Raw genomic sequence first — 72,089 nt, forward strand, 5'->3', positions numbered from 1 at the left:
GAGTTGTAGTTTTGCAACAGCTGGAGGGCCGCAGGTTGAGCATGCCTGCTCTATTGGGTTGAGATCTGGTGACTGTGGGGGCCATTATAGTACAGTGAACTCATTGTCATGTTCAAGAAACCAATTTGAAATGATTCGAGCTTTGTGACATGGTGCATTATCCTGCTGGAAGTAGCCATCAGAGGATGGGTACATGGTGGTCATGAAGGGATGGACATGGTCAGAAACAATGCTCAGATAGCCCGTGGCATTTAAACGATGCCCAATTGGCACTAAGGGGCCTAAAGTGTGCCCAGAAAACATTCCACACACCATTACATCACCACCACCAGCCTGCACAGTGGTAACAAGGCATGATGGATACATGTTCTCATTCTGTTTACGCCAAATTCGGACTCTACCATTTGAATGTCTCAACAGAAATCAAGACTCATCAGACCAGGCAACATTTTTCCAGTCTTCAACAGTCCAATTTTGGTGAGCTCGTGCAAATTGTAGCCTCTTTTTCCTATTTGTAGTGGAGATGAGTGGTACCCGGTGGGGTCTTCTGCTGTTGTAGCCCATCCGCCTCAAGGTTGTGCATGTTGTGGCTTCACAAATGCTTTGCTGCATACCTCGGTTGTAACGAGTGGTTATTTCAGTCAATGTTGCTCTTCTATCAGCTTGAATCAGTCGGCCCATTCTCCTCTGACCTCTAGTATCCACAAGGCATTTTTTCCCACAGGACTGCCGCATACTGGATGTTTTTCCCTTTTCACACCATTCTTTGTAAACCCTAGAAATGGTTGTGCGTGAAAATCCCAGTAACTGAGCAGATTGTGAAATACTCAGACCGGCCCGTCTGGCACCAACAACCATGCCCCGCTCAAAATTGCTTAAATCACCTTTCTTTCCCATTCTGACATTTAGTTTGGAGTTCAGGAGATTGTCTTGACCAGGACCACAACCCTACATGCATTGAAGCAACTGCCATGTGATTGGTTGACTAGATAATTAAATTAATGATAAATAGAACAGGTGTTCCTAATAATTCTTTAGGTGAGTGTATATATATATATATACAGTATATAGTGACACAATGAAGGGTGTGGTCTGGGAGGACAGCTTTCAGTGTGTGCTGCTGGGCTGATTTGCAGCCAGGTGGGTTCAAATACCGGACTGGATTTTAAGTGCCGGTCTGGGTTTTGACAACACCTAGCTGGGCTCAGCAGCAAAGTGTCTGTGTTTGGGATCTGAGGGTTTGTGCCATGCTGGAGGGCTGAGATCGCACGCTGGGAAACAGGCCCCCTAAAGCCTGTTGTGGACCACTGTTGAAAAAACTGCTAACAAGGTGATTGTTTTGTTATGTGGACTTTCCATTGTGTGAACGAACACCAAGACTGCGAACTGTCATTTTGTTTTTGCCTTATGTGTGAATAAACACTGAAGTAAGTTTTGCTTTGCCAACTGTTTTTTTGCCTCTGTACTGCGTCCGCTTACCCTGCCCACCACAATATATATATATATATATATATATATTTATTTATTTCTTTTTTATTAGTAATTACATATTTTTTACAATTACTAAAAAAATATATAATATATCAATTTAATTTAGCCTCTATGAAAAGTTTCTGATGGGATTCGAACTTACAACCTTCTACATTACAGCCCAAAATGTTAACCACTACACTATAGAGCTGCATGGCCAGTTACTTGAAAATAAATAAATACTTACTAGTAGTATTCCTATACAGCAGAAGTCTCATATTTATTTATTTATTTATTTTTAAGTAACTGGCCATGCAGCTCTATAGTCTAGTAGTTAACATTCTTGGCTGTCATGTAGAAGGTTGTGAGTTTGAATCCCGCCAGAAACTTTTCAGAATTAGAGGCTAAATTAGATTTAAATACACTGACTCGAGCATCGCGCTCAAGCACACGCGACATTCGGATGAACACTGCGATGCTCGAGCCGAACTTGTGCTCGGCCAACACTAATTAACAGCCCAATTATGTATTGTATTTCTGTGTCACTGGTGCAAAGGTGGTATATTGCACCCACAAAAAAATGCCTATAGGTCACCCACAGAGTTAACAGTCAGATTAAAAGCCTAACAGTGTCCCTTACTGCAGCAGCATCCTGTCCCTACACTAGTTAGAGCAGAATGGCGCCGCAACATGTAAACAGGCATTTTTGCAGGCCGGGTCACGTGCGGTGCAAGCCAGTCATAGCCATGCCAATACTAGGATTGACATTGAAGGTGCCCACAGCTGAAAAGCCTGTTGATTGGCTGCGTTGCAGCCTTTCAACAAGCGTTATTTATCATCCGAAGACTGAACGTGTACTTCCATGACAATGTCCGTGTTCGGGTGCCCGGACACTGCAATGTTCGGTACAAACCTGAGCATTCCGGTTCGGGTTCGCTCATCCCTAGATGTGGGTAAAAATTTTAATTGTCAGTGCTTTTTTAAAAATTTTTATGAGGATACCATGTGGTATATATGATATAACTTTATTCTACAGGTTGATAGAATTATTATGATACTAAACATATAGATTTTTTCATGTTTTACTACTTTTGTATAATAAAATCACTTTTTATTAAAAGCTGTAAAATTTTTAATTATCATATATAGTGTTTAATGAATTGAAGTTGACGAAGTGGAATTAAATCCGAATTTCAGGAAAAAGTTGATTTGTCATGAAGCCGAATTTCCTTGAGGTGTTCACGTTCTATTATACATAAATAATTCCATTCATCCATGATTTTTGGGTGAAATTGCAGCCCCACACTACATATTTTGGAGGGTTCACGTTCTTTTATACATAAGTAAATCTGTTAATCCTTAATTGTGTTATTAGGGTGAAATTGCTGCCCAATACTACAGATTTTGGGCACACATTCTTATAAATAAGTGAATAAATTTATCCTTGATTCTGGGCGAAATTGCAGCCTGATACTACAGATTTTTGGGGGTTCACATTCTTTTTTACATAAGTAAATCCATTAATTCTTAATTCTGTAATTTGGGTGAAATTGCATTCTAATCCTGCTGCTATTTTACACTTACAGTTACTGACAGACAGATGCCGGGCCCTACTAAGGGAACGGGCAGTGGCAAAATGTTTCTGGTGCTGGCAGAATTAGCAGCAAAAAAAGGGGGTGAGGTAGCAGCAGTTGCAGCAACAGGCCAGAGCTGCCAGTGTCATCCAGCGGTCATGTTTTGACCAACAACCCAGCTGTCCTTTAATGGTTGACTCGATCTTCAACATCATCTCAACTGACATTAGACAACCGTAGCCAGGGGTCAGTGGGTTCCTCTGACACCATGCTTAGCTGGCAGGGCTCAGGAACAAGCTCTGTGCCCCCACCTGTCCTGAACCTGCCTCTTTCCTTTTCTGTTCTTTCTGCTTGGGAAGTATTGTATTCTGTCGGCTTTTCAGGGCTAGCTTATTGAGGACCGTCAGCAGCTACTGCCCAGCCAAGATTTGGAGGAGAGATCCGTTGCTTTCTGTGGTAGATGGGCAAGTAGCAAAGATGGGATTCGTGTGGGAGCAGGTATTGCGAGCGGTCAGGCATGCGGCCCTGAGACTGGTGAGGGTGATCTCAGTGACTTGCAGACAGTAGTGGATGATGATGTAGCCAATTGCAGGTGGGAGCCGGGTGAAGAGGGGGCTTAATTATCATGATAAGGGGATGAGGGTGGCAGCTTGCGTGTGAGGAAGCGGCTGTGCCAACAGAGTGCTAGCGTGGCCGTGAGTTAGGAGGATGTCAGCAGTGTGAGGTCTGAAGCCAAACATGCTCAAGATAGACCATCTGCTACTTGGGATCCTATCTCTCTGTGAACAACTAGCTTTGCACGAGGTCATAGAGGCAGCCAGCACACAGCGGTGGGGGGAAAATGCCATCTACTGGTCATGGTGCTCCTTTTACTCATCGTCACTCATTTCACCAGCAATTGATCACTGAGGTGATTGTATAAAGACAACAGTATGCGTATACTCATCTAATGGCGCAGAAGCCGAATTTAATCCTGGCCGAGTTGCTGGTACTACAGCCCCTCCCTTTCCATGTGGTTGACTCAGCACCATTCAGAGAAATGATGGCTTCTGCCGAGACAAGGTGGAGAGTCCAAAGCTATCATTACTTCTCCAAAAAGGCTCGACCAGTCCTGCACACTTATGGTGAGCAGAACGAGGGCCAGTCCTTGCTCGTGTTGGTGTCTGCTAAAGTTCATGGCAGTGCCAACATGTGGAGCCTACCGGCCACTCCAGCAACTTGGCCAGATGATGGAACTGACACCTGCACGTTCTCAAGCTGTGAGTCCTGCACCAATGTCCTTCTCTGCCTCCACATCCTCCACCTTGTCCTCAGCCTCCACTTCCAGGCAAAATTTGAAGTCCTCCTCCAGCATACCACCTATGCAGAGCACGGTGGTGTCACGCTGTTCTGCACCTAGTTTGCTAGCATGAAGAAAGTCATTACTGACCAAATGCTGACTGTGTGAAGGTAGATGCTCAAAAGAGAGGATCCATTTTTTTTGGAGTTGTTCTTGTGATGGATCAAAAGAAGGGAAAAATAAAAAGTGACGTCAATGCAAACTTACTGGTGACACCCTCTCTACTCTGTTATGGGCCCTCTACTTGTATCAGCCTGTAGCAGAACAGGTTCTGTAGAAATCTATGTGGAATCAGAAGATGGTGTAAAAAGAGTGTGCTTTTTTTACTCTATAGCAGAATCTTGGGATACTGCACGGTTCTTTATACCTGGAACTAACATTTACCTGTAACGCTGAGTTCACACTTCAGTTATTTGTCCAGTTTTGTCCCCATAGCTGACCAAATAAGTGAAGTGTGAACTGATTCTAAGAATGACGCCTGTCATCTGCCTGACATACTGACACACATTAACTGTTACACCACCACAGCGGACTAGCTATGCATGTTTCTGCATTGCACAGTGATGGACACCGATATACAGGGTCTCTGCAGCCAGGAAATAGCTCATTTTTGAAGCACTTCGTCACAAAAATAATTCAGATTGAATGAAATTTTTTGGGAAAATACCAAATATGTTTTTTTTTATTCTTTTTTATTTTTGCTTTGTTTTACACAAAATAACTTTTTTGAAAAAAATGTTTTTGTTCTGCCATTTTCTTATGGCAGTGGCCTTGTGTGAGCGCTCATTGTTTGAGGGAAGACGTGACAATTTTATTGATACCATTTTGGGGTACATAGGACTTTTTGATCGCTTAATATTACATTTTTTGGGAGGTGAGGTACCTAAAAAATATGTTTGGCATCATTTTTATATATTTTTTACAGCGTTTATCTGATGGGGTAGAGCATGTGAAAAGTCGGTTGTTACAGACGTATAAGTATTTTTTTCTATCTTTTAACAATTTTAAATGACTTAATTGGGGAAAAGAGACTTTGTAGGAAAACCTGCTGCTACATTTTGTTTTTTTTCCATTAATTGGGGAAAAGAGTTCTTTTTTACATTTGAAACATACTCAAATTTTTATCTTTACTTATTTTATTTTTTTACACTTTGTGTCAAAGAAGACCTCCGGTGGACATTTAACATCACTTTTTTTCATTTTTATTTTATTTTTCATCTGATATTTTACTCAGAGGGGCTCTACAGTAGTATAGTATACTGTACAGTCTCACTAAAAAAGATCTGGCAGCTTCTGCATTCTCACCTGCAGACACATGACCGCCAGAGCCAGAACAAGGGGCGATATATCGCTTCTTTAGCTGTATGCACAGCGCTCTTTCAGCGGTCAGGAACTAGGTAAACAAAAACATAAAATCCTGCAGTTTCCGCACTGGACACAACGCCTAATAATAGGCTCCACCTCTTGGTCTTTATATATCTCTTTACTGCCGTTATCTGCATAGATATATACAGAGGTAATATCATTACAGGCAGGATTAGAATGACAGATATGACAGTATCCACAAAAGGTGATTGTCAAGGCTTATCTCTTTTTTTCCTTGTACAATGACCTCAGCACAGGTCACGGAGCATGCCTAGAAAACTCTCCCATAGAAGTTAATGAGGTTCCTTCCAGACCATTGTGTGGCTGCCATAAAGCAATTTTCATAATGCTTTCTAAATGCTGTTAAGAAATTCTCAGGCAAGATGGCCGTCCACGAAATCATGTTCAGTAAATAGAATAAAAAAATCTATAATCAGAAAATAAAAAGAGATAAGAAAAATAGGATAAGTGTTGCTATCTGGTTTTAACTGGCAAATAAAAATAAAAAGAAATTAGTGATACACCTGAGGCAGGAAGTAATGTGCGAGTTTTATATTTTGAGTACACATGCTTTAGAATCGAAAGTTTAGATCATGCTATGACTAAGAATGTGTATTCACCTGTTCGAAACACGTAAGAGTCTTTTGGCTGGACTCTTTGTGATGTTTTTATTAATGTGACAACATATTTTTGTATTTTAGAATTGGACCTGAAACCCCTTAGTGACAACCAATACAGCATTTTACGTTGGTCACTATAGAGCCTTACACTCGGATGATTCCTTTTCATGGCAGCTCAGTCTAAGCGCATTTTAAAAGCAATCAAAATATTGCTTGCTATAGTCCCCTTGTGGGACTCTTAAGTGGTAACAAAAAATTTAAAAAAAAGATAATTTTATAAATAAATTCCAATAATAAATACGCTGTTTTCCTTTGAAAATACATTTTTCAATTTAAAAAAAATTGCAAAAATAGAATCTCCCTTATGGTGAATGCTGTAAAAAAAAAAGGCAGAATTGCTAATTTATTTTTAGTCACCACTGAAAAAACTTAATAACAAGAGATTGAAAAACGTAATTTATGCCAAAATTATACCAATGAAAACTACAAGTCGTCCCGCCACAATTAAGCCCTCACACAACCCCATAGAAGGAAAAAAAGAATAATGGGTCTTGGGAAGCGGCGATGCAAAAATAATGTTTTCCTTTTTAAAAAAGAGGTTTTATTGCAGAGCAGTAGTAAAACATAAAAAAAAAATATGTGTTTGGTATTGTTTTAATCATACTGACCCAGAGAATAAAAATATTGTTATTTATACCTAAAAATCAATGCCGTAAAATTAATAATGTAAAAACTCAGTGGCAGTATTCATGTTTTTGCCCATCTCCCTCCCAGAAAGAGTTAATAAATGTTAATCATAGTAACATAGTAAGGCAGGGTTCACATCACCGTTATAGATTCCGTTAATGGTTTCCAGTTATAACATGGTTATAACGGAAAATAACGGAATCCATAAGACGGAAGTCAAAACGGAAGCCTTTAAAATCATTCTGTTTTGATCCGTCATAATAGAACAAAAACAACAGTCGGGGAAATTTAGCATTAAATGAATAACCATCCATGTCAGTAGACTCTAGCAGGAGACTCTATTTATGAGGTACACATCTATTAGGTCACAATATGTATTTGTGCTACTTTTTAGAAAATCAAGCCATATTTTTTAAAATAATCTAAACCTTGTCTTTCAAAATTATAACAATAACATAATATACTATATGCATTGATTTCTCATTAAAAAAATATAGGATTTCAACTTGAAAGACATCATCATTTTTGAAAGTAAAAAATAAATAAAAATGCATCAAACGTAACAACTAGCAGACTTTAAATGCCCAAAGGACAAGAATGGATGCTAAAACTGTTTTAGATTCATCTTTACATTCACACAGTCTGTCATCTTTAACACTGTGTTCTATCTGCTAGTGCTGGATATGTAAAATACCATGCACCATAGAAAAACTATAGTTTTAAGAAACCTTCCAACAGAGAGAAGGGATCTTTAGGGAGGTGTTTGCCTGAATGTTAATCCTCTGGGGTTTTGGTTGCCTGGTTGATGTTTCTTCATTCTATTTATTTTCTCCCACGGGACTTTCTTTGCTGACAGTTTCTCAATACGGTCAGTGATTGAAAAAATGTATACTTTTTTTCTTTGTGATATCTTGCATCTTGCATAACTATCCATGTGAATATTTTTCATGCTATGATTACATACTGTATACAATGCATGACATTTTGCAAAAAAAAAAAAGCAAAAAAAAGAACAAGACCAAAACAGTAATATATACAGTATATCACAAGCATTTTTAAAAGTTGTGTATCTCTGCAGAAGTAAATAGAAGTAGATCTTAAACAGAGTAAAACTGTAAGGCTAGGGCTACACGGCGTGTGTCGTGCAATAAAGGGTAAAGCGACATTAATTTCGCAAAACATATGCCAGTCTATGGTGGCGCACTGCGACAGACGACATAACAGTCGCACAAAAATCCATCTTGAATTGTTTTTTACGACTGTCGTGTTGCAGTCGCAGCATGTCGCATGTTGCAGTACGACACAATAGACTAGCATTATAAAATAGGTCGAGTGACATTACTGCATCAAATAGTCGCACTACAAATGTTGTCGTGTAGCCCTAGCCTAAGGGAAAAGAGGATTTCTTTCAAACCAGAAAAATACATTTGCTCCGTACACCGGTCATCCGAATACCAAATACAGTGCTGCCCATAATTATTCATACCCCTGGCAAATTTTGACTTAAAGTTACTTTTATTCAACCAGCAAGTAATTTTTTGACCTTTGCAAAAGCTCATCTGGACAGAGAAGACAAAGAAGAAGACTTCTGGTCTTCTGTGTTATGGTCAGATGAAACAGAATTTAAATTGTTGGGTCATAATGCTGTTTCCTTCATTTGGCATAAAAAAGGAGAAGCCTTCAACCCAAAGAACCCCATCCCCACTGTCAAACATGGTGGTGGGAACCTAATGCTTTGGGGGTGTTTTTCAGCCAATGGACCAAGGAACCTAATTACAGTAAACGGCACCATGAAAAAAGAGCAATACATGAGGATTCTCAACGACAACATCAGGCAGTCTGCAGAGAAACTTGGCCTTGGGCACCAGTGGACATATCAGCATGACAATGACCCAAAACACATAGCAAAAGTGGTGAAGAAATGGTTAGCAGACAACATTAACGTTTTGGAGTGGCCCAGCCAGAGTCCAGACTTGAATCCAATTGAGAATCTGTGGAGGGAGCTAAAGATCAGGGTGATGGCAAGAAGACCCTTCAATCTGAAAGATTTAGAGTTCTTTGCTAAAGATGAATGGGCAAAAATACCTGTGGAAACATGCAAAAAGCTGGTCTGCAATTATAGGAAGTGTTTGATTGCTGTAATAGCCAATAAAGGCTTTTCTATTGATTATTGAGAAGGGTATGAATAATTTTGGACTGTACACTTTTTGCTCAAATGTAAATAAAAGCTGAGAAATGTTTTTTTTCCACAATAATGCCTCTTGTACATCGTCTTATTATCTTTTAGGAGACACCTATGTCATTTCCATCAAAAAATTACTTGCTGGTTGAATAAAAGTAACTTTAAGTCAAAATTTGCCAGGGGTATGAATAATTATGGGCAGCACTGTATATCCTATGTGATTTACAAATACATTTACAGTATGTGGTCAATAATGTGGAAAAACAGTGTCCTTTGGCACATATTGGACAGAGTTTTCTTTGTTGTTGTATGGAATAAGGAAAGCTGATATGTTTTTCATCATTAAAAAAAATGTTCAAATTATGGCCACATTTAGGCGGGAATTACATGGCCACAATATGTCATATATGCAGACTAGAATGACCATGTGGTATTTTTTCTGTCAAAATTCTGTATATTAGTGTAGCATATCTGCATCCCAACTAATAAAAGTGGATAAAGTTGCATTAGAAGTTTAAGGCTAGGTCTACACGACGACATTTGTCGCGCGACAATTAGTCGCATGACATATAGGGCAGAACTACACTGCAACATTTGTTGCGCGACATTTTGTTGCATCAATGTCGCGAGACAATTTTTATAATGGTAGTCTATGGTGTCGCACTGCAACATGCGACATGCTGCGACTGCGACGCGACAGCCGCAGAAAAATCCATCTCGAATGGATTTTCTGCGACTGTCGCGTCGCAGTCGGAGCATGTCGCATGTTGCAACGCAACACCATAGACTGCCATTATAAAAATTGTCGCGCGACATTGGTGCAACAAAATGTTGCGCGACAAATGTCGTTGTGTAGACCTAGCCTTAGTCTCTTGTGACTTGTTTTGCAGTCATGACAATGTGCAGGTTCACTTTCATTAGTTGCAATGCGGCTCACAGACAGTTTTGTGTGGCCCCAGTCTTGTAGACAACCACCACAAATTTTAACAAAAATGGTAAATGCTAAAAAAAAAGAAGCAAAATTACTAAAAACATAGCCTAAAATCAATCTGGAAGAGTACAGAATGCCTTAGAATAAACAACATTTTCTATGTAAATTCCTACTGATGTCTACAATTCTATGTATTGTTGATCATGTTTGCTAAAATATTTTTCTTTGAATAGAGGAAACATATGAAATTTAGAATTCAAAAGGTTACTTGCTTTTAGGTTAATGAGTAGTGATGAGTGTCAGGGGCTATATTCGAATTTGCGATTTTTCCCGAATATTTTGGCGAATATTCTTCATATATTTGCAAATTCGCAAATTCGCTATCTCCATTCATAATTTTTTTTCAATGCAAAAATCGCAATGTAAAATTCCCCTACTGTGCATGCAAAAAAGGGGCGTGGCTAGTTTAGCAACAGTTTTCAAACTACCCGAAGTTTGAGAAGATTGGAAAACATGGTTGGCAGCAATTTTTGGGACAGTGAGGAAGAACTCCTGATCACTGTAAGTAACTTAACATTACAGCACTGTATTTGATTACATTTCACATGCATGTCAGAAAAATCACTTTATATGCAGATAGAGTGTTATAAAATATTCACGATTGCGAAAATTGTCACTTGTGATGCTAATGTTTTTTCGCAATACATACAACTTTACATTTTATCAGGTCTAAGTAGATATTACTGATTGGTGCACTAAGTATTGTTGTGACATCACAGCACTATGTCTGTAGCAAGTATGTATGGACAGCATAGAAATATATCTCACATAGACATTGCACATCCATTTTACTGCCGCACACTATATAACTCACACACACACATAAACACAGTCTATAGATTAGAGTTTGTGTCCTGTTGCTCAGGACTCAGGATAAGCTTTCTTTGTCTTACCACCAGTATTTGCAGGGTGCACCACGGGGAGGCAAACCAGCTTTACACCCCATACCGTACCGTCACTTCACTAGACAGGTACATCTCTGCTCAGCTGACCAATATCCAATTGCTCAGATCCCACACACATACAATCTCAATACAATCTGATCTTATAACGGTAACATTAAATCTAATATTTCCCCTTCAAAGACTTAAATACTTTTTGATGTTTTGTTGAGGACATTATTTTCAATACTTGTATTAAAAAAACTTGGGATTATATGCTTGCATCTTTATCCTGCAGCGCATGTTGGAGCGGGGCTATGATAGGACCCGGATCTAGGCTGAGAAGCCAAGGATTGTGAGGGAGTTCCGTTTCGAGCTCTTAAGGAAGTTCAACGGCAGGCACCCTAGGATGGCCATATTAAAGAAATGGTCAGATTTGAAGAGGAGGAACTCGGAGCGGATCAGAGAGATCTGTGACAGAATATGCCGAGGTACAATGCTTACATTACTTTTGTATCTCCCTCCAATACTCTGTAATTTATATATACAGTTATGAAAATAAGTATTTCATCCCTTTACAAATGATAACTTATTATCTGGTGTGACACGTAGCAAATCAGCAGGTTACATCATATATCTCTACCTCGTCATGAGTATATATACTGTATTTTTCGCCCTATAAGACGCACCGGCCCATAAGACGCACCTAGGTTTTAGAGGAGGACAATAAGATTTTTTTTTTTCAGAAGACCTCAGATCAGACCTCAGCTAACAACCCCAATCAGACCCCCAATGTTAATAAGACCCCAACAAGACCTCAGATCAGACCCACAATCAGACCTCAGCTCAGAACCCAATGTGAATGACCCCAATCAGATCTCAGACCCCAATCAGACCTCATATCTGCCCCAACTGCCTCTCATATTAGTCCCCAGCAGTCTTCAATGCCTCATATCAGCCCTTAGTAGCTCCCATTGCCTCTCATATTGGCACCCAGCAGCCCCCATTGCCTTATATCAGCCCTCTGTAGCCCCCATTGCCTTTCATTTTGGCCCCCAGCAGCCCCCATTGCCTTATATCAGCCCTCTGTAGCCCCATTGCCTCTCATTTTGGCCACCAGAAGCCCCCATTGCTTTATATCAGCCCTCTGTAGTCCCCAGTTCCACTCATTTTTGCCCCCAGCAGTCATGTTAGCCCCCATTGTCTCAGATGTTTAATAAAAAAAAAAAAAAAACACTTACCTCTCCTGCTCCTGGACGCTGCCGCTCCTCACTGCCCGCGATCTTCTTTCTCCGGCTGTCGGCTATGCTATGAACCGTCACGCACAGCGTGAGGTCACAGAGCGCCCTCGCACTGTGCGCAGCCACTGCATAGCCAACAGCCGAGGACCAGGAAGCGGTGACTACAGAGCCTTCACCGCTTCCTCGTCCTCCGGTACTAATGAGCGCTTCCATAATGGAAGCACTCATTAGTATTTGCCCCATAAGACGCAGGGGCATTTTTCCCCCACTTTTGATGCGTCTTATGGGGAGAAAAATAAGGTATATATTTATACACACAGCGAGGTACAGATGTATGATGTAACCAGTTGATTTTGTGCATTTCACACACACACACACACAAATATATATATATATATATATATATATATATATATATTTATGTGTGTGTGTATGTATATATACATAAACTGCAATCATCATTCTGTATTCCAGTAAAAGGCCCTGTCCATCATTACATTAGATACATTGCACAATTAATTTGCATTTGTTATTATAAGTTCTGTTTGCCTAAATTCTGAACATTGTGTGATTACAGGGGTTCCCGTTCCCTCCGTCTGCCGCAGACCTTCAACAGAGGATCTGGAGGTAGTGGTGTTATCCGCCGAGGAGGAGGAGGGAGAGCAGGCCGGACCCTCCTAGCAGCAGCATTAGTCGCCCGCCTCACCTCATATGGCCGAAGAGGTGGAGATGGAAGAGGCTGGACCCTCCCAGCAGACAGATTTCCCCCCAGGTCCTGATGACGAAGAAGAGGAGGATGTCACCAGCTCCCGCCAGGAGGGTAAATATGTGCACATAGCAATATAATTCTGCATCCATGCCACTTAATCTGAATTGCAAATCATTTTAATTTTTTTTATTTTATCTTAACAGTACTGATTAATAAAAAAAAAAATTATGAGGCAGATGCAGCAGGAGCATGAAGCCGGCATGCACGAGATGCGGAGGCTGATGTGCAAGCAGATGCGGAAGATGGAGGTGCTGCACCTCAAACGGGTGCAGGAGTTGTTGGAACTTCATGACTAACTGTTGTAACGTGTGCTTCCATTTTTTTATATTGTTTTGTTTTCGTGTAATTTTGAACAATAAGGTTGCAGTAAGGCCCCTTTAGTCCAGGGTAAAACTCATCAGGATCAGGACAGACAGTAGCAGCAGCATGTAAGTGGTAACGGAGTAGTATAAGGCCTGCACATAGCTCGGCCAAACTCATCAGAACAGACAGCAGCAGCAGCATGTAAATAGTAAAGGGGTAGTATAAGGCCTACACATAGCTTGGCCAAAATCATGAGGAAAGACAGCAGCAGCATATAAGTGGTAAAGGGGTAGTATAAGGCCTATACATAGCTCGGCCAAACTCATCAGGACAGACAGCAGCAGCATGTAAATTGTAACGGAGTAGTATAAGGCCTACATATAGCTCAGCCAAACTCAGTCAGAACAGACACGAGCCGGTTCTTTGTTTGTAACAGGAATATGTTCATAGGAATGGGCCCCCGCCAGACCGGGACAACACCAAAAATAAACTTATACACCTCTGAGAACAGCAGGTTCTTTGTCTATAGCAGGAATGTGTTCCCATGCATACAAATTGCAATATATTCCTTTGACAATTTTTATTTCAAAGGATTTTTTAAATTGTAAAGCCCACAAGAAATAATAATAATAAAAAAAAAAATGTGTATATATATATATATATATATATATATATATATATATATAGGAAAAAGGCAGCACTCCAAAAAATTAAATTAGAAAAATACTTTATTCACCTCAGTGGCAATGGCGACGTTTCGGCTCTATATCAGAGCCTTTCTCAAGTAAAGTAACAGGACACAGTGAACAATATATATATACCCACAGCTAATTGCGTCATATCACGTGATCAATACATAATTAGTGCATTAACTCCTTAACATCTGAATACAGAGATTAAAAACATATCTTGATCTCAAAACATACATTATAGTGTCAATAAATACATTCAAACTATTACAAACATGATCAATAAAGTTACATACAACGTATGTGTAAATGTGCAAAATGCATACACTTAAATAGCTTCCAGAGATTCTTACTCTTTTATAAGTAAAGTGCTGTAATGGTTAAAAAGTGACGTGTGCATTAAACAGTGATGTCGTTGACAAATAACATGATAAACAGGAAAACACTGACCCGATGTACCGCGATCCCATACCTGTAGCAATGTCGGCTTTGGCGTGCACTCAAACTTACTGCGCATGCCCCGGTTTACGTACAACAGATACGTCCCTGTGACGAAAAATAATCTAATCGAGTATGCGCAGATCAATCCCACACATCAAGCGGCCATCTTGAAAGAGGTCAAATGACAACATGACTCTCTGTACATTGACTGGATTATCGCGTAAGTCCGAATCTCGATCAAGAGGTCACTTTCATTCATATAAGCATTTACTCGGGCTATACAATGTAAAGTCAACAAATGTTCACCGTCAAGTGAACAATTTTCCACATACCACCAGGAAAGTCGCATGGATACCTGCATATACATGCCGCATCCATTACAGTTATCACAGTGTGTCATTATGGGGCCCTGGAGGGATCTCCTCCTTATCATGCATCATGTTGAAGATCATATCAAAAGAAAGATGTGTCACTCAGATCCATTCATGTCATGTCTACGCAATCCGGGAACATGCAATAGAATACAATTAATGTCTATCTTATATATAAGGAAGTCGCAGGGACATCAGAGCAGTGTAATTTCAATATCCTCATGTCCATCATCATCGGCATATCTAAAGAAAAAAGAAATAAGAAAAAGACCATTTAATATATGGGTAATAAAAAACAATAATGGTCCGAATACTAACTACCTAACACAGAATAGCGTCAGTGGTCGGACCGGAGTAGGGAAAAAACAAGGGCAAGCCACAATCCTATCTAACCAATCCTACAGTATATTGTATTCTACATTAAGACCACTTGGTTTAAGCAAGTTAAGTATATAGATCCACTCTAGTTCTTTTTTCTTCAACAGAGTGGATCTATTACCTCCTCGTCTTGGCTTAGGTACATGATCAATTATATAGCATTTGAGGTCCCTTTCAGCGTGTTTCTTTTCAAGAAAGTGTTTTGAGACTGGCAAATCAGAGCGCTTCTTTCTGATGGATAATCTGTGGTTATTGAGGCGTGTTTTTAGGTCCATGGAGGTTTCCCCCACGTACAATAGTTTACATGGGCAGGTAAGGACATATACTACATAACTTGAATTGCAAGTTAGGTGGAACCGTATTGGATATTGCTCCCCTGTGTGGGGGTGCAGGAAATTTTTGCTTTTTACTATGTAGCGACAATTTACACATCCAAGACATGGAAAACAACCAAGTCCAGCCGAGGTTATTGTAGTTTGTTTCACCATTCTACTTGGACCAACATCAGCTCTTTCAAGTTGATCATGCAGACTTTTTGTTCTACGATATGACATCATTGGTAATGGATGGAACTCAATAACAGATTTGTGACAACCCTTTAATATATTCCAATGTTTTTTTATGATTTTGGAAATATCCATGCTATGTTCAGTATATGTAGAGATGAATGGAATTCTCTTAGTGTTTGGCACAAATCTGTTTTTTGGAAGGTATTGTATTGTCTCTGTCATAAATCCTGTCCCTTTGTTTTTTTTTAAGTTTAGGAGGATAACCTCGATCCAGAAATTTTCCCACTATTACATTCAAGGTGTTATCAAGCACAACTGGATCTGAGGTGATCCGCTGCGCCCTAACAAATTGTGATGGTAGGGGTTGGGTAGGTGCACCAGGCCGGAGCCTAAGTGGGAAGTTGAAGAAGGCGCGTGCAATAATTACAAAGGGCGCACCAGAGTTGGTTGAGTGGCTCACTCAGCCCTCCGCTTCTGCACCCTCCTCATCTTCTGTAACTTCACCCTCCTCACTCTCTGCTGTGTGCACCCCTAAAGACACCACCACCAGCATAGCCCCTCCACTTGAGTCAGATGATTTTTTTTCCCACTAATTCCAAGACTAAGGTGACTAAGATGACTCCTAGGTACGGAGGCCGGCCAACTATTTTCAACTTTCCTTGGGCCCAAACCTCTCAAAGTTGTTGCAGGGACCCCCATAATCAATCATTTTGAACATATTATTGCTGCCCGCTGCCATGTGGGTAGGTGGTAGTTGGATGTATCTGTATAGGAGACCACCAGAATGAATTTTACTCGTGGGCCCTGGGTACCCTAGTCTGACACTGCTGTTACCCCTTGTGAAAATGAAGCAACATTTTATTGGAAGAAATAAAATTTTTCAATTTCATAGCCAAGTGTTTCTAAATTATATAAAACACCTGTGGGAGTCAAAGTGCTTGGTAAACCTCTTAATAAACTCCTTGAAGGCTATAGTTTCCAAAATGTCTCTTCAATTGTGACATGGTACCCAAAAACCATTCAATCAAATTCTGACCTCCTAAAACCATATGGTGCTCCTTCCCTTCTGAGCCTTGAGGTGTACCCACAAAACAGTTTATGACCACATATGGAGGTGTTTCTATAAGCTGAAGAATCAGGGAAGTTTTTTTTCTGTCAACCCTTGCTTTGTTACAGGAAAAAAATTAATTAAAGCCAGAAAAAAAAGTGAAATGTTTCATTTAATTCTCGTGGAACACCTAAAAGTTAGCTAAGTTTGTAAAATCAGTGTTGAATAATGTGAGGGGTAGTATTTAAAATGTGATAATTTATAAATGTTATTTTTATTATGTGAGCCACTCAATGTGACTTCAAAACTGAATTGGTCCTTAAAAAAAGTCAGTTTTGGAGATTTTCTTGAAAATTTGAAAAATTGCTTCCAAAATTTCATTGCACTACAGAGTGACGTAGAATTTGTTTCAAATGTGTCATGGCTGTCAGAGTGATGCAGAAAAAAATTCCATAACAGAATGCGGTAGCTAGGAATGATAATTGTGGGTCCAGTTGGTGGAGTGATTTGTCTGGTGATACCATAGTTGTTCCGACCATAAAGGATTGACGCAGACTCATTTTTTCGTTAAAAGAACGTATTAGCTATGATGAATTTTAGCTGAGCTGGTGAAGTGATTTGTGTGGTTCATTCCAAGTGGTACCTTGGAACCAAACCCGAGTTCGGTAAAAGGTTTTTTACAGTGGAAATTAATTTTTGAAGTTATTACCCGAAGTCTCACAAGACTTCACAAAGTAATAACTTTGGCTCATCGGAGCCAATACATTCCCGCTCCACCTCCTTACAGTATTCTAACAAAGCTTTATGCAAATTAATTTCGGATGTTTCATTGAAGTCAATTCGCTCATCCCTATTTGGTATCTCATAAAGACTGTTGTTTTTGTTCATCCAAGTTCTCTACATATTCATGTACGGTATTCATGTGATCTACACAGGTCTGTATTTTATTCAATAATTTCAAGTTGATCGCAAACCATAAGCATGGTGTTAAAAAGTTGAGATTTATGTTGCATGACATTTTTGTGGCATACCTTGCAAATTTTCTCCTTTTCCTGAAATGGCAAAAAAAAAGGGTGAGTGGTGAGTGTGGGAGGGGCTATGACAGCTAGGAGGCTAGTCTACTGCACAGCCTGCTGGAGGCAGCACAGGAGGAATCAAGGCCATAGATGAAAACATTGGTCTTGATAAATGTCTCTCTATATGTCTATTTTATTTCCAAACTGCTTTAACCTCTACTGCACCCCAGAAATTAAGCAACCTAAAATAGATGTTCATAATATAATTGCTGCAGAACAATATTAACAGTGACTCCAATGGCATTACCATAATAAACTCAAATGGCTTGACACTATCTGCAGCATCATTGTGAAAACCTCAGTTGTATTAGTAGACTGTTCCAAGAGGCATTTGACAATGAAAATGTCACATGGAGTACATCTGCTATGGATATATTTGATTGAAGACGCTGGTACTAGTCAAGTAAGTGAAGTAGAGAGATTTCAGAAAAAATCTCATATTTAGTAAATGCTTGTTTCATAATTATACAATTTAGAGGGGTTTTCTGGGCTTCCATTGACCTATCCTCCTGATAGGTCTTCAATGTCCAATCGGTTGGGATACAATACCCATCACTCTCATGGATCAGCTGTTCCCTGAAACTGAAAGCTACCACTGAGAACGGTGCTGGAAGAATAGCTCCGTTCAAAGTGTAGTGATCATGCCATATTAAAGCCGAAGGGGGTTCTGAGTGTTAGACCCTCACCAATTGGAAACATGATTTAAGCCTCATTCACACGTCAGTGTTTTGGTCAGTGATTTCCATCAGTGAATGTGAGCCAAAATCAGTATTGGAGACTCCACAGACAAAGGGCTGGGGCAAAGATTTTTGCCACCCTAGGCAAAAGCTATTTTTGCCGCCCCCCTTGACTCCGCTCATTGACCACGCCCTTTAACCCGCCCCCTTTTTGTCGGCCACCTATATAATGATTGTTGCATGCAACATTTTACTTGACCAACTATTTTTAGATATTCTACAGCAGTCCCGTTACAATCCCCCCTCCCCAATCAGCCTTTCAACCAAATAATAAAATTAGTAAAATAGAACATTTAATTTAAACATTTTAATTGTAAACATTTTCTCATATTCAAAACATAAAATAGCAGCATTGCACATATACAGCAGCACGTGCCTCTCACATCCAGGGCCTTCAGGTGACGTCTCCTCCAATGTAGATCTTCTATGTCATCATCATCTCCATTCGGTCCGGACACTTCTCTCAGCCGCCTCGTCTCTGCAGAGTGTGACACACAGACATCTTAGTGTCCTCACTTTTCTATCATCATCCCCCAACCTGGAGTCTTCACAGTGTTATCCTGCTGCTCGCTGTGCCCCGGCCCCAATATCACAAATACTATCCTTAAGAAATAATGGTGCCCCCATAGCAATAGTGCTCCTCATAGTCCCACCAATAGTTTTTCCCTTCTAGAATGCCCTCATTAGTAATACTGCCCCCTACACTGCCCCACATTAAGTAATATGCCCCCCTTCTGATTCTCATTAAGTAATTTGCCCCCCACACTGCCCCACATTAAGTAATTTGCCCCCACACTGCCCTACATTAAGTAATTTGCCCCCCACACTGCCTCACATTATGTAATTTTCCCCCACACTGACCCACATTATGTAATTTGCCCCCCCCCACTGCCTTACATTATGTAATTTGCCCCCCACACTGCCCCACATTATGTAATTTGCCCCCACACTGCCCCACATTATGTAATTTGCCCCCCACACTGCTCCACATTAAGTAATTGTCCCCCCACACTGCGTCGCATTAAGTAATTTTCTCCCACACTGCCTCACATTATGTAATTTCCCCCAAACTGCTCCACATTAAGTAATTTGCCCCCCACACTGCCCCACATTATGTATTTTGCCCCCCACACTGCCTCAAATTAAGTAATTTGCCTCCCACACTGCCCCACATTGTATAATTTTCCCCCCACACTGCCTCACATTAATTTCCCCCCCACACTGCCCTACATTATGTTGTTTTCACCCACACTGCCCTCCATTATGTAATTTGCCCCCCACTAAGTAATTTGCCCCCACACTAAGTGATTTTGCCCCCACACTGCCCTCCATTATGTAATTTGCTGCCCACTAAGTAACTTTGCCCCCAGACTGCTCTCCATTATGTAGTTTCCCCCCCCCGTACCTGTGTCGCTGATCCTGTACAGTCTGTACTTGCCAGCTGCGTGAGCATTAGTTCACTTAAGTTCAGTGTCTTCGGCGCGCAATCCCGTCCTGTGGCGCGTGATCCCGCGAGACCCACCTCGGGAGATCACGGGTCTCGCGGGATTGCGGACCAAAGTGACTGAACTCCTGCCCGCGTAGCCGGCAAGTACAAGATCAGATCAGCGACACAAGTACAAGGTGGTGGGTGCTAGTAGTGTTGGGAACTTGGGTCCGGCGGGTGACACCCCATCAGACTGGTGTCACACGGTGCGGCCCGCACCCGCCGCATCCACCTCCAACTCCACTGGCGGCCAGACTCCAGAGCGCCGGTGGCCCAAGCAAGAGTGCGCTCTACGCGGTGGCCTACTCTGCTTATGGATGGCGCCGGCCCTGCACAGACATAAGGTATAAGGGAAAGATCTGCACCACCTGTTCTGTTTAGAGCCGCACCTGGTTTTGGCTCAAAATCACTGATGGAAATCACTGACCAAAAGGCCTCTTGCACACGACCGTATGGCTTTTTCAGTATTTTGCGGTCGGCAAAAAACGGATCCTCAAAAAATACGGATGACATCCGTGTGTGTTGAGGAAGGGTGGCAGGTATGCATAAATATATATGCATGCCTACTGGGCATGCATATATATATATATGTATATATTAGCGGTGCATAATGTTCCCCTCAGAGGGCGATGTGCGCAGATGTGCCCAGCACCTGCGCCCATCTGCCTCTGATATTCCCCAGGGGCTCATTCATGCCCCTGTGGGAATTCATATATGTATGTGCCCCCTTAATAGATATATATGTCTCATATAATGCCCCCTGTATCCTATAATGCCCCCTGTATCCTATAATGCCCCCTTATCATATATATCCCCATACCATATAAATCCCCCCCCCTACATGGACACAGATGCATCAATGTAAATGTGCCCCAAGCATTTACATTGATGTAATCTGGGTGAAGGCGCCAGAATGACCGGACAAGGTCCGGTCATTCTGGTGAACTCAAAAGGATTCAAATTCAATAGAATTTGAATCCTTTTGTTATAATTATCTGCAGCCCTGCTGGAGATAATTATGTGCATTCTGGCATCGCAATTACTATTGCGATGTCCGGAATGCTGAGAGCTACAGGCGGGAGATCAAAGGATCTCCCGCCTGTCAGCAAGTGCACGCGGCCCTGCGGCACGCGTGCAGGGACGCGCGGGCAGGCGCGGTGACGTCATCTCACCGCGCCAGCCCACGTGTCCTGCACTGTGGTGCGCGCTCGCGCGCCGCTGTGTGGGCGGTACAGCAGTGCGGGCGGCCGGACATAGAAGTCCGGCAGGCCTGCACTAGGTAGAAAGAGAGCCGGCCGCCCACCCTGACTTAAGGAGACCCCCTGGACTAACGAGCAACCCCTAGACGAACGAGCAACCCCTGGACCAACGAGCAACTAAGTATCCTATATATATATATATATATATATATATATATATCATCTATATCCCTACCCTATACACCCCCTGTTCCCTATTGCCCCTCATCTGTATACCCCTGGTCCCTATATACCCCTTGTTCCCTATTGCCCCTCATCTGTATCACCCCTTGTTCCCTATTGCCCCTCATCTGTATCACCCCTTGTTCCCTATTGCCCCTCATCTGTATCTGTATACCCCTGGTCTACCCTCCTATCACCCCTTGTATACACCCCTTGTTCCCTATTGCCCCTCATCTGTATACCCCTGGTAACCCTACCCTATACACCCCTTGTTCCCTATTGCCCCTACACACCCCTGGTACCCTCCTATCACCCCTGGTAACCCTATACACCCCTGGTAACCCTTTACACCCCTTGTTGCCCTGATTCCTGATTTGCCCTAATCTCCTCCCGCGGTCCTATCACTATAGTTGTGCGTTGTCGTTGGCTTACATCCCCATAGGGATAGTATATAGTACCAGGTGGGTGGGCTGTTAATATTGAATGTGTGTATCGTATAGATAGTTTGTAGGTGGAATTGGGAATGTGTAGTGTAGTTTAGGATTGTATATTGTAGTGTTGTATTGTTAGTATTGCGTGCGTAGTGTATTGTTAGTAATAAATACTGTTACTTGTAACTATCTGTGTAACGAGTATTTATTGGCGATAGTTAGTTAGTAATGCGCATGCAGCTAGCATAGTGATTAGTGTAAAGTATAGCGAAGGTATTGTTGTTGTTATATAAAGGCATAAATAGGCGGAGTTATCAATAGACGGCTCCTCCTATTTATGAATATTAATTATCGATATTTGCATAAATATTGGTGATTAATATTCCCCCTTTACAGTGTGCATTCCGTTTTTTGCGGAACGGAACAGCTGGCCCCTGATAGAACAGTACTATCCTTGTCCGTTATGCGGTCAATAATAGGACATGTTCTATCCTTGAACGGAACGGAAATACGGAAACGGAAGGCATACGGAGTACCTTCCGTTTTTTTGGCGGATCCATTGAAATGAATGGTTCCGCATATGGTCCATATACGGAACGCAAAAAACGTGACGTAACTGTAGAAAAAAAAAACGTTTGTGGGCAAGAGGCCAAACACTGATATATAAATGAGGTTTTACCCTTAGGATTTTATTGACATGATTATAACACATATAATACATATTTCAAAATAATATATTTATATACATGTTGCATAGCTTTAAAAGTCATTATGATTTTTTCCAAGTTAAGAACTTTTAGATGATTAAAATGATTTTTTAGCAGGTGATTTCTGACAATTCTTAATTTGCCGACATAAACCAGGCATATATAGCAGAAAGCTGTGTTACTTTTCTTTCAGTTACTCTCGTATCACATGACAGAGGACTGTTAATAGCCACAATATATTGTACCAAACCAGAGTCCTTTTGGGGAAAAGCCTGACTGTTCACTTAAAGCAGATGTTTAGTCACTTGTGTGAGTTCAGAATAACAATTTGTTACCTGTGGCTGCTGGAAGCTAACTGTACATAAGCACATAATGTACTGCACAGAGGCAGTTTAATGAACACATGTGCTTTCACTGTTGCTTATGGCCTTCTAGGAATCTAATGAAAAATGGTTTAATCTTCCTTCACGTATTAAATGGCTTCATCTGTTTGGAGAAAAGCTTTCTCCTTTTCTCTTTTCAACCTTTTTGCCAGGTTAAATTACACTGCGGCTTGTTTTCATTGTTCAGTTTTTGATCGGAAGACTCAGTCAATGACAGAGGTATGAATGAGCTAATCACATTGGCGCAACTTTTCACTATATCAGATGGCACAAGCCAGGGTTATTATAAAGTACTTGTCATGAATCATAGGTTCAGGTGATTCCAGTCTCAAAGCAGTTAAAGGAAAGGCATTAATTATACATTTCCACTATGACAGAGCCAACATCAGCGGCAACTAAAACATAATTTGTTTAGGTGGTCATGCAGGCTGTTCTCTGATCAAGTTTTGCTTCCCACAGGGGAGAATCAGTCTTAAATTGCACAGCAAGCAGGCAGAGATTGGAAGCAAACAATAAAACACTTCCCAGGGGTAGGAAGAATGAAGAACAGGTTTGTGCTTTTCTATTAAATAAGTCTAAAATCCTTTTTAGGAAGTTAGAAACAGAAAAAAAAACAAAAAAACATTTAGAATCAAGTTTTACTTCTGTTACGGCGAGTGGTTAAGTTGCAATATTAAGTAGCAATGCTATTCCCGTTGCTAGTAAATAATATGGTATTTTGTCTAATCACGATTGAGGAGTGTAAGGCCTAAAATCGGAGAATATGCATTTCTACAGAAAGAAGCAATGTTTTGACTATAATGAGGAATATGTGTTTTTTACATTCTTTAAAGGGTTGTCTGAGAAAATTAAAAACTATGGCAGTAATTATAAAAAAAAAAAATCAAAAACAAAAACAGTCACATTCATCTGTTTTCACCCCTGCCGCTTCCAGCATCTTGCACCATTTCTGCAGTGCTGACATCATTTTCCTGGCTGCAGCTGTGACAGGTCACCATAAGGCAAATCTCGGGCCTTAGGCCAAATGCACACGGCCGCGGAACACGGATGTGAGCGGTCCGTGGTATCCCGGCCTGGCATCCTGCTGAGAGCAGGAGAGCACATTGTCATTGTTTGCTATGACGCCGTGCGCTTCGAGCCGCCGCTGAAGTGCAGTAATACACTCGTATGATCTATATGAGTGTATTACTGTACTTCAGCGGCGGCACGAAGCGCACGGCGTCATAGCAAACAATGACGCCGTGCGCTCCTGCTCTCAGCTGGATGCCAGGCCGGGATACCAGGGACCACTCACATCCGTGTTCCACGGCCGTGTGCATTCGGCCTTAGGCTAAGTTCACACTTATGTTATTTAGGCTACTTTCACACTACCGTTTCTATTTTCCGGAATTGAGATCCATCATAGGATCTTAATACCGGAGAAAATCGCTTCCATTTTGTCCCCATTTATTGTCAATGGGGACAAAATGGAACTGAACAGAACGGAGTGCTCCAAAATGCGTTCTGTTCCATTTGGTTGAGCTCCCATACCGGAGAGCAAACCTCAGCAAGCTGATGCGGAACAAGACGGATCCATCATGACCCACAATGCAAGTCATTTGGGATGGACAGTTTAACTCTGACACAATCTGACAAATAGAAAACGGATCCGTTCCCCATTCACTTTCAATGGTGTTCATGATGGATCTGTTCTTGCTATGTTAAAGATAATAAAACTGGATCAATTCATAACTCATGCAGCTGGTTGTATTATCAGTAAAGGAAGCGTTTTTGCTGAACCCTGCTGGATCAGGCATAAACGCAAGTGTGAAAGTAGCCTTAAAGGGAACCTATCACCTGGATTTGAGGTATAGAGCTGAGGACATGAGCTGCTAGATCGCCGCTATAACATCCGCAATACCCAGTCCCCATAGCTCTGTGTGCTTTTATTGTGTCAAAAAAAACAATTTTATATATATGTAAATGATGCAAGTAAGAAGCCCAGGGAGCTGTTACTAACGTTTCCGGAGCCTAGCCACGTCCACTGTGAAGGAGCCCAGCACTGCCCCACATACACCGAATCTCCTCCTTGCTCCCCGACGTCACAAAGTTAGAGCGCCGTAATCTTGCGATGCGTAGCAGTGTAGCTGTACCCTATGTGTAATGCGACTTATTGTAGTCGTGTAGCCCTAGCCTAAAGCTGACCTACAGCAGTGAAGAAAAATGGCTGGGTTGTTATGGAAACCTGGAGTAAAACTGTGTGTATGTGGAGACTAAAGCCTCTTTCAGACGGGCGTTGCGGGAAAAGGTGCGAGTGCAAAACATTGTAATGCGTTTTGCACTCGCGTGAGAAAAATCGCACATGTTTGGTACCCAAACCCGAACTTCTTCACAGACGTTCGGGCTTGGGATCGGGGTTGTGTAGATTGTATTATTTTCCCTTATAACATGGTTATAAGGGAAAATAATAGCATTCTGAATACAGAATGCATAGTAAAATAGCGCTGGAGGGCTTAAAAATAATAATAATAATTTAACTCACCTTAGTCCACTTGATCGCGCTGCCGGCTTCTCGTCTGTCTCCTTCTTTGCTGAACAGGACCTGTGGTGAGCATTCATTGCAGGAACAGGACCTGTGGTGACGTCACTCCGGTCATCACATGATCCATCACCATGGTAAAAGATCATGTGATGGATCATGTGATGACCGGAGTGACGTCACCACAGGTCCTGTTCCTGCAATGAATGCTCACCACAGGTCCTGTTCAGCAAAGAAGGAGACAGACGAGAAGCCGGCAGCGCGATCAAGTGGACTAAGGTGAGTTAAAAATTATTATTATTTTTTTTAACCCCTCCAGCGCTATTTTACTATGTATTCTGTATTCAGAATGCTATTATTTTCCCTTATAACCATGTTATAAGGGAAAATAATAATGATCAGGTCTCCATCCCGATCGTCTCCTAGCAACCGTGCGTGAAAATCGCACCGCATCGGCACTTGCTTGCGGATGCTTGCGATTTTCACGCAAACCCATTCACTTCTATGGGGCCTGCGTTGCGTGAAAAACGCAGAATATAGAGCATGCTGCGATTTTCACGCAAAGGCACAAGTGATGAGTGAAAATCACCGCTCATGTGAACAGCCCCATAGAAATAAATGGGTCGGGATTCAGTGCGGGTGCAATGTGTTTATCTCACGCATCGCATCCACGCGGAATACTCGCCCGTGTGAAAGGGGCCTAAGGGCCTACGAGCTTCTATTGGCTGATAAGGGAAATGTGACCGTGTGTATGGCAGTTGGGATAGGAAGAGAAAGACTTGCAGGCTTGTATTGGCTAATGCAGGTTATTTTTTGGGGAATATTTCAGGAACAGTACGTCCTAGAGAGCTGTGACCCCAACAAGATTTCTTTCCAGGTAACAAGGGATGTGTATACCAAGTTTCGTTGAAATCGATGGTTCCGTTTGAGTGATCGTGGAACATACATACATACGTCCTTCTTTATATATATATAAATTCTCAATAGTAGGATCTTCTCCTCATTGCTCTGCTGCCTTTAGAAAGAAAAACATAAGAAACTTATAAAATATAATTCTTATTTTTATTTATGAATTTACTATTATAATTGTCACTTCAAAAGTTTAAAGAGGGTGTCCAAATGAAACCTCGGTAAATGGTCTAAAATTGCAAAATAACTGATATTCATCCCATTTTTCCCGTTTCCTCTTGAACTCCACTGATGTTTGTTTTTGTGGTTGCAGTGGTGACGTTCCATGACCCCAGGTCAGTGTTGTAGCCCATATACACCTGCCAAGGCCAGTGTTTGGCTTTGCTGTGACCTATGCCCACAGAATGTCACCACTGCAGCCAAGAAGTTGATGTCACTGGTATATACCAGCACATGACATCTGCAATTTGTAAACAAGCAGGAGGACTGTCCCACGGCATAGAGAACAACATCAAGGGGATTAGTATAGAATTATTTTATTTTATTTTAGCCTATTGGATGGCTTTTCTGAAATGTTTAACCCCTTAGTGACATCATAAATTTTAGCCTCAAGGACCAATAATATTTCCCCCCTTTGTGTTCTAGCAGTCATAACTTTTTCATTTTTTCTTCTAAATGTTTTTATTTTTATTTTTCAGGATTAGTTGTAGGTTTTTTAGGAACCATTTTGTGGTATATATAGTGTATTAAATACATTTTATTGTTTTATTTTCAAGGGGAAAGATAAAAACAGCAATTTTACATTATTTTGTGGAATTTATTTACGGCATTCACTGTGTGGTAAAAATATTATTATTTTATTATTTGGGTCACTACAATGATGATAATGTCACATTTCTCTATATTTTTACAGTTTTTTTCTCTCCTCCTGCAGTCTGTCAGCTCTGCAACTGCTCCCCCTCCTCCTCTAGACTGAAGGGGATGGGTGGCTGCTTTAACTGCCCATATCTCTGGTTTGGTATTGCTTGAAAGCTGACATTACAAGCTTTTAGACAATAAATATGACATTAAATATGTTCAGTACAGGAAATGATATCACTGATAGAAATCGGGATGCAGGTAATACTGCTGAAAGTGAAAGTAAAAGCAGGTTTTACCCGCGATTATTCTCAACTTGTATGCTTGGACTTGTATGAGATCCTGGACTGTCAGCTTTCAAACAAGACCAGTTGCATGTTTCTACTATAGCTGCTACCGTTCAGGCAATAGCAGTATCTAAATCAGCCCTCCCCCCTCCAAGAACTGTTAGCAACTTTTCCCACTGCTGGAGCTGGACTCGAGGAAGACAGTTAGGTGGTTAAAGCACTTTGCAATTTTGTTTATTGAATATTTGAAGATAATTTGGCATTTCATTTTTTACTAAAATGAAGCTTCAGCACGTAAATTACAACTGCTTTAAGAGTCATGCACTATGAGCTTGTTTATTAGCTAAGTATAGGCATAGTTCTTCTTAGGTTTTAAGTAACTCTCATGAATCTCATTTCACCTCTTACATAACTTCCGTGACCTGTCTATTTTATCATTGTTCTACCTAGGGAGCTCTAAGTAGATTGGGTTTGACTACCTCTAATTCAATTTCCTATATGACCCTTTCTTATGTGCAGGTTATCCAACTCATTGAGTTCTGACAAATGTTTTTAATGATTGCCTGCCATGTTGAAAGGTCAATTTGTGCTTCTAATTCTCCTTGACCTTTTTGCTAATTTTGACACTGTCTATCACCAGATCCAGCAAGACGATCAATTCTGTTATTGTGTGCTGCCCTTAATAAACCACACCTTTGCCTTAGCTTCTTTAATTTTCTATACTGCCTTGTTAATTAAATTAAAATTTGAATGTTCTAAAACCCAACTTATTAACATCATGGAAAATATTAATGTATGTTGGTATGCTCCTTCATTATTATCTACTAGAGATGAGTGAATTGATTCTAAACAAATAGGATTTGTCACAAATTGAAAAAAAAAATTTTTTTTTAAACAATTCTAAAGTTCTGTCGATTCACTTCAGATGAGTTAGGCCTCTTGCACACGACCTTATGGCTTTTTCAGTATTTTGCGGTCCGCAAAAAACGGATCCGCAAAAAATATGGATGACATCCGTGTGCATTCCGTTTTTTACGGAACGGAACAGCTGGCCTCTGATAGAACAGTACTATCCTTGTCCGTTATGCGGACAATAATAGGACATGTTCTGTCTTTGAACAGAACGGAAAAACGGAAATATGGAAATGGAAGGCATACGGACTGCCTTCCGATTTTTTTTGTGGATCCATTAAAATGAATGCTACATATACGGTCCGTATACAGAACACAAAAAAACGGAACGGAAACGGAAAAAAAAAAACATTTGTGTGCAAGAGGCCTTAAGCAAAACAGTGCCTGACATTTTAAATTAACTAGTGAGTGAAATAGGGCAGGGAGGATGAAGACACATAGTCCTCAGTGGCGCCCCCGCCAGATGGCTTGCACACAATGCTTTGCAGCCAATCAAAAGGGAGGATATTGGCTGCTCTATTAAGTGTATGTTATCTCAGATGCCATTGTGAGCTAAGCCACTGATGTGATAGGACATGTTGGCCATGTCTCTGACAGACACCAATTAGACACACAAGCCAGCTATCAGCAGGTGCCGTAGCCACCAGGTGCCTTTTGTTTTAAACAGCAGGCATCCAGGACTAATGTCCACAATCGGCGGTAATGTGACTGTGGCATGATTTGGCATCAAACATGACCACGGCATCTGAAAAAACAAATAACCGGAAGCTCACACTTCTGAGTGTGTTCCAGCTACCTCCATCCTCGTTGAACATTAGTTCCTATGGAGCCCCTGCCAATGGAAGGGTTCATAAGGAGTATAGTGTAGTTCTCAAACACTCCAATGTAAATAAAAACATGGAAACAATAAAAAATACATATAATGGACGTCACCGCATGCAGAAATGCCCATACTGATGAAATATAAAAATATTCATCCCATACGAAAAACGGTGAAACGGAAAAAAAAAATCTAAATGACCGATTTGCCATTTCTTTGGTCACTTCACCTCCCTCCAAAAAAATTTAAAAAGTGATCAAAACGTCATGTACACACCAAAATGGAATCACTGAAAAGTACATATTGCTCTGCAAAAAAATGAGCCCCCAAATAGCTGTGTTTGCATAACTACAAAAAAGTTAGAGATTGGAGATGAATTTTTTATTTTATTTTTTTATTTTTCAGCATTAAAACGCAAGAAAATCTATATGTACTGTATGTGGTATTACCATAATTATGCTGACCTGGAGAATGAAAGTAACAGGTCAGTTTTACCATATAGGGAATACCGTAAAAACAAAGCCCAATATTTCACCCTATTTGGAATTTTTTCCATCTCCCCACTACATTATATGCAATATTAAATGGTGGAATTAGAGAGTGCAACTTGTCAAGCTCAGATACAGCTATGTAAACAGAAAAATAGAAAAGTTCCAACAACCTATCCCATTTGGTGAATGGCATAACAAAAATAAATAAATAACTCTTCACCATTTTTTCATCACTTTACCTCACAAAAAAACTAAGACCTCATTTGGAGTATTGTGCGTAGTACTGGAGACCATATCTCCAGAAGGATATTGATACTTTGGAGAGAGTTCAGAGAAGAGCTACTAAACTGGTACATGGATTGCAGGATAAAACTTACCAGGAAAGATTAAAGGACCTTAACATGTATAGCTTGGAAGAAAGAAGAGACAGAGGGGATATGATAGAAACTTTTAAATACATAATGGGAATCAACAAGGTAAAAGAGGAGGGAATATTTAAAAGAAGAAAAACTGCTACAAGAGGATATAGTTTCAAATTAGAGGGGCAAAGGTTTAAAAGTAATATCAGGAAGTATTACTTTACTGAGAGAGTAGTGGATGCATGGAATAGCCTTCCTGCAGAAGTGGTAGCTGCAAATACAGTGGAGGAGTTTAAGCATGCATGGGATAGGCATAAAGCCATCCTTCAGAAAAGATAGGGGCAGGGGCTATCCATAGTATTCTGTATATTGGGCAGACTAGATGGGCCAAATGGTTCTTATCTGCTGACACATTCTATGTTTCTATGTTTCTATGTTTCTATGTTTAAGAAAAAGTGATCAAAAAGTGATACAGATCATCCCACCAAAAAAATTAGTCCTCACATATCTCCGTAGACATAACTATAAAAAAAAGTTATATGGGTCAGAATAAGGCAATAAAACAAACAAAAAAATTGTTTCAAAAGTTTTTTTTAATTTTTTTATTAAGCTGGCAGAGCAGGAGCGTGACTGAGTGAGTTACGTGACACTGCCGGACTGCCACTGCTTTGAGTGAGTACTACTACAGGAGATTAGTTGAAGAAACAGCGCCACTGCTTGAGGATGAAATGAATAGACTTTACATGTGAAGATTGCTGTGACCGGGGCCCAGTGTAATGGGGTCACTATTCACTATAATACACAGGGAAATGAGGGGACATATAAATAACTGTAATACAGGAGGGAATGAGACACTAATGATTGTGACATATAGGGTCATAAGGGGACCAGCATAAGGTGCCATATGTGTGTCATTCACAGATCCCCCCCATAACTGTGTCATCCAAAGATCCCCCCCATAGCAGTGTCATCCATAGATGCCCCATAACAGTGTGTCATCTACAGATTCCCCATAACAGAGTGTTATCCACATATCCTTCATAACATTGTGTCATCCACAGATCACCCCATAACAATGCCATTCACAGATCCCCCATAACACTGTGTCATCCACAGATCCCCCATAACAGTGTCATCCACAGATTCCCCATAGCAGTGTCATCCACAGATTCCCCATAACATTGTGTCATCCACAGATGCCCCATAACAGTGTAATCCACAGTTCCCCCTACAACAGTGTGTCATGCACAAATCCTCCTTAACAGTGTGTCATCTACAGGTCCCCCATAACAGTGTGTCATCCACAGATCCCCATAATAGTGTGTCATTCACAGATTCCCCATAATAGTGTCATCAACAGGCCACCATTAGTTCAAAACCCACCAAAAGCACACCTTTTGGTTTAAAATATTTTTTTCTTATTTTCCTCCTCAAAAACCTAGGTGTGTCTTATCATCAGGCGCGTCTTATAAACCAAAAATATGGTCAGTGTATCTTAGTGTGTCAATAGCAGTGCGTATAGTATCTTTGTCACACTCAGGGTACGTTCTACTGTGCCTGTATTGTAAAGCTTCTACAGTATCTAAGTGTACAAATATTTTCCAGCATCACCCAACATATATTTTGACCATAGACCACCTGAGCATATTTTTTTTCAAAACAACTACTGAAAATTTTTATTGCAAAAATTATATTTGGCACATACCGTTTATCCTAATGCCTCATTCACACATCAGTGTTTGGTCAGTGATTTCCAGCATTGATTTTGAGTAGAGATGAGCGAACTTCTGTTTTAAGTTCAGCGTCTAAAGTTCGGCTTCCGGTTAGCAGAGGATCCCGATATGGATTCCGAATTCCGTTGTGGTCCGTGGTAGCGGAATCAATAATGGCCATTACAACGGAATTCGGAATCCATATCAGGATCCTCCGCTAACCGGAAGCCGAACTTTAGACGCCGAACTTAAAACAGAAGTTCGCTCATCTCTAATTTTGAGCCAAAACCAGGTGCGGGTCTAACCACAGAACAGGTGCAGATATTTCCCTTATACCTTATCCCTGTGGAGGCTCCAATCCTGGTTTTGGCTCATTATGGCCTCATGCACATGACCAATGTGTTTTTGCGGTCCAGAGTTAGCGGAACGGCATGGACAGCCTTTAATATAACTGCCTATTCTTGTCCACAAAGCGTGGATAAGAATAGGACAGGTTATATATTTTTTTGCGGACCACGGAACGGAGAAACGGATGCGGACAGCACACAGAGTGCTGTACGCATCTTTTGCGGCCCCATTGAAGTGAAAAAAAAAAATCCATATGCCTGCATAGCAAATCGATGCCAAAGCATAGTTCTCTGCCAGCGTTGGCTCTTTAACACATGAATTGGCATCACATGCTCACGTGGGAAAATCAATTTATCAGTCATATGCCTGAACTTAATTATTGTATGGGACTCTGTCCTCATAAATTGATAAACATTGTCCCCAGGTTCCAGGTTTTCAGCAAAACTGTTTAAAATTGCCTTGTCCACAAAAAGTTGCTGAATATTGTCACCCAAATTGTTTAAAATTGTCTTTCTTGTTCACAAAAATTTGATGAAGGCTGCTTTCACATGAGCATATTCACAATCCATGTATGGCCTGGATTTTATGTACTGGAATCTGCTGCTAATGTTAATAAATAGGGCTATTCACATGGGTGAATTTTTTTTGTCAGTATTTGAAATCTGCCCATTAGAGTTTACGGGAGTTCATCAAATGTGGGGAGGGAGGAATACGCATATAAATCCTGATGAAATACTGAAGCAATACTGATGGTATATAGTAATAGAAAAATGAGGGGCACTCCTTATAAGGGAACAGGAAACGGTAGTTAAGGATAAAATTTTATGGAAATAACACACATCACATCAAATCGTCATACATAAAAAAAGTTTCTGGATAGAGAATACCCAAACCAGACAGTCAAGAAAGCTTTAGATAAAGTCAGGAATATGAACAGGCATGATTTCTTTGTCCCGAAATGTGCATCCCCAACAGATGAGATATTGAGGATGATTCTGCCCTATCACTCACAATATCGACAGGTAGAAAAAATCATCAGAAAACATTGGCATCTTCTCCTGGATGATAAGATTATAGGTTCATCCCTTACTAGAGATCCAAGAATCACATACACGAGAGCCACTACATTGGCAGCAAAGGTAGCACCCACATTGAAAAAGAGTAACAAAGGTCCAAGTGAAGGCCACAATTGGCTAACAACTGGTGGCTTCCATAGATGTGGGCGGTGTGGGAACTGTAAGGTGACGAACTTTGCGAGGAAAACTACAAGTGTCACCTCGACTCAGAATTCTTTCAGGTTTGACATTAATGAATGTCTGACCTGTGATTTGACAGATGTTATCTACTTGTTACAGTGTAGTTGTCGCAAACAATACATAGGAAGGACCAAGAGGACACTAAAAAAGAGAGTGGCGGAACACCTGGCCAATATTAAAAAGGGTTATTTATTACACTCCCTCTCAAAACATTTCAAAGATATACACAATTGCGATCCCTCGTCCTTGTTATTCTTTGCATTAGAGAGAGTTAAGAAACCATGGAGAGGTGGTAACCATGTGGCCGCTATGTCCAGGCAGGAATCCCGCCGTATTTTCGAATTTGAATCCCTGATCCCCAGGGGCTTGAATGCCGAATGGGAATTGTTCGGATTCCTCTGAGGGATGGGAGGTGAGCCGGGTGGTGATGTAGATTCAGAGTTTGGCTGTTTCCCAGCACTCTGTTCCTTCCTCCCTGCCCTGCTCCCCTCCCCTTTTTCTACTCATATAGGTCTCTATAAGAATTGGACAGATATTTCTACTTCCCTTTCAATATATTTTCTCCAGAGTTCAATTTGATGAAATTTACTATTTTGTATGCTTTTTTAACCTTTTATAAGGTGGATTTTATTGTTTTTATTACTTTTTGAATAAAACGCATCAAAAACGCATTGAAAACGCACCTGACCGCATGTGCGTTTTTTATGCGTTTTTATTCTATCTGGTAGGATGATTTCATCGGCATTGTCATTTTTATGTTTTACTAATTTATTAGACATTTATGTATGATTATGTATTTTATGGTTGTCAAATTTGGGGTATCACTCCATATAATTATTGGATGTTCCAAACAGATGATCTTGTATGTGATTAGACGCATGAAGGTATATTGAAGACGCAAGGGCTGATATATGCGTTTCCTCATGCGGTTATATCATCCTTCATTTTGATACCCATATTGTCATGTCTATATGTATTTTAACATGTTTATATTATTAATGATGTGAATGTTGTAGGATCTGATGTTTTATATGGAATACAACTGATTCCCATATCGGGTTTTCCTGAGGTCCCAATTAGAGCAGTCCCACCTGTGGCTGGCTTTCTGGGAGGATATAAAAAGCTGTTCAGAGCTCACTGTCTCCACCACTGAGGAAGGAGTGTATACCCTGAAACGCGTTTGTACAAGTTGGGACAGTGAGCCTTTTTTCCCCCAAGTACTACAAGTGACCGAGAAGTGACTACGTCGGTCGGGGTGATCTACATAGCCAGTCTCGCATTGAGGTGGTGTTTTTAAGCTTAACAGGATACGCTACCACAGCTCCAGTTGATGAGTCACGTGAGACGTCACGTTCAGACTCTATACCACGTGGGACGCCGCGTTTGCTGTGATCGGCTGCTGCTTCGATTCACCACAGTGAGCCTAGTGAAGGCATATGGTAAGAAGCATCTGTTACTATTTTGCTACAATATCTGAAGAGCGATTCCTTTCAGGACTTGATACAATTGTCTATCCTCCTACCCTGGAGGTTTGAAGCTGGACACTGTTTGGCAATTATACCTTCATCTGATACAGTCAAACCACACGCTTTTGGAACCGTATCTAGGTGCATTCAGACCTGCTGGGACTGATTTTTATTGTGGGCAGTGTCTCATGAACCCTTGAACTTTTATTACCAACAGGTGTTTTCAGGACCCTACCTTCATTTATTTATTTTATTGTTATTGATATGATGTTTTTATGTATGACGATTTGATGTGATGTGTGCTATTTCCATTAAATTTTATCCTTAACTACCGTTTCCTGTTCCCTTATAAGGAGTGCCCCTCATTTTTCTATTACTATTTTTTGTCTACCGTGCGGTCTGGGTGGACCGAGAGGTGAGCACCCGTTTCCATTCGGTCTATAGGTTGAGCCGCTGGTTTGCATTACTTGATGGTATATAGTGTTGAGGGGGTCAATTCGTTCAAAACTTTGTTTTAATGCTGTACGGAGACCTGTCTTCATACAGCATTAAAATGTATGGGCTCTGCCGACAGGAAATTAGTTATCACCTTGCAAATAAATTCAGCAATCAATTTTTAAACTTTAAAACCATTTTAAAACAGGAATACGAAACGGCTTCAGTATTGGCTGGTACCTCGGTACCCAAAGTTATTCACTGAAGTCTCGCAAAACTTCGGTGATAACTAATTTCCCTCGCCGGAGTACATACATTTGAATGGTGTATGGAGACGAATCAATCGGATCTTGGTTTCAATATGCTGAAATATATGTGTGAAAGCGACCAAAGGGTAGATTCAGAAGTTACTGATTTGTGACTGATTAGCTGAGGAATTTCTGAAGTATATGTATTTTTGTTGCAGATTTTGTTAATGAAATGCGGTCAATTAGACATAGATTAAAATCTTTCAACTGGAAAGGGTGAAATCCCCTATGAAAATCTGTGGTATAAATTGAAGTACTACAGATTTAAAATCTATACTCCAGGCCAGTTTTAGCTGCAGATTTTTTCTGCCACATGTGAATGAGAATGGCCGCTTTCACTTCAGCGTATTGAGATCCATCAGTACTCAGGTTTCTGATGATCAGTGGCGGATTAACATAGGGGCGACCCGAACGCCCACATACTGCGGCGGGGCACGAGAGCGCATAGTTCTCTGCCCCGCCGCCAATTAACGCCAAAGGCTTCAGGCCTAGTAGGCCATACACTTATCTGGTAGTAAAATCCCGGCGCACACGTGCGTGATGACATCATCGCGCGCCTGCGCCGGGACACAGAACAATGAAGATTGCGCACCTGCGGCCTGCCTCACCATCCCGGACACAGGTAAGTATTAGCTTTTAGTTGTTTTTTTATTTATTTTTTCTGTGTGTGCCATCTTTGGGGAGCAGAGAAGGACATGGGGCAGTGTGGGGGCAAATCACTTCAGGGGCACAGTCTGGGGGCAGATTATTACATGGGGGCAAATCACTTCATGGGGGGCAGTGTGGGAGCAAATTATTACATGGGGCAGATTATTACATAGGGCAAATTACTTCATAGGGGTGCAGCGTGGGGGCAAATTACTTCATGGGGCAGTGTTGGGGAAAATTACTTCATGGGGCAGTGTGGGGGAAAATTATTTCATGAGAGGACAGTGTGGGGGAAATTATTATATGGGGACAGTGTGGGGGAATTTACTATATGGGGGCAGTGGATGGGAGGGCAGTGTGGAGGAAATTACTATATAGGGGCAGTGTGGGAGAAATTACTATATGGGGGAGTGTGGGGGAAATTACTATATCGGGCAGCGCGGGGGAAATTACTATATGGGGGCAGTGTGGGGGAAATTATTATATGGGGACAGTGTGGGGGAAATTACTATATGGGGCAGTGTGGGGGAAATTATTATAGGGGCAGTGTGGGGGAAATTACTATATGGGGCAGTGTGGGGGAAATTACTATATGGGGCAGTGTGGGGGAAATTACTATATGGGGCAGTGTGGGGGAAATTACTATATGGGACAGTGTGGGGGAATTTACTGTATGGGGCAGTGTGGGGGAAATTACTATATGGGGCAGTGTGGGGGAAATTACTATATGGGGAAGTGTGGGGAAATTATTATATGGAGCAGTGTGGGGGAAATTTCTATATGGGGCAGTCTGGGGGAAATTTTATTATGTGGGGGCAGTGTGGAGGAAACTACTGTATGGGGGAAGTGTAGGGGCGTTGCTATTAGAGGACATTATTTTTGGGGACACTATACAGGTATTATTACCTGGAGCAAAATATAGGGTGTTATTATTACTGGGGGCACTCTAGGGGACATTATAACTGCTGTAGACACTATAGAAATATTTGGGATAATTTATCAAACTGGTGTAAAATAGAACTAGCTTAGTAGCCCATAGCAACAGATTCCACCTTTTATTTTTGATAGCTCCTTTGGAAAATGAAAGGTGGAATCTGATTGGTTGCTATGGGCAACTAAGCCAGTTCTACTTTACACCAGTTTAATAAATGACCCCAATTATGAGAAATCTAACATGTCTGTGTAACAAACTCTGGAAAGACGAGATGCGGCTCAAAGAATTTGTCATGGCGTTCTGGGTCAAACGGAGGAGAAGATGAAAGAGAAGATCTACATGACAGGAGATGTCACTGGAAGTAAGAGGTATGTGGTGCTTTGTTCTCCTATATGTAGAGCTGGCTCGCTACTGTGACCTGCATCTCATCTTCTTCTCCAAGTCTTTTTTATCATATGTATTTTAAATTTAGCAACTAAAATTGCAATTTGTCACCTACTGTGTCACTTTTTTTTGTCACTTTCTGTGTGCAGATAATGTAGTAGATGTTTCATGCAGTCCTATGTAACACCCCACATAACACAATAGTTCACTGTGTTATGTGGGGTGTTACATAGGATTGCAGGTAACATCTATGACATCCGTACTCAGAGAGTTATTAGATGGTGGGGGTCAGACTCCTGGCAATCCCTGCCAATCAGCTGTCTGAGGAGACCAAGATGTTCCAGTGAGAGCTGCAGCCTCTTTGTTCATTACTAGAGGTGGGACGAATCCAATTTTTTTCGAATCCGAATCCGAAAAGGTTCTCGAATATATCGAATCTTTCGAATCTCGAATCCTACGAATCCTGTACATAATTGTGTGAACGCACGGTGTAAGAAACAAAGTCAGACCGCGTCAGTTTGTCTGAACCTCCACCTCCCAGTCACAGTCGCACCCTATATGACCGCGATGACCCCTGCTATGACCCCTGCTCCTATCACTACAGAACATACAGGGTAATACAGCCACATACCTCTTACATCCAGTGACGTCTCTTTGATGTAGATGTTCTCTTTCCTCATCTTCTCCTTTCAGACCTTCAGACCAGACCACCAGTTTTCATCCATTTTTCGTCTCTGCAGCTTGACAAAAAAAAAAATCTTAGTTTACTACTTTTCCATCATCCTCCCATCTTCTGGACAAATCATCCTAACACCCCCAATACTGTTCCGCTGTGCTCCCCAATACTATACTGCAGAAACAGATAATACCCCTGATAATACTAGTACCACACAGAGCCCCCTATATAAAATACCCCTTCTTTGTGGCCTCAGTAAATGCCCCCATAGTGCCCCCCAATAATGTGCCAATAAGAAGTGGCCCCACAGTGCCACCCAATAATGTGCCAGTAAGTGTCCCCATAGATGCCCCTCTAATCATGTGCCAGTATCAAGTGCGGAGTGCCTCTCCCCCCCCCATGTGCCGGTATCATAGTGCCATCTCCCCCTAATGTGCCCGTATCATAGTGCCACCTCCCCCCATAATGTGCCCGTATCATAGTGCCACCTCCCCCCATAATGTGCCCGTATCATAGTGCCATCTCCCCCCATAATGTGCCCGTATCATAGTGCCATCTCCCCCCATAATGTGCCCGTATCATAGTGCCATCTCCCCCCATAATGTTCCCGTATCATAGTGCCATCTCCCCCCATAATGTGCCCGTATCATAGTGCCATCTCCCCCCATAATGTGCCCGTATCATAGTGCCATCTCCCCCCATAATGTGCCCGTATCATAGTGCCATCTCCCCCCATAATGTGCCCGTATCATAGTGCCTCCCCCCAATGTGCCAGTAGTATCATAGTGCCTCTCACCTCTCCCCCTGGCATTCACAGATCCCCCCACCCCATAACAGTGCCATCCACAGACCCCCCCCCCACCCCATAACAGTGCCATCCACAGACCCCCCCATCCTATAACAGTGCCATCCACAGACCCCCCCACCCCATAACAGTGCCATCCACAGACCCCCCCATCCTATAACAGTGCCATCCACAGACCCCCCCACCCCATAACAGTGCCATCCACAGACCCCCCATCCTATAACAGTGCCATCCACAGACCCCCCCACCCCATAACAGTGCCATCCACAGACCCCCCCACCCCATAACAGTGCATTCCACAGACCCCCCCATCATATAACAGTGCCATCCACAGACCCCCCCATCCTATAACAGTGCCATCCACAGACCCCCCCACCCCATAACAGTGCCATCCACAGACCCCCCCACCCCATAACAGTGCCATCCACAGACCCCCCCATCCTATAACAGTGCCATCCACAGACCCCCCCACCCCATAACAGTGCCATCCACAGACTCCCCATCCTATAACAGTGCCATCCACAGACCCCCCCATCCTATAACAGTGCCATCCACAGACCCCCCCATCCTAAAACAGTGCGATCTACAGACCCCCCATCCTATAACAGTGCCATCCACAGACCCCCCCCCACCATATAACAGTGCCATCCACAGACCCCCCCACCCCATAACAGTGCCATCCACAGACCCCCCCACCCCATAACAGTGCCATCCACAGACCCCCCCCACCCTATAACAGTGCCATCCACAGACCCCCCCACCCCATAACAGTGCCATCCACAGACCCCCCCCACCCTATAACAGTGCCATCCACAGACCCCCCCACCCTATAACAGTGTCATCCACAGACCCCCCCCCCCATTGCCGCTCCAGTAGTTATAAAATGTGTAATTGTGAATAATATTCATGCTGCCCCCTCTGTCTGTAGTATTACATGATTCAATAAATCTTACTTACAGGGCTACTGCTATCGTAACAGGCCTGCATTACGATGAGTGGCAGAGTGACTGACTGACGTCACCTGCCTGAGCCGCCTGCTTCATTCATAAAGCAGGCGGCTCAGGCAGGTGACGTCAGTCAGTGACGCTGCCGCTCGTCTGCCCGGCCGGCCTGTTACGATAGCAGTAGCCCTGTAAGTAAGATTTATTGAATCATGTAATACTACAGACAGAGGGGGCAGCATGAATATTATTCACAATTACACATTTTATAACTACTGGAGCGGAGGGGCCGGAGCGCAGTGAACGCACCGGTCCCCAGCTCCGCCTCCCAGTCCCTCCCACCGGATTCGTTTCAGGCAAATTACGTTGGGATTCGAGTCCACGAATCCCACGAATCCAGCAAGATTCGAGGGATCCCTGGATTCGACGAATCCCCCGTCCCATCTCTATTCATTACCAGGCACAGCACTGTTTTTTGATAGCACTGCGCTTGGTATTGCAGCTCAGCCCCAATCACTCAGATGGGACTGAGCTGCACCTAGGCCATGTGAACGATGAATGTGATATGGCCTAGGAAGAGACTGTGGCGCTCACAAAGCACCACAGCCTCTTCACACAGAAAAAAAATAAAAAATTAAATGGAGGGAGGGGGCCGAGTTGAGTCTATCATGCACTCAATCGGCCCCTGCTGATGATATACCATCTTTATTGTCATCAGTATTGCTTCAGGATTTATATGTGCAATTCTTCCTTCCTTCATTATTTATGCACTGCTCAGTCTGCAATATGAATATTTGGAAACAAATCCGCACAAAACTCGGACATGCTGCGGATTTCAAATACTGAAAGAAATTATACATCCATGTGAATACCATTAGCAGCGAATCCCAGGATATAAAATCCGGATATATATACTCATTGCAAATACGCTTGTCTGAAAGCGGTCTATTGCTAAAAAGTTCATTCATTTTTCATGTATTGTACATCACTGTTTGCCTCACAAAATTCCACAACGGCAAATCTGGACTTCAGCTCACACACTCACTTGTGGAAAATTGTCTGTGAGTTGCTTTTCTTCATCAAAATTCATAAAAATTGTCTTGACTCCCGAAAAATCATTTCTCTCCCAAGTGCCCACATATACCAATCCATCACTGCCTGCAAGCTCTTCTTTGTCTAACTGAGAATTTTTTTTCCAAAAATTTTCTTGTCTTCCATTATTTCTCCAAGAAAGCCATCTCTGCCTTGGCCCATGTTCTTTGCCATGTGATTGTACAAGTGAATGCCACCATCAACACCTGAAGTAGCAGTTACTTAGAATTTGTGGTATTTTCAGCTCAGGCAGTGGCAGCTCATCAGGGACATGTGTCACATATTCAGGCTTTATTCTAAAAGGCCACCAGATTTGTAAGTAGAGACAATAGCGGCATCAACAATGTCATCCACCTGATATTTACATAAGAGCAAACATTCACAATGATGCAAAAAGGGATTATAGAAGAACAGCTTCCACATCTATTTTTTATGCACTTTTCAGACATTAGCATCAAGCTGTCCCCAATGGGGCTCCCAATCTAAGTTTCCTATCAGTGTGTCTTTGGAGTGTGGGAGGAAACCAAAGTAAACTCTCGCAAACATGGGGAGAACCTACAATTTCCATGCAGATGTTGTTCTTGGTCAGATTCAAACCTAGGACAACAGCGCTGCAAGGCACCAGTGTTAACCACTGAACCACCGTGCTGCTGGCAAACCTGCAGATGTTCGGGACTCACACGGATGAAGTCTAATGGCGAAGGACGTGGAGGAGGATAAGGTTAGGGCTAGACATGTTGAGAATAAGTTACGGGACAAAAAGGGAACATGTGTCAGGCAACATTCATGTTGCACAACATTTTTTATAATGATAGTCAATGGTGTCACATTGTGACATGCAAGATGCTGCAACTGTGATGCAACAGTCGCAGAAAAATTCAGTTTTTTGCAACTGTCATCTCACAGCATGTTGCAGTGCAACATTGACTATCATTATAAAAAATGTTGCTCGTCTGTTCGACTACAAGAAGTCGCGCGACACATGTCACCATGTAGCCCTAGCCTAAGGATGAGGAGCCACTACTGCAGGAGGAGGAAGAAGAGGAATTCATGGTGCAGGAAGACGAGGCTGATCATGAGCAATCACCACAGTGGGGGCGGAGGTTGAAAGAACTTAGTCATCAAGCACAATAGTGAGTATTGCAAGCTGCGTATTGACTACTGGCTAGCCACACTTTTAGACCCTTGCTGCCAAAGCAAATTGGGGGAATATTTTTTTCTGATACTAAAATAGAGGCATAATTGTTGCATTACCAGGACATTCTCTTTGCTTGTTGCAGCTTTCACTGTGCAGACGCCTGATGCCCACATGCCTGACCAGAAAGCCACTCTCTGCCCCCCCCCCCCCCCCGGTGATTGATTCACCAACCTCCTGCCATCTCTGCTATGACAAGTAGGATAAGTTGCAGCAGCACCAACAGGAGCCATTTTAGCTTGATGAATGTGATGGAGCATTTTTTTCAAGTGCCACACCAAGCTGACATCATTAAATGGATATGCACCACCTGAACAACCAGGTTCAGTTCTACCTAGACTATGTACTTTCTCTGGCAGATGCCCTGCTTCCTGACCCCATGGAATTCTGGGCAGCAAATTGGAAAAGTGTCTGGAACTGACCCAGTTTGTTCTCACTGTACTGTCTTCTTCAGCCTCCATTGTGCTGTCAGAAAGGGTATTGAGAGTGGCAGATGACATCATCACACCCAAGCAGACAATTTTGGCATGGATCCTTGAGGATTTTTCACACCAGCTGAGGCCAATGAAAAGATACTAGCAAAGGCTATTTATCATGGGCACAATCATTCAATTGCCTCTGTCTGCATGTCCACCATGTTTCATGCTATATTGCTGCTGCCGCCGCTGCGGTTGCTAGTTCCCTTGCTACCACTTCTAGAGATAAGCAAAGTTTTAAAAAATTTGATTTGGCAACTTCGCCTAAGTTAGCCAAGACATGTGATTAGTTCCGAATTAATTTGTCGCAAATCACTATAAATCAGGTATACTTGTATTTCACAGGGCCTGAGGGAATGTATGGAGCGGACTGCTGCAGTGAGCCCACTCCATAATCAGCGGGTATCGGCAGTATCTTCCAGAAGACACCTGGCCGCAATAACAGGGAACAGAGATTCAGCCAAACCCTATCATTTAACCCTCTGAGATGTTGCAATCAATGCCGATCACAGTATCTGTGAGGTAAAGCAGATGGATGCGGCTCCCTCTGCCCTCTGATTGGAGTCCCCGCAGTGAAATTGCGGAGCTCCAATAGGTTACCATGGCAGCCTGGATGCTTCTGAAGCTTTCTAGGCCTGCCATTGTAAGCTCCATGCTGCCCTGTACACTGAGTGAACATAACAGTCACCTCCACACTGCTTCCACAACAGTGTCATCCATGGCACCTTTATAACAGTGTCATCCACAGCGCCCCATAACAGTGTCATCCACAGCGCCCCATAATAGTGTCATCTACAACGACCCCATAACAGTGTCATCCATAGATCCCCAATAACAGTGTCATCCACAGCGTCCCCCATAAAATTGATGTACACATTGCCCCCATACCAGTGACCTCCACATTGCCCCCATAACAGTGTCCTCCACAGTGCTACCATAACACTGATGTCCACAGTACCCTTAGCGCCATCCATAGTGACTCTAGTGCCTCCTATAAGCCATCCAGTGCCCCTTTGTGCCTTCTAGTGCCCCCTGTGACATGCACAACATAGTGATCAGCCTTTGTGGCTGAATGCTATGTTGTCACTCCTGAACAGTGCTTACTCTGCACTGTGCAGGAGTCAGTACATGCTTCACATAGAAGTCTGTACACTGCAGAGACTGCCAGCCAGCTAGCCAGCAGTCCTGCACATGCGCTCTAGCATTCAGCCTAGTGTGCTTGTGAAGGTGCTTTCTCCAGCAGGAGACGGTGACGTCACTTGTGACAATCCTCTCCTGGTGCAGAAAGGAAGAGAAGAAGACAGGCTTCAGCTGGAAGACCAGTAAACCCGACATGAAAAATCACGTGACCGGGAGGCGGATCTACAAACGGGCTGCGCTGTGGAAGGTAAGTATTACAGCACTTATCTTCTCTCCACAGGTTAGTTTTATCCTGCAGTAGAAAGATTTGGACAAGAAAACCTGTTTAATACTGAGGCACACTAAAAAGGGATTAACTTTGAATGTTGCCGCACTAGAACGTGATGCACATGGCAATATATTACACCTGCCTTTAATACGGAGGCACACTAACTGTATCACTAAAATAACGGATTAACTCTGTATGTCAGTGCACTAGAACATGATGTGATGCACTCTCCCTGCACTCTCCCTGCACTTTCCTTCTCTAATTTTTTTTTTTTAAACACTGCAGCGACACTGTCCCTAGCGCATGAGCGCTTGCCATGTCTCTCCCTATGTTCTGCTCACAGGACAATTACGGAGACCTCACGGCATGAGGCTTTTAAAGGGCTGTGACATCATAGGGGCTGGCTAGCTGCCGATTGTCTTTCTGCATGGCATTTAAGGGTGATCTCGCATTCCCGGGCTTCTTTCTTTCACTTTGTAACCCGTGCAGCTGCCATGTTAGGAAAAACTGATTTGTTACCACAAAGCACGAGGAAATTTGGATTAGTTACAAATAGAAGTTTTACTAAACTTCAGACCGGATTCTGCTTTGAATGCTTCGCTAACCATTACTTTTACCCATACACGGCTGAACATCTCATGTCTGTCACTTTCCATACTGTATTGAGGCTGTCATCACAGCTATACTGTCACTACTACTACCCCTACACAGCTACACATCTCCTGCCTTGTCTGTCAGGTTTCATACTGTGCTACCACTGCTCCTACCACTATTAAATCTAGACAGCTGCAATCTCCTGCCTTGTCTGTTAGGTTTAATATCCACACTGTGTTGTTGCTGCTCCCAAAAAGGAAGAATTTTCCGATGCTTTTGTTTCGCTTTTCACATTACCTTGTGAGTGTATAAACTTTCACACTAGCGTTCGGGGCTCCACTTGTGAGCCTGGCAGCGTTCAGCCTCCGCTCCACTCAGCAAGCGGACACCCAAACGCTGCTTGCAGCGTTCGGGTGTCCGCCTGGCCGTGCGGAGGCGAGCGGATCCGTCCAGACTTATAATGTAAGTTAATGGGGACGGATCCGCTTGAAGATGACACTATATGGCTCAATCTTCAAACGGATCCGTCCCCCATTGACTTTCAATGTAAAGTCTGGACGGATCCGTCTGAAGCTACTTTCACACTTAGAATTTTTTCTACAATATAATGCAGACGGATCCGTTCTGAACGGATCCAAACGTCTGCATTATAGGAGCGGATCCATCTGGGCAGACATCAGACGGACCCGCTCTGAACGGTAGTGTGAAAGTAGCCTAAGACATACTTTTTGGACAAGCCACTGCTTCTTTCAATATCTGTGTCTGTGTATCAACATTTTTGGAACTTTTATTAATTTTAAAAAGCATAACCAATCCGACAATGTATTGTGTTTTTAAACAGGTTGTTTGCATTTACCCATATTTATATGTCAGTGTTTCTCTTACATTATTATTGTTTATTGCTTTGTGTTAATTCCTTCAAGACCTCTGCCGCCCGGTTTTCAAAGATGGGGCCCACTTGCAAGCGCAGCAGGTGCCAATGTCTGGCTAATGTTTTTGGTCAGCGATAATGTCAGTCACCAGAGATGAGCAATCCAGTCGAGATTTGTTTTGGGTCTTTTAATGCCTGTTAGGGCTAGATAACACCTATTGATCCTGTACCTACCAATAGCTAAGACATAACTTTTAATTGATACTGCTGCTAATACTTAAATAAGTGACTAACTAAACTAAATGGTTAAAACTTCCAGCGTCCGCTGGCCTTTCAATATCAGTTTAAAGTGCACTGTCAGGATGTCACCTGACCAGGGTTATATGCTACTGTGTGATTCCACACTAGTGTCTAACTGGCTGCGCGCTGCCAGTGTAACATGTGGACACTGTGTGACTACTGAACACAGTAGTAGGAGGCTTCAGCGGTATGCTGAGTTAAAATTAGAGGCTCACACTGCCCCCCGACATGTTTCGCCGTGTACCGGCGTCTTCAGGGGTAAGGGCAGAGTGTGAGCATTTCCGCTCGTGGCTAGCTTATAAGACCTGGTCAGCCAGTTAGACACTAGTGTGGAATCACACAGTAGCATATAACCCTGGTCAGGTGACATCCTGACAGTGCACTTTAAACTGATATTGAAAGGCCAGCGGACGCTGGAAGTTTTAACCATTTAGTTTAGTTAGTCACTTATTTAAGTATTAGCAGCAGTATCAATTAAAAGTTATGTCTTAGCTATTGGTAGGTACAGGATCAATAGGTGTTATCTAGCACTAACAGGCATTAAAAGTAATAAATTGTTTGCACAATACACCTTATCCTTGTACTTAAAGGGAAAGTTTAGTAATTGAAGTTGTTTTGGGTCTGGTACGCCAAGTTTTTTTAAAAATTTGGTTCAGACCCAAATTGATTCAGGCCAAACCAAAGTTTCTCCAATTGCCCTGAAAGTTGGTATACAACCCCTGTAGCCTCCTAGGGCTCGTACTTTTTAGAATTTTTTTTTATCTCTTTTTGTTTGTTTTTTATGATTTTTTTTCCCTTTCCCATCCCTTCTCCCCAAGCTCTAGAATGCAATGATAGCAATAGTAAATGATGTCTGAGTGAAACTGACATACATAGCTATAGGGAAGTGCACATTTGACACACATACAGTGTGTTTGATAACACACTGCACCGGCACATGTCTTATGCTTTTTAATATTCCAAACATTTTCATTTTCCAAAGATTGTCCCTTCTTGGGGGCTAATGATGTTTAAACACACACAGTGTTATGGGATTAAAATAAAATAAAAAAGTGGCTTGGGGGACCAATCGTCCAAAAATTATGCCTTGACAGGGTCAAAATGCCTGCCCTTACGACACTCATAAGTGCTAATTGTCAGAAGAAAAAGTGGCTCATTGTGAACAAGCCTTACAAAATTATCCCTTTGAAGTGGGAGCAGCAGCAGTGCAGTGTGGATGTGGAAAGGGAACCGATATGGTAGCATGAGGCCGCAATAATAGAGGCATCAGAAGCAGCATAGCATGGAACATACAAGGCCCATACAAGGCTGTCTATGGGTAGTAGTAGTAGTATTAGTGATAGTGGTGGCAGATGTTTGCGTTAGAAACAAACCCGGATAGATTCAGATTAATCTGCAGTTCGCAAAGTTCGGATCGTACTCGGTTTAGTCTGAACTGGTTTGCTCATCCTTACCAGTCACAGATGACCTATCCTCTGGATAGATCATCAGTATCTGATGACCTATCCTCTGAATGACCTATCCTCTGATGACCTATGATCTTGATAGGTCATACTCATCAGTATCTGATTGGTGGTGTCCGATCAGCTGTTTGAGAAGCCAGTGGTGCTCACAGTAGTGCTGTGGCCTTCTCTCTGCTCACCAAGCACAGCACAGTCTATTTCATAGTAGCTGTGCTTGGTATCGCAACTCAGCCCCATTCACTTCAATAAGACTGATCTGATCTGCACCCATGTGACCAATGAATTTGACATTACATGGCCTAGGCTGAGCTGTGAGAAGGCCACAGCTCTACTGCAAGCATAGATGCTTTTTCAAACAGCTGACCCAGTGTATCGCGTTTTGGACCCCCAACAATCAAATTCTGATGACCTATCCAGAGGATAATATATAAATCTTGGACAACCCCTTTAAAGCAAACAAAACTTAGATCATTGTCTTAGGGGAGTATGGACATTTAGGAAGTAATATGGACTGTAATATGAAGCTGTATTAGGGCAGTGATGGGGAACCTTTTAGAGACCGAGCGCCCAAACTCCTACCCACAATCCAAGCCAACATGACAATTATAGTATACCTTCCATGTACTTTATCATTTAGCTTTAATAACTTGCCTACATTCAGTGCGTTGCTTGTGCCGTTCATAGTGCGCCCTGCGCTAATGAATGGTAGGGAAAGTCTAAGGCATATAGGTACTCCATAGACTTTTTCCATGGTGCAGGCGCCAACAGAGAGGGCTCTGACTGGCGCCTCTGGCACCCGTGTCATAGGTTCGCCTCCACTGTATTAGGGTATAGTACAGCCTTTGTTTTGTGGTACAGAAAATTCTAAATCAGAATCACAGAATTAAGAAGCTACCAAAAACTGGGAAAATGTGCATGTTAATATAGTTATTTGACTTTTTATTTTAACATTTTTTTAACAATTTCAGGAAATGACAGTGTGGCAACTTTTAAACGCAAAAGAGGCATTCACATATGAGACATTATAATTATACAAGAACCCATCTGACAGAATAATGGGATGTCTACTGAGCCCCAAATTTCTAACATCAGGTAAAAGAAAGCATAATTATAGCTTACCAAATGCAAGACGAGAATGCAATGATGTGTGATAATTATTACTCCAATCAAGAACCCAAGAAAACAATCTTTCATTGATTTCAAACTCAGGCCTATCTAACTTATTCTCCTTCATAAGGGCATGACAGAGGGACCATAATACTACTTTCTCCCAGAGTCAAATACAATATCTACTATAGGCTCCCAAACTGATATCCTTATAGATTGGACTACAATGAAATGGACATACAATGGTACACAACACCATTAAAACTACACAAATAAGATGCATCATACCTGAACAAGTCCTGGAAGTGCAATTTCATTATGTGGTTGGAACACCCTCAAATGCTAAATTTTTTGGAAGGTTTGTAGCCACTCTAAAAGTGAGTAAAATCAACCTGCCCTTAATTCTCAAAGTATTTCTCTTGCATCTATTCCCCTTACCATATCACTAAAAGTAAAAAAAAAAAAAATAATATTTAACTATCCACAGCCAGACTTTTACTGTCAATAACTAAACCCATTTACAATAATCTACAATAGATCAATAGACAGTGGAAAATATACGCATGAATCCCCTGGGCTCCATTTATTATTGTTCTACGGTATATTAAAGACCATACAATACAACTTCACTGTATGGGAGATGCACATGGTATATTCCCTCTCAATATAATGTCTTATGACCTGTTTAAGAGGTTGACTGGCAGGCTAATATTTTTATATAACGGCAGAATAGTGTAAAAAATAAAAATAAAGAAGCATTACTCACCTGATCAATTCCCTGTTGCTGCTCTCCCAACACTACTGGATCACCACTGATCTCCACCTTCTGGTCCTGGCTCAGCACATAGGAAACAGAAGGAGGTGTCTGCTTAGCCCGTCACTAACTTAAGTGCTCATTGGCTGAGAGGGCATCTCCTTTCACTTCCTACTTAACTATATAAATTTGTAGCAAGCACCAAATTAATGGATGGCAAGATCTACATCTGTTTGTTTAATGTCTTGAATGTTTGTCATGGTGCACTATTTGCATAGCTATTGCTTTCCAAAGACTACTTTGCTATGTAAATGGCTGGTCTTTAAAGATGGCACCTGCTGCTTTTTGCAAAGCAGAGACCTGGGAGTCATGTCTATGATTGGCGGTAATGCATTTAAACCATAAAATGCCATGTTCAACTATAACCACAGCATCTGGGAGTGCTAAAACCGGGAACCACACATTTTCTGGCCTGGGCCGCCTTCCTCTGGATGACATTGGTGAAGGAGGCCTGTGCTACTATTAGGCCTAAGCCTGTATTAGGCATACTGGCCAAATACTAATATAGTCCAATGCTGGCCGGCAGGTGGCGGCACGCCATTGGAATATACCGAATCCTGTATTCTGTAATGTAAATTATAGAATACAAAATGCAATCTAATGATTGCATGTTATACAGAAAAAATAGGTGGTAGGACAGCACCACTTTCTTGAATGAACTCAAAAGATTTTGCGGCGGTGCTCGTGGCGTCAGGTCTCGGCCTCAGAGACCCCCAAAATTACCATGTAGAGATGAAGAAGGTCACGGCACTCCAAAAGCTTCCTTATTCAGTGTTCTTTATTGCACCAAAATTACAGCAGCAACGTTTCGACAATACAGTCTTGCAATAAAGAACACTGAATAAGGAAGCTTTTGGAGTGCCGTGACCTTCTTCATCTCTACACGATTGCATGTTATAGTCACCTAGGGTAACTTAAAAAGTTTAAAAAAATTAATATGTATAAAAAGATATAAAAAAATTGTAAAAATTAAACAATTCTAATCAACCCCCTTTGTCTACATTAAGAAATTAAGTACATAAATAATTAAAAATAAATAAACATCATGGGCATTGCCACATCCAAAAATGCCCATACTATTAAAATATAAAAATATTTATCCCTTACAGCAGTGTAACTGAAAAAAAAAAAAAAAATGGCCGATTCACATTTTTTTGTCACTTCACCTGTTCAAAAACACCTTTCATAATTTATATGAAAAAAAAACATAGCATAGTGTATCTCAAACAGGAGCATAGTCAATCCTCCCTAACCCCAAGAAAAACCCATACAGGATCATACAATTCTGGTAGAGATTCCAACAAATCACACACATTTTTGTCTTTCTTCAATATATGATAAGTGCTCAATGGGAAACATTTAAATCTTTGCCATGGGCCCTAGAATTGCTTAAATCAAGCTATTTTATCTTTCATCTGAGCCATTACTTTCTCATTTAGTCATAAAGATTTTAATTTAGAAACAAACTGGGGAAATGGAATTGAGTTATTAAGCCAATTAGAAGCAATACACTATTTGCTACAGACAACACTTGCATCCCAAATTTGTTCTGAACACGGGTAAAACCAATCAACAAATACAAAAGAGCAAACAGTGGATCTGTGATAATGACCCTACATAAAACATAAGCATGAAGAGAAAAATGCATATCTCCAGACAGATATTTTCTATTGTCCTTTTGCGAAGTAGCTGGAATCCATGATAAAAGTTTAGTATGTTAAAGAGATGATCTTCTTGTGGGGTTGTCAGGGCTTATTCACACTTCAGTGATTCACTGACAGCACATTCTATATATCTAATCAGACGTCCACAGGAAAACATGGGCACATAGTATTTTGGTCCATTTTGCAGTTAGAATACACCCGTTCTATTTATGTCACGGGCTTTGGTGTGCGCCGTGACACTGTTGCCACGCTTGCAGTTACCTGTGGCAATGTGTTGCTGTTATAGCATGCGGGGGCAGTGTCACGGCCTTTGTTGTTTCCTCCTTCTGTCTGGTGGTCATGGGGTTAATGTCTTCCTAGGTGTGGTCTCTAGGCTCTATTTATCCTTGTGTTTTGTGCCTGAGATCTAGTTTTGTCTCCAGCCTTGGTGTGTTGGAGTGTTTATGTCCCTGGATTCCATCTGTCCAGTCTTCGGGCCATCCTAGTTTAACATCAATGTCACCCCCTGTTTCTATGTTCTATTCTCTACCCTTACCTGTTGTCGTGTTTGGTGTGGGTTTATGTTATGGGTATGTGGTGATGTCTTGTTTGGTATACTATGTCTGGCATGTTTGGTGTTATGCCTGGCATGGTTGCTAGACATCCCCTTGTCTGTCTATGCCTCCGGAAGGGGGCCCCATTGGTTTTCCGGAGGGCTGAACCTAAAGTTTAGGAGCAGCCTTGCCTGGAGCCAGCTTGCATCCGGTGTTCGCAGGAGGTTCCAGGTTGTTTGGTTGTCATTGTTCCATCTTTGCTGCGGCAGGTAGGTGTTTGTTGTTCTGGTGTGTTGTTGTTTTACCTGGTGCTTACCTGCCGTTCAGTTGCAGCTCTATCTATTTTTCTTCCATCTGTTACTAGGCCACTGGAGACTCTGATTCATCTATGTCCTTGAGGAACCGGTTGTCTCCTATTCCTGACCCCTATGAAAGGGACCGTTAGGGTCAGCAGTATCCAGGTTCCAGTGTATGAGCCCTCCCACCTTTAGGGGGCGCTCATACGGTCAGGAGATCAGGGTATGGATTAGGGCGGCTGCAGGAGGTGACCTGCGCCTTTTCTATCTGTCCAGGCTTAGTATCAGCCCGTATAATGCGGTAAGCAGTTTCCCCCACTCCCCACCGTGACAATTTAGGGCTCATGTACACATTGGTAGTTTCTGTCATTCTGCCAATTTGTGCAGGTCGGATGCAGATCCATTCAGTTCAACTGATGCAGGAAGCAAACCGTCTGATGTTCACATCCGCACGTCTTCCACGGCCCCACAAAAAAGATAGAACATGTTTTATTCTTGCCCATTTTTCAGACAGTGATGGGACATTTCCAGAGTATGAAAAAAATGCTGCATGCCCTCAGCTGGGATCCATATTTTGGATATCTGCAATTTGCGGACCACAAAAAAGATACTGTTGCATACATGAGTCCTTAAGTTTTTTTTTTTTGCTTTCCCCCATGATAGCCTAGCCTCAGGATACGTAATCAAAATCAGATCAATGGGGTTTTACACCCAGCACCCCACCAATCAGCTGAAGAGAACGCAGCGCTCATGCTATTGCTTCATTCTCTTTACTGTTTACCTGCTAACTGTTGACATTGCAGCGGCGAGAAGTGTAATTACAGCATCTCCATCCCATTTACTTGAATAGTATGGGATGGGAGAAAACCCCCTTAAATCGTCCAGAAGAACCACTGATAGCACATACCACTGATCCATTGCAAATACATTTGATTCAAATTTGTACAGGACAAAAAAATCTGAACAACAGCTGTGAAGAAAACTAACATCATGAAGTTGGATCTTCAGATTCAAAACCGGGATGCAAAAATATCCAAGCTTTTACATCCACAAAAATAGACATTGACATGTAATTTAAGAACACAGGAAGAATTATTTAAGACAAAGTAGTAGAGATGAGCGATTAATTTTGGGTCCAATTTAAACAAATCAGCAGACAAATACATTTGTCCCAAATCAAAAATGCTCATATTGCCCTGAAAAGTCACTATGACACTGAAGTCTCTTAGAACTGTATACAAGCCCTTTCAACCCTAAGACATCATTAATAATGGCAAAGTGGCAGAGACATACACTGTATGATCATGGGTAAAAGGATAGTAGATGGACCACTACTACCATCACTCAAGTCTGCTCTAGGTATACAGCTACTCAGTCTGCACCAAAAGCAGCAGCAATATTAACTGCTCTTGACCCACAGATTTGTAGAAACAAATGGTCAATTGGACAGAGTTCACTACTACGATATATTGAAACTGTGATGCAGAAAAATCCTTCAGGTTAGACATACTAGACGGTGATGAATGGAATATTTTACTATGACATTTTCAAAAAAATGTTTAAAGGATAACTGTCGTATTTTTAATTTTTTTGGAGTATTGGATTGTGGTGATTAATATCACCTTGGTGGCCCTATTTCAACTTTTCACTGTGTATTCAATTACCCCTTAATTCTACATTTTTGTTCCCTGTACTGCCTACTTTTACCTGTGCTTAAAATAGGGTTGCTAGGCATGGTCCGTCTATCTGTTGAAGGACGGAAGACGCAGAAGCACGCAGCGTGCAAGGTCAGATTACTGACAGGCGGGGACTGTAAATAAATGATTAAAGCCAGGTCCTTCCCAGCAGCTGAGAACAGTGCCTGGGCTGTGTGCACTTCTCCCTGTCCCTGCGCTTGGCAGATGCTCCCTCACTCAGCAGAGCAGGAGAATGCAGAGTGGAAGCAGCGCAGACCAGGGAAGGGAGATCTGCCGTCTGCTCAGTGTATAAATGAAGGCAACATGTGGTAAGAGGACCCCTTTGTGCTGCAGGAAATTAACCCTTTTGAGGGGAGGGCTCTGGTTACTGAAACTTTTGGGGGGCTATTGTTACTGGCTAGTGAGGGCAGGCGGGATTAGCCTCAGGGTGAGGGCAAGTGGCGGCCATCTTAACTGAATAGTGAAATTGCAGTTTTATGCAGACTGGTTGCTAAGGGCTGAATTTTAAGAAATATGGATTAAGTCAGTCTAATAGTAACTGATTCTGGAATATCATGTTATTAGTAACTACATATATGAAAATTGAAATTAGGGTCTAAATGTGACAGTTATCCTTTAAAAGGAAAATGCATAATTGGTAAAAAAAATAAAAACATAGTCCCCTAAAATGTAGCAATGAGTGGTGCAGCACGTCAGGTAGTCTTGACTTTAATGGATGGATTTTTTGCAATATATTTTTTTTTAACATTTTTAACCCCTTCAGGACACAGCCTTATTTCACCTTAAGGAACAGGCCATTTTTTTGTAAATCTGACCAGTGTCACTTTATGTGGTGATAACTTTAAAACACTTTTACTTAGCCAGGCCATTCTGAGACAATTTTTACGTCACATATTGTACTTCATGACACTAGTAAAATTGAGTCCAAAAGATTCATTTTTATTTATAAAAAAATACCAAATTTGCCAAAATTTTAGAAAAATTTCTCTACTTCTCAATTTCTCTACTTCTACAATACATAGTAATAACTCCAAAAATAGTTATTCATTTACATACCCCATATGTCTACTTCATGTTTGGATCATTTGGGGAATGCCATTTTATTTTTTGGGGACGTTACAAGGCTTAGAAGTTTAGATGCAAATCTTAAAAATTTTCAGAAATTTTCAAAAACAAACTTTTTAGGGACCAGTTCAGGTCTGAAGTCACTTTGTGAGACTTACATAATAGAAACCACCCAAAAGTGACCCCATCCTAGAAACTACACCCCTCAAGGTATTCAAAACTGATTTTACTAACATCTTAACCTCTTGTGTTCCACAAGAGTTGATGGTAAATTGAGATGAAATTTCTGAATTTTAATTTTTGGCCAAATTTTCCATTTTAATCCATATTTTCCACTAACAAAGCAAGGGTTAACAGCCAAACAAAACTCAATATTTATTGCCCTGAATCTGCGGATTTACAGAAACACCCGATATGTGGTCGTACACCACTGTACGGCCCCACGTCAGGGCGTAGAGGGAAAGGAGCACCGTGTGATTTTTGGAAGGCAGATTTTGCTAGACTGGTTTATTTACACCATGTCCCCTTTGAAACCCCCCTGATGCACCCCTAAAATAGAAACACCCTAAAAGTGACCCCATCTAAGAAACTACACCCCTCAAGATATTAAAAATTGTTTTTACAAGCTTTATTAACCCTTTAGGTGTTCCATAAGATTTAATGGAAAATGGAGATAAAATTTCAGAATTTCACTTTTTTGGAAGATTTTCCATTTTAATATTTTTTTCTAGTAACAAAGCAAGGGTTAACAGCCAAACAAAACTCAATATTTATTGCCCTGATTCTGTAGTTTGCAGAAATGCCCCATATGTGGTCGTAAACTACTGTACGGGCACACAGTAGGGCGTAGAGGGAAAGGAGCGCCGTGTGGTTTTTGGAAGGCAGATTTCGCTGGACTGGTTTATTTACACCATGTCCCATTTAAAGCCCCTTGATGCACCCCTAGAGTAGAAAAACTGCCTTCCAAAATCCATATGGCATTCCTTTCCTTCTGCGCCCTGCCGTGTGGCCATACAGCAGTTTACGACTACATATGGGGTGTTTCTGTAAACTAAAGAATCAGGGCAATAAATAATGAGTTTTGTTTGGCTGCGTATGGGTGTGTATACCTTTTTGATCGCTTGCTATTATACTTTTTGTGATGTAAGGTGACAAAATTATGGCTTTTTTGACACCATTTTTATTTTTTATTTTTACGTTGTTCACCTAAGGGGTTAATTCATGTGATATTTTTATAGAGCAGGTTCTTACGGACACAACAATACCTAATATCTATACCTTTTTTATTTATTAAGGTTTTACACAATAATATCATTTTTGAAACCCAAAAAACTTGTTTTAGTGTCTCCATAGTCTGAGAGCCATAGTTTTTTTGTTTTTTGGGCAATTGTTTTATGTAAAGTATCAGTTTGTGCGTAATGAGATGACGGTTAGATTGGAACTATTGTGGGGGCATACGCCTTTTTGATCGCTTGGTGTTGCACTTTTAGTGATGTAAGGTGACAAAACAAATGTTTTTTTTAGCACAGTTTTTATTTTATTTTTTTGACAGCGTTCACCTGAGGCGTTAGGTCATATGATATTTTTATAGAGCCGGTCATTACGGATGTAATATGTATACATATATATATATTTTTTTTGTTTTACACAATAATATTATTTTTTAAACAAAAAAAATAACATGTTTTAGTGTCTCCAGAGTTTGAGAGTCATAGTTTTTTCAGTTTTTAGGCAATTGCTTCAGGTTGGGTACCATTTTTGCGGGATGAGATGACGGTTAGATTGGCACTATTTTGGGGAGCATACAACTTTTTGATCGCTTGCTATTACACTTTTTGTGATGTAAGGTGACAAAAAATTGCTTTTTTGACATGTTTTTTTTTTTTTTTTTTACGGTGTTCACCTCAGGGTTTAGGTCATGTGGTATTTTTATAGAGCAGGGTCTTCCGGACGCGACAATACCTAATATGTCTACTTTTAAAAAAAATGTTTACGTTTAACATAAAAAGGCATTTTTGAAACAAAAAAATCATGTTTTAGTCTGAGAGCCATAGTTTTTTTTATTTTTTGGGCCATTGTCTCATGTAGGGGCTCATTTTTTGCGGGCTGAGGCAACGGTTTGAATGGTACTATTTAGTGTACTGTACTGTATTTCACTTACACTTTGTCTGAACAGATCTCTGCCTTTAGCACAGATCTGTTCAGCACCATGGACAGCAGGATGCCTGAGAAGGTGTCCTGTTGCCATGGGAACCTTCCCCGTCTGCCACAACTGAGCAGACGGGGAAGGGGATGGACGGGGGCTCCCTGCCTCTGTGACACCATCCTGTCTGGGGGCTGCAAAGGCACAGCAGCCCCCGATGGGAGAGGGAGGGAGCTCCCTCCCTGATCACCACTTCCATACAGCGGTCCCTACGGACCGCGGCATGGAAGAGGTTAAAACGGCGGACATCTGCACAGATGTCTGCCATTTGAATCGGAGTGTCAGCAATGAGCTGACACTCTGAGTCAACTGCTCGGCCATCCTGAAAATTAACGGGGGGCGGGCGGAAGATCACCCGCCCCTCCACACTGCCGCACACCTCCCGCCCACCTCCCGCACCACCCGCAATCCTCCCCCCCCGCTGCGCCCGCAGGCACAAAAACACAGAGGGCTGCAGGGGGGGTTAACTTTCAAAAATATGGGCACTTTGAGGTTTCTGATACCTGCGGTCACGGACCGCAGGGATCAGAAACTTGCATAGGCGCTAAAAAACGCAGGTCTGAATTGACCTGCGGTTTGTAGCGATCGGCAATGCGCGGGGGTCACAGGGCCCCCCTAGGCATTGTCACAGGGTGCCTGCTGAACGATTTCAGCAGGCACCCCGTTCTGATCACTGCCGGCCGTGCGGCAGTGATCAAAACTACACAGGACGTACGGGTACGCCCTGTGTCTTTAAGTACCAGGACATCAGGGTGTACCGGTAAGCCCTGTGTCCTGAACAGGTTAAAAACAAAATGTGCAATAATCCGCAACTATATACCATGACTATGATAAGGGAAAACAAATTAGGCCAGGTTTAGTAGACTTATTAATTTAAGATACTTTGCAACATTTTTTCTGAAAAAAAAATGTTTAAATTAGAGATGTGTGGGTAATTACCTCCAACCCTTTATGAGAAAGTTATCTGATGTCAAATACAGGCTATGGTGATGAAACCTTTCAATACTTCTGGTTCTTTTTAGAGTTTAGGGCCAATTAAATGTTTGTCAGAGAGTGAACATCCTGTGATGCTAACAGATATGCATTCCTTAAGGAAAAAAAACTGATGGGGTTATGAGCAGGCAATGTTGATAGTTTTACCTAAACTACAATGAGGAATTCGATTTTTGAATGTTATTCACTTGTGAATAATGTTTCTCACTGTAGAATAATATGTAGCTGGAGAGTGCACTGAGTGAAACAAGCAGGACATAATTCTGTGTGGGGGCACAAAAGTGGGAATAACTACGTTGAGAGGCACATATCTGGCCATAAATACTGTTAGGGTGCACATATCTGGGATTAACTACAGTGAGGGGGCACATATCTGGGCATAACTTGTCGGTGGGTAATAATTCAATTAAGAATTATTAATTATGGTCATAAAAATAATTAACCATAAAAAAAGTTTTTTTTATAAAATTTGTCATAAATTCTTAAAATCATGACCTGGTGAATTGTAGACAACCTAATTGATACAATTCACATCTGAGTCCGACTATTTCCTCAGATAAATAAGTTCTTTTTGACGTGAGATGACGTTAATGATAAAATGTAGTTTTGCATTATACAATAATACACAGGTATAAAAAATATGCAGATTTATTGGTTACAAGATTATAAACATATATAAGTAAATAAACACAATGATACATGCAAATGAATATATATAGTGTTAATATAAAAGCATTACAAGCTTAACAATACATGTGAGTGGAAATAACTCGCCACATTATAACAAAGCTATTAGGTTAGGATATCAAAGTAGGAACATAAGTTATATATATTACTTCTGTTCAGAGAAAACCTCATGATTTTAAGATGGGCATGTCTAATCCTAGACATCAATATAGAATGCTAAATACATTCTGCCCCCCTAACCAACTACACATCACATGGCTTCAAGATGGGCACTTCCATCCAATGATATAACTTAGAAGAGACAACTGTATCCTTCCGCCCCATCCTGGACTATTTTCACATATATAACATTGGTAAGACTATTAAGACAAATAACAGGGATCTAGGATCTTAAATGGGAAGGACTTGACGTCTTTCCTGTGGGAATCCATCACTTAGCTTGGCGAAGAATGTTCTATCAATATCAATATATATATATATATATATATATATATAAAAGCAATCAATCATTTAATGCTTTGTTAGATTATGAGTCTAGATTCTTCTGCAGGTAGAATGAAGCCTCACAATATCCTAAGACTACATCTCAATATGGAGATGATCAATTAATTTAATCATTTATTTATTCGCCAATCTAGATGGTATAATTTCACCCACATTATCAAATTAGTCTTAATAAAATGAAATATCATTTTCTGTGTCTCTTACCAAGTCCTAGCAGGAATCTCACTTCTGCTCCTAGGAAAGCTGGGTGGTCCATCATAGCGCATCTCATTATGGCTTTCATCTTGATGAACCCCTCTAGAGAGCTCCACTTCTCTCTTTTCCTTCTTTAATCTCCAGCTCTCGCCCCTCTTTTTTCTTGCTAGCTCTCTCCCTTTTTAGCTACTCCGCACACAAATAATTATTCCCCCCCTTATCTAAGAATCATCCCCTTTAGGTTAGGGATTCCCAATCAGGTAAGGTGGGTGTATTCGCAGTGAGGGGGCACATATCTGGGCATAACTTGTCGGTGGGTAATAATTCAATTAAGAATTATTAATTATGGTCATAAAAAAAATGAACCATAAATTTTTTTTTTTTATAAAATTTGTCATAAATTCTTAAAATCATGACCTGGTGAATTGTAGACAACCTAATTGATACAATTCACATCTGAGTCCGGCTATTTCCTCAGATAAATAAGTTCTTTTTGACGTGAGATGACGTTAATGATAAAATGTAGTTTTGCATTATACAATAATACACAGGTATTATAAAAAATATGCAGATTTATTGGTTACAAGATTATAAACATATATAAGTAAATAAACACAATGATACATGCAAATGAATATATATAGTGTTAATATAAAAGCATTACAAGCTTAACAATACATGTGAGTGGAAATAACTCGTCACATTATAACAAAGCTATTAGGTTAGGATATCAAAGTAGGAACATAAGTTATATATATTACTTCTGTTCAGAGAAAACCTCATGATTTTAAGATGGGCATGTCTAATCCTAGACATCAATATAGAATGCTAAATACATTCTGCCCCCCTAACCAACTACACATCACATGGCTTCAAGATGGGCACTTCCATCCAATGATATAACTTAGAAGAGACAACTGTATCCTTCCGCCCCATCCTGGACTATTTTCACATATATAACATTGGTAAGACTATTAAGACAAATAACAGGGATCTAGGATCTTAAATGGGAAGGACTTGACGTCTTTCCTGTGGGAATCCATCACTTAGCTTGGCGAAGAATGTTCTATCAATATATATATATATATATATATATATATATATATATATATAAGCAATCAATCATTTAATGCTTTGCTAGATTATGAGTCTAGATTCTTCTGCAGGTAGAATGAAGCCTCACAATATCCTAAGACTACATCTCAATATGGAGATGATCAATTAATTTAATAATTTATTTATTCGCCAATCTAGATGGTATAATTTCACCCACATTATCAAATTAGTCTTAATAAAATGAAATATCATTTTCTGTGTCTCTTACCAAGTCCTAGCAGGAATCTCACTTCTGCTCCTAGGAAAGCTGGGTGGTCCATCATAGCGCATCTCATTATGGCTTTCATCTTGATAAACCCTTCTAGAGAGCTCCACTTCTCTCTTTTCCTTCTTTAATCTCCAGCTCTCGCCCCTCTTTTTTCTTGCTAGCTCTCTCCCTTTTTAGCTACTCCGCACACGAATAATTATTCCCCCCCTTATCTAAGAATCATCCCCTTTAGGTTAGGGATTCCCAATCAGGTAAGGTGGGTGTATTCGCATGCTAATAACATCATGATGTCATATCCAACTCCTAATATGGTATAGAATAAATAGTGAAATAATATAATGTTGTCCATCTGCCTCCAGATGGCACTGCGGTATTGTAGATTAACATAACAACTTTTAAGCATTAAAATTAAATATCTAATAATATGTTCTCAGGACCTCGTTGACCTTTCCATATAAATCATTGAGGAAGGTCTTTCCTGACACTTTTAATTACCTATATCCTGGACTTGTTGGAGTTGACTGTCTTCTCCTATCTTTTTGAAATATAGGTTGAGCGGCTTTGATGCTTGGCATCGGAACTTGTTCATTTCATTTATCTACATCCATGAATAACTATTGTTTTGAAATCCAATTAACTTAAACTTATTTGTTTCTGTAGTTGCTTCTTCTAAATGGTAAATACATGGTATGACATATATATAAATCGATACATTGTTACACATAGATAACACATTATTTGAATTATTGATTAACATATGTTGTAAACTAAATATACCATACAGAGATATATATATAATATAATTATGAATATATAAATTGAACCTCATACAGCAGGTGTGTGATACAGACATGAGTCCTTATCAAGTATCCTTGTTCCCTCCAGACAGACATGTTTTAGGGAGTTGGCATACTCCTTACCAGATGGTCTCATATCTTTAGTAATAACTTTTAAATACAATGTCCATTTATGTTCCCAATTATTTTTTTTTTTATATAGACTGAACTTGCCATGAACTCATCTTGGCTTCCTCAGCCACATAATATAACTTTGGTTCAGGCTGATCTTATTCTTAAAGGCAATGAGATGCACATTCATTTTGATTATAATGTCATTAGATAATATTGTATACGTATGAAAATGCACAACAAACTACAGTAATGCGGCACAAAAGTGGGCATATCTACAGTAAGGGGGTAAAAACTGGGCATACTTACTGTAAGACGCACAAAGATGGGCAGATCTATGGTGATGGGCACAAAGGTGGGCATAATTACTGTGAGGAGCACAAAGGTGGGCATAACTACTGTGAAGGGTCAAAAAGATGTACATAATTACTGTGACGGGCACAAAGGAGGGCATAACTACAGTGAGGGGCCACCAGGAGGATATAACTACTGTGACAAGCACAAAGATGAGAATAACTACAGTAAAGGACCACACGGAGGACATAACTTCTGTGACAAGAACAAAGTTAAGCATAACTCTAGTGAGGGGCCACAAGGAAGACATAACTATTGTGGAGGGGCCACAATCTGTGCATAACTACTGTTAAGGGGCCCAAAGATGTACATAATTACTGTGATGGCCACAAAGGTGGGCATAACTACAGTGAGGGGCCACAAGGAGGACATACCTACTGTGACAAGCACAAAGGTGGGCATAACTACAGTTAAGGGCCACAACGAGGATATAATTATTGTGAAGGGGTCACAGTGTGTGCATAACTACTGAGAGGGGGCACAATGTGGGCATAATTACTGTCAGGGGACACAATGTGGGCATTAGTACTGTGTGGTAGCACTAAGGGAAAATGCCTTAGATTATCCTGTTATGCTTTGCGATGGCTCTGTCTTACAGGACCAGCACAGCAAGCCCTGCTAGTGATTTAACATGGGCAGTTGCCATCCCTTCCTTAGGACCTTGTTCTGGATTCAGCGAACATCGCACCGACGCCAGCAATACCCTGGATAAGGTAAGACCAGTTGGGTCTTTCATTTATTGCAAAGTGTATTGGTACCACCATGTGCCCTGTGATAGATTTTATTAGGTAAGTGGGACAGGGTGAGTATGATTATGCATTGGGCAAAGTTAGAGGAGTGGCTTAGTGTAAAAAAAAAATTGCAACAGTGTGCTGTGCTTGTGGTCATTGGTCACATCAGGCAACAATTGACTACATCTATTGTCTAAACCAGGCATGCTCAACCCGTGGCCCTCCAGCTGTTGCAGAACTACAACTCTCATCATTCCCAGACAGCCCACAGCTATAAGCCTACAGAAGGGCATGGTGGGAGTAGTACTTTTACAACAGTTGGAGGGCTGCAGGTTGAGCAACCCTGGTCTAAACAATACAATATAGACTATATTTATATACAGATTAAAAATCAAATAATATATATTTAAATCCTTTTCTTTATCTTTACCCAAGAAAGAAGACCCTATAAACAGCAGAAACCTGTTATTTCTTGGAATATTTATAAACTTTTATAAAATATAAAGAAGTGCACTTATAGTATATAATTGTCCCTATATACTGTAGAACAGCTTCCCCCTGCCTCTCTGCGCTTACAATAGTGAACCTTTCCTGCCCTACAGCTATTGGGACAATATTTTGAGGGTTTGAGGATTGAAAACAACTGAAGCCCAATTCATCTATGTGTGAGGATAGGTATTAGGCCTCATGCACACGACCGTTGTGTGCATCCGTGGCCGTTGTGCCGTTTTCCGTTTTTTTTCGCGGACCCATTGACTTTCAATGGGTCCGTGGAAAAATCGGAAAATGCACCGTTTTGCAGCCGAGACCGTGATCCGTGTATCCTGTCCGTCAAAAAAATATGACCTGTCCTATTTTTTTGACGGACAACGGTTCACGGACCCATTCAAGTCAATGGGTCCGTGAAAGAACACGGATGCACACAAGATTGGCATCCGTGTCCGTGATCCGTGGCCGTAGGTTAGTTTTTATACAGACGGATCCGAAGATCCGTCTGCATAAAAGCTTTTTCATAGCTGAGTTTTCACTTCGTGAAAACTCAGAGCCGACAGTATATTCTAACACAGAGGCGTTCCCATGGTTTCACGATGTAACTCAAATCCGACGGTATATTCTAACATAGAGGCGTTCCCATGGTGATGGGGACGCTTCAAGTTAAAATATACCATTGGATTGGAGAAAACTCCGATCCGATGGTATATTAACTCCTGACTTTACATTGAAAGTCAATGGGGGACGGATTGTTTGAAATTGCACCATATTGTGTCAACGTCAAACGGATCCGTCCCCATTGACTTGCATTGTAATTCAGGACGGATCCGTTTGGCTCCGCACGGCCAGGCGTACACCAAAACGACTTTTTTTTCATGTCCGTGGATCCTCCAAAAATCAAGGAAGACCCACGGATGAAAAAACGGTCACGGATCACGGAAAAACTGAACCCCGTTTTGCGGACCGCAAAAAAATACGGTCGTGTGCATGAGGCCTTAAATGGTGTGGACGCTGGTTCTGTCTACTTTTACCTACACATTTAATCGGGTAAGTGGTGTATATATTACAGTATACTGATTTAATATATATGTGTCCGACATGGATTTTGTGATGTTTATTGCCTAATTGGGTTGGCTTCATGGTTAGATTTTGGTTCAATTTAATTAAGCAGCATAGATACATGATTACTGCATCAATAGCCACATTTTCACTTTTCTCCGGCTGTTTCCGATGAATAGACCTCGTCTTGCTGGCAGTGCCCCATCTTGCGACCGTTACTGTCTGTCTATGGCTGTTGCTGCAGCCTGCATCATGCCCCTAATGCCTCACTTGTCCGTTTAAGTATATTCATTTTCCATACGGTTACAATTTACTTTTTTTTTTTTCTGGAGTTCAATTTAATTAAGCAGCATAAATACGTGGTTAAAGCATTAATACCAAAGGTGTAGCAGTAATCGACCTGACTCTATTGATGTGAAATTGGGTGTCAAGCCTTAATCGTCCGTTTCCATTTATTCAATTTCCACACAGTTGCAATTAAAAAAAATTGTGAGTTGTTTAATTTAAACAGCATATAGGTGATCAGTACACCAGTAGACAGGCTACGCTAACTATTTACCTGGGAGTGCTAATGCAATATTTAGGGTCAGATCTCAATTGTCCATTTACACATATTCAGTTTCCACATGGTTGCAATTTTTATTTTTTATTTTTGAGGAGTTCAGTTTAATTAACCAGCATACGGAGGGGTTCCAAAATAATGACCCAGAGTCAGAATGTGGGTAGTAGCAGCACCATATGTAACCAGAAGTAGTAATAGTAGAAGTAGTAGTAGACCGGAGTTGTCCCTGCTGGCTATGGAATGGCACAACATTATAGTTGAGGAGAAAGAGGGTGAGATTGTGGATTGGGTGGCTCACTCCTCCCATCATTTGCAGCAAGATGATGTAAAGGTTATTTCAGAGTCCAACACCATGCCATGGCGCCAGAGGTCACAGTGTTTATTCTGCTGCTCCTCCTCCTTGCACTCCTAAAGAAGGCTTTCAGTGGAGGTTTCTCAGTCTTCACTGCCCATTTATAGAGGGATGCCTTACTTTTTCCTAAGAAGTGGCAAGAAAACCCCACGATGCACTATGGCAGAGAGTCAAGATAATCTCTTGATGATGACTTGTGTGAGAGCCCTAGCTGTTTGGGCTGCCCTTAGGAGGAGGTTGGGGAGGAGGAGGCAAGTTAGGAGGGGTGCTGAGGAGGAGGCAACATTAGTGGAGAAGGGCGGTGGCATCAGCAATAAAGAGCAGATGCCACGTACCTCCCAAAGAACAGCAGGGACAAATCTGCTTCGGGATCTGTTGATACCACTGACGCTGTGGGTGGGTTAGGCCTAAAACGTGCCAGAGCTCAGCCCAGCTGCAAGATTAAAATAAGCTGTGGCTGTTAAAACACAATTATAGGTACCAGAGGTCTATGGCAGCAAATGAAGCGGCATCATCGGATACTTTGGGAAAATACAACTGACCAGCATTCTCAATAAGAACAAGTCTGTCTTTCTTCTCTTGGTCTGCTTTTTGGCAGCCAACCCGCATCCACAAACAGTATGGTATCTTTGTCATCATCATCATCTCCTTCTTCTCCTGTTAAGACTTCTCCTTGTCCTCGGTTCATCGTGAGATAATTATAATGAAATGTTTGGCCATGAAAATACTTTTCTCCACCAGCAATTAGCTTGTCTACATGCCACCTGGCGATGTTGCTGGTGGTGCAGTCACTGTAGTACCATTGTAGTAGTGCCTTGTACTCTCATGTTTTCGTAGAATGCGGGCCACTCCTTGCGATTCTCACTGTAAATCAAGCTGCACTCCATGAAGAATACCTGGAGCAGCTGTTTACGGGCAGGCGCAGTACATGTCTTTCATAGCCCACTGGGTAATTTTTTTTTTTTTGCAGCAGTGTAGAGGCATTATCCCAGCAACATGGCCTGGTCCATTTGACCCCCTCCCACCATATCATGGGGCTGGCTCCTATACCACGCATTTATCTGCACCAACTCCTCCATGGACACGGTCCCATCCCCAACAGCACTAGGGAATAGTATCGCTCACACTCCCTCCTTCCTATCACAAGTATCACATCAAGCATTGCCATGCTGTGTTGGAGCTGATCAGCCTGGGAGAGAGTAGCCACACGGCAAGCAGCTGAAGTACATCAATCAGCAAACATTCTGCTGGCTGTCATCTTGCCGACTTCAACTGGGCAAGGTGGTCAGTGACAATGGGTACAACATCCTGGCCGCCGTAAAACTGGGGGAAATGACACATGCTCACTGCATGGCCTTCCGCAAGGTTCTGGCAATGTCCAGGAGACTGTCCCTCTTTTCAGCCATGCTCCCATGGTGAGAAACACTCTTGATGCATCAAAGCATTGCTCATGCTCGAGTGTCTGTACAAGCAGCAGAAAGCCATTAACGATTTGGTCATGCACCAGACTGCCTCAGCAGGAAGCATATGTTGTTTCCAGGCTGGGCAGTAGCAGCTTATGCCGTTCATGCTGCAGTTGTCCCTCATCCCCCTCATATGTATTTTTGAAGTGACGCTGACACTCATGCAACAGGTGGGCCTCTAGCTGATGGGGACCCACAATGAGAAACTCCTATGGGGTAGGAGGAGGAGGTGCTGCCACTTGAAGCGGAGAAAGTGAAGTCGGATTTAGAGGAGAAAGGATAATGATGATGACAGTGACACCAGCGGCAACACCCAATCATCTCAGTGGGGGCAGAGGTGGAAAGAACTGGCTTCTGGGGCACCCTGACAGAATGACAACCTGTAGACTCACTTGCTTATGCAGTGACAGGTGTATAATTGACATTAAGCAGTCTTATGATTACTGGATAGCCATGTTTTTAGATCCTCGCTAACGGGGCAATGTTTTTCTCTCACAAAAAGGGAGGACAAATTACATTATTATCAAGAAACACTATGTTGCAGCTTACAGCAGACAGACTCCTGTCGCCAGCATGTCTGAAAGGGAAACCCTTCTCCACTTCCCTGCAAAGTCACCCCACTACTGCCGCCACGAGCACCAGAAGACACAGCAGCAGTAGCAATAGCAGCAGCCATTTCAATCTCCTCAACATGATGGAGCAGTTTTTTTTCCCAAGTACCACGACAGATGGAGACCAGCCAATAAGCTGACAGCTCCTGCTTCAATGCCGAGATTCAGGCCTACCTAAACTATGGCCATTCTCTGTAGCATGCCCTGTTCCCTTACCCCATGGATTTATGTACAGTCAGACTGGAACAGTTGCTTTTTTTCTTGCCCAGCCTCAAGTGTCATCTCGGAAAGGGTTTTCAGCGTTGTGGGGTGGCAACCAAATGGACCGTTATCCTTCGCCAGTGTCCAAAACATCACTTTTGTCAAAATAATTCAGGAGGATTTTCACACTCCTCTGGCTGATTCTGATGAATAGACCTCGCCTTGCTGGTGGTGTCCCATCTTGCCACTGTTCCTGTCTGTCTGTTTACGTGCATGTTCTGTACAGCTGCTGCTGCAGTCTGCATATTGCCACTAATGCGGCTTGCCAACCATCATTTTCTTTAAGGCTGCTGCTGCTTCCATCATACTGCTGCCTTTTTGACATCATGTACCATATGGCTGCCGCTGACTCAGCTGCTGCTGCTCCTCACTGTTAATCTCCTACTGCCGTCACCATTAATGAAAAGCATCTGCCACCACTATTAATACTACTACTACTATTGCTACAACTACCCATAGACAGCCTTGTATATTCCATGCTATACGGCTCATTCTGCTGCCACTATTGAAAGAACATGCCACTGTATTTATACCTTACCCATTCCACATCCATATTGCACTGCTGCTGCTGCCAATTAAGAGGGAGAATTTTTTTTGGCTCTTTCACGAGCCACCTTTTCTTCTGACAATTAGCAAATTTCCAAATTTCAATTTCTCTACTTTTATAATAGATAGCAATAACTCCAAAAAAAGTTATTACTTTACATGCCCCATATGTCTACTATATGTTTGGATCATTTTGTGAATGCCATTTTATTTTTTGGGGACCTTAGAAGGCTTAGAAGTTTAGAAGCATATCTTGAAATAAAAAAAATATATATATCCAAAATCCACTTTTTAAGGACCAGTTCAGTTCTGAAGTCACTCTGTGAGGCTTGCGTAATAAAAACCACCCAAAAATGACTGCATTTTAGAAACTACACCCCTCAAGGTATTCAAAACTGATTTTAAAAACCTTTTAGGTGCTCCACAAGAATTAAAGGAAAATGGAGATGAAATTTCAGAATTTCATTTTTTGGCAGACTTTCCATGTTAATAAATTTTTTCCAGTAACATATCAAGGGTTAACAGCCAAACAAAACTTAATATTTATTGTCCTGATTCTGTAGTTTGCAGAAACTCCCCATATGTGGTCGTAAACTGCTGTACGGGCAAACGGCAGGGCATAATAGGAAAGGAACGCTATATGGTTTTTGGAAACCAGATTTCACTGGGATAATTTTAAGCTGCCATGCCACATTTGAAGACCCCCTGATGCACCCCTAGAGTAGAAACTGCCAAAAAAGACCCTATTTTGGAAACTACGGAATAAGGTGGCAGTTTTGTTGCTACTATTTTAGGGTACATGTGATTTTAGTTTGGTCTATGGTTGGTTGTTTCAGTTTTACATAATAAAGCATTTTTGAAAAAAAAAGATTTAATTTTGTGTCTCAATATTCTGAAAGCCATAGTTTATTTTAATTTTTTGGGCGAATGTCTTATGTAGGGACTCTTTTTTTTCGGTATGAGATGACTGTTTGATTGGTACTATTTTAGGTCTAATCCTTTACAATGCCTTTCAATACTTCTGTATTGGAATGCATTGGCTGTATGAGTAATACAGTGAGTTTTACTCATACAGCTTCCAGCCTGTGAGATCCAGGGGGCTGGATCTCACAGGCTCGTCACAGGAAGACGGCACCGATGCCTCAGGAAGGCATCGCACTGCCTTCCATGCCATTGGGTCCCCCCTACGGCCGCATGGGGACCCGATGGCACAACCGCCGCACCATGTAAAAGCCGCAAACCGCAGGTCTGAATTGACCTGCAGTTTGCGGCGATCGCTGACACGGGGGGGGGGGGGTCATGGGACCCCCCCCCCACACATTTACTTAAGGTGCCTGCTCAATGATTTGAGCAGGCACCGGGTTCCGATCACCGCCCACCGAGCGGCGGTGTTTAGAAATACACAGGACATACCATACGCCCTGTGTCCGGAAGAGGTTAAATAAATATAAAAAGTATACATATTTGGTATCTCGGCGACTAGAAGAACCTTCTGTATAAAAATATCACATGATCTAACCCCTCAGATGAACATCGTAAAAAATAAAAACTGTGCTAAATAAACCATTTTTTGTCAACTTACATCACAAAAAGTGTAATAGCAAGCGATCAAAAAGTCACACGCACCCCTACATAGTGCCAATCAAACTGGCATCTCATCCCGCAAGAATCATACCCTACCCAAGATAATTGCCCAAAAACTGAAAAAAACTATGGCTCTCAGACTATGGAAACACTAAAACATGATTTTTTTTTGTTTCAAAAATGAAATCATTGTGTAAAACTTAAATAAAAAAAAAGTGTACATATTTGGTATGGCCGCGTCCATGACAAGCTGGTCTATAAAAATACTACATGATTTAACCTGTCAGATGAATGTTGTAAATAACAAAAAATAAAAACGGTGCCAAAACAGCTATTTTTTGTTACCTTGCCTCACAAAAAGTGTAATATAGAGCAACCAAAAATCATATGTACCCTAAAATAGTACCAACAAAACTGCCACCCTATCCTGTAGTTTCTAAAATAGGGTCACTTTTTTGGAGTTTCTACTCTAGGGGTGCATCAGGGGGGCTTCAAATAGGACATTATGTCAAAAAAACAGTCCAGCAAAATCTGCCTTCCAAAAACCGTATGGCATTCCTTTCCTTCTGCGCCCTGCCGTGTGCCCATACAGCAGTTTACAACCACATATGGGGTGTTTCTGTAAAATACAGAATCAGAGACATAAATATTGAGTTTCTACTCTAGGGGTGCATCAGGGCGGCGTAGTTTCTAGAATGGGGCCATTTTTGGGTGGTTTCTATTATGTAAGCCTCACAAAGTGACTTCAGATCTGAACTGGCCCTTGAAAAGTGGGTTTTTGAAAATTTCTGAAAAATTTCAAGATTTGCTTCTAAACTTCTAAGCCTTGTAACATCCCCCAAAAAATTAAATGTCATTCCCAAAATGATCCAAACATGAAGTAGACATATTGGAAATGTAAAGTAATAACTATTTTTGTAGGTATTACTATGTATTATAGAAGTAGATAAATTGAAACTTGGAAATTTGCTAATTTTTTTAAAAAATTGGCATATTTTGTATTTTCTTATAAATAAAAATGCATTTTTTTACTCCATTTTGCCAGTGTCATGAAGTAGAATATGTGACGAAAAAACTATCTCAGAATGGCCTAGATAAGTCAAAGCGTTTTAAAGTTATCACCACATAAAGTGACACTGGTCAGATTTGCAAAAAATGGCCTGGTCCTTATGGTAAAATATAGCTGTGTCCTTAAGGAGTTAAGTTTTACACAATAACAGCATTTTTGAATAAAAAAAAACATGTTATAGTGTCTCAATATTCTAAAAAACATATTTTTTTATTTTTTGGCCGATTGTCTTAGGTAGGGTCTCATTTTTTGAAGGATGCTTTTGGGGTGTGTATAACTTGGTATGCTTTTGGGGTGTGTATAACTTTTTTATTGTTTGCTATTATACTTTTTGTGATGTAAGGTGACAAAAAATGGCTTTTTTTATACTTTTTTTTTTTTCTTACGGTGTTCACCTGAGGGTTTAGGTCATGTGATATTTTCATACAGCAGGTTCTTCGGACGCAGCGATACCTAAAATGTATACTTTTTAAATTTGTTTTACAAAATAACAAGTCAGATCATAGTGATTATAAAAGATATGAACCTACCTAAAGGAGGGGTATAATGAACCTGGGAGCAAAATGATACCTGAACACCTGAAAAGATGAAAAAAACTATAAGAGCCTACCTATAAAGAAGGTTTAATGAACCAAGGAGCAATAAAATGATGGTAGACAGAATTAGTCTGCCTGTGTAAAACATGTACCAATGTACACATTATATTATTATGGTAAGTGTTGAGGAAGGGTTGAGACACATACATATATATACATATATGCATGCAAACACGTGCATGCATATATGATATATATGCATGCATTAAAGGTCACTCTATAGGGTGATGTGCGCAGATGTGCCATGCATCTGCGCACATCTGCCCTTAGTGGCCCACAGGGGCTCATGTTGGGCCCTGTGGGAAATATGTGGTCCCTGGTTGATCTGTGCCCCCTTATATGATCTGTGTCCCCTTATAGTTAGTATATATTTCCTGTCCCTCTCATGTAGATATATATATATATATATATATATATATATATACACTGCTCAAAAAAATAAAGGGAACACTTAAACAACACAATGTAACTCCAAGTCAATCACACTTCTGTGAAATCAAACTGTCCACTTAGGAAGCAACACTGAGTGACAATAAATTTCACATGCTGTTGTGCAAATGGAATAGACAATAGGTGGAAATTATAGGCAATTAGCAAGACACCCCCAATAAAGGAGTGGTTCTGCAGGTGGTAACCACAGACCACTTCTCAGTTCCTATGCTTCCTGGCTGATGTTTTGGTAACTTTTGAATGCTGGCAGTGCTTTCACTCTAGTGGTAGCATGAGACGGAGTCTACAACCCACACAAGTGGCTCAGGTAGTGCAGCTTATCCAGGATGGCACATCAATGCGAGCTGTGGCAAGAAGGTTTGCTGTGTCTGTCAGCGTAGTGTCCAGAGCATTGAGGCACTACC

The sequence above is a fragment of the Bufo bufo genome, chromosome 2, assembly GCF_905171765.1.
Source record: "Bufo bufo chromosome 2, aBufBuf1.1, whole genome shotgun sequence".
Classification (NCBI taxonomy): Eukaryota; Metazoa; Chordata; class Amphibia; order Anura; family Bufonidae; genus Bufo; species Bufo bufo.